This window comes from Dendrobates tinctorius, unplaced genomic scaffold (assembly GCF_039654945.1).
Source record: "Dendrobates tinctorius isolate UK_male_01 unplaced genomic scaffold, ASM3965494v1 ptg000032l, whole genome shotgun sequence".
NCBI classification, from domain to species: Eukaryota; Metazoa; Chordata; class Amphibia; order Anura; family Dendrobatidae; genus Dendrobates; species Dendrobates tinctorius.
In genome coordinates, this window is record NW_027361700.1 from 31,252,066 (window position 1) to 31,324,154 (window position 72,089).

Genomic DNA, 72,089 nt, shown 5'->3' on the forward strand with positions numbered 1-72,089 from the left:
GGAAAGGAGTGAGGGGCCAATATGGACGGAGTGTAGAGAGTTAATACCAGGGCGGTGAATGTGTATAAATGCAGCGGCCAGGATATAAATTATACAAATGCATATGGTAAATAATTGGGGTTGCCCAAATGTACAGGGAAGAGATATATTTATGTGTCTTACCTGTCTCCTGCCCTGTCTAACTGCCATGTTATAACTGCCAGCGAACTTAGATACATGTACTTTGATTACATGTACATAAATGCCCCCTGCATAAAAGGTGATCATAAACCACCACTGCATCCGCTTGTAAGTTGACGTCCATTTCAAATGGTAGCCATTGATCATCTGAAGGTAGAGGCCAGCAGGACAGGCCATAGCTACATCTTAACCATCATTGATCAATACACCAAATTTCTAGTGGCCGTCCCTGTGAAGGATTTAACTGCCCAGACTGCACAGCGGTGGAGTAGGGAGAGGTAAGTATTGCAACTTGCAAGTGCTGTGGTCATGACCAAGCAGGGGGGGCACAATCGTGGTCGACGGTACTGGCACAGGGCCCCTCATAATACGCTGGTGTGTCTGACGGCGAGTGGGCCCTCCCACCGTCTGAGACACTGTATTGTACTATGAGGGGCCTTGTACCATTGCCGTCGGCCATCAGTGGGCCCATCCACCTGTTCAGAGCAACGGCACTTGCCCGGGTGCGCCAGGTCTAGACCCCAGCCGTTGGGGGAGGGGTGGGCTGCCCAGTTAGGGAGGTTTAAAAATTGGCATATGTAGATGTGTTGGCTGGACTTTCAGCTGCTGCAAATGGCGTAATTGGGCATGTCTGAGGAAGAAGAGGAAAAAAAACGAGGCACTTTTCTGGTAACCTATGTGTCATCAGGGGAAGGTGGGACAAAATTCTTTGAAACCCATGCATGGTTCATTTTAATGAAGGTTAGATCAACATTTTGGGTGGACAGACAGGTCCTTTTTTCTGTCAGGATTGATCCAGCAGCACTGAAGACTCTTTCAGATAACACACTAGCAGCAGGGCAAGCGAGCTCCTGTAAGGCATATTGTGCCAATTCAGGCCAGGCGTCCAGTTTAGAGGCCCAATAGTCAAAGGGGAATGACCTGTGAGGGAGAACATCGATATGGGAGGAAAAGTAGTTTGTAACCATAGTTGACAACTGCTGCCTCCTGTCACTTTTAATCGATGCAATATTAGCAGTTGTGTGAGCGGTACTTAAGAAATCATTATGTGGCCCCCCTGAGGCTCAGTCGCCAAAGAGGTACTGCACCTCCTCCTGAGGTGTGGTGCCCCACCATCTAGGTAAGTTGGAGGCTCCTGACCATGCTCCAACACTCTCAACCCACACAACAGGGTAGTTCAGCAAGCCACATTGCGGCTCCTTGCTTAGAGAGTAGCAGAGCACCTTTGGTGGTTCCCTGCTTGGAACACGAAACGTGCTGGGAGGTGGGTGGAGTTGAGAATTCATAAAAGAGCGGGAAGGTTTAGAATTACAGTCAGTCAGTCAGTAGGTCAGTCTGGGAGAGGAAGCCACTCAGAGAGGAGTGAGGAGAGAAGATCACTGAGAGAGGGATGGAGGAAGGAGGTGCTGCAGCAGACCTAAGTGACTGGGTCTGCTGGCACGGGAAAGGAAAGAAGGAGAAAGACATTGAACTGAAACCTGATCTTCCATAAGAGAGAGAGATTAGAACGGAACGAAGGAGTAAAAGGGAGCAGAGAGGACGTGGGTTAGAGGAAGAACCCTGCCTAGAAGTTTTAAGCGCAAGGCCGGGGCCCGGTCCCCGAGGTTGTATGGACACTAATGGTTTTGCAGCAGACACCAGTGGAGTAGTGGGCTGTAAATGCACTACTCCTATCTAAGACTTGGGGGCACAACAGCAATTTGGATAGTGAGCCGGGACTCAGGAGTAGAGAGTCCCCGAAACAGGCTACAGCTGTCCGCCATACAAGTAGAGTTCTTGGGAGCATCTGTCAGGAGGCACTCCAGTGTAACTCAGCACTTGGAGTACTTCACACTTAAAGGCGCTATAGAGGAGACGTTCAGAAAAGCACATGTTGGCGGAGCGTTGGAGAGGAGCATTTCATCTTGCCTGGAGGTTGACTGAGTCCCTGACCCGGAGGACACGGCCCGGAGGCAGGCACCTATGTGTACTACAGACTGTGAGTAAAGCTTTGGAACTGCAAGCCCTGGTGTCCTCCATTCATTCTTGCGCCAACGCATCCAGCCCCGCTACATCTGGGTACCAGCTTCTACACCACTTTTGCCTCTCCTCTTCCCCCACATCTACACTGCCCTAGGGCTACAGCTCCACCTGTGGGGAGCTCCACGATCTTGGCTGCAACACACCACCAGCCCAGAGGATCTGCATGCAGCGTCGGCCTAACATCTCGCTGCTGTGACACATCCTGCTGATACCGGCCCGGTACCGACGACCCCCCACAGCCCTGGGAGGGCGACCCAACTTGGAGTCACGAACAGGATGACGAGACACGATGCCATCGGGTTCTGTGTGCCTAAGATTTGTTGGACTTAAAACTTTTGAGAATGTGCAGAAGACCCAATTTAATAGACTGTAAAATGAACATTAAAAATGGCCGCTGGCGTGGAGAAGAAGGGCGTGACGATATGGGAGGTCCTAGAAAAAGACCGCGAACAGTCTTGGGCCTCCCCTGCCTGAATTACTATGTGACAGCAACATGGCCCACCCCCTGAGGGGTTCGTATACTGGCTTGGTATGGAGGCGCTGGAAGAAGACGCCGCCCCAAGAGGTAGGGGCAGAAGCCAGTGGCGGGAAAGGGGCCGAGACAGGAAGAAGAACGCCAGAATGCCATGATGGAAGAAGAGGGAAGGAGGCCTGCGGAGCGCGGGGAGGTGGATCTCCCCGGCGCCATGGCTGAAGGCTCGGACCCTACTTCTAAGATGAATCGACGGCAGCTGGAGGAGGAGATTGCCCGGCTGACCCAATGTTTGCGGCTGAGGCAGGAGGCCTTGTGGAGGCTGAACTGGCAGCGCGCCCAGGAGGGGCCTACACCTGCGGTAACTGCCGCTGCTGCACCAGAGCTTCCCCAGGCAGATTCCGTGGAGCCTGCCGCCGCCATCACACCACCGGCAGCATCCGGAGCCCCCTCGCTGCTGCCACAGGAAGAATTGTATGAGGCCCCGTGAGCCGGAGCGGAGGAAGAGGAGCTCCCGCCCGGACCTGACGTGGCTGCGCAGGTCCCTACAGAGACCCCCGCGGATCCGGAGCTGCCATTAGCTCCACCGCTGTCCCTGGTATCGCACCAACCGGCGTCCACGGCCACTACGCCGGCACCGGAGCAGAGACCACACTGCCAGGAGGCTCCAGGTACGTCTGATGTCCGTGCACCTGAGAAGGCCTTGGGGTGTACTGCGGTCGCAGCGGCTGGCCAGGTCATGCTAGATCTGGTCTGGGACTGGGATGCCTGTCCCCGAGGGGAAACACCAGAACCCCTGACGGTGCTGCCGCGGTACAAAACCAGCCTGGATCGGTCCCGGGAGGAACGGGAGGATGAGGAGATCTGGGCTAGTTGTCAAGCTACCATCCGGCAACTGGCAGCTGAACACCGGGAGAGGGAGCAGCGCCGGCTAGCGGTACTAGGCCCAGATTTGGACCGGAAGGAGCGGGTCCGTGCCGGTCATTATGGTCCCAGAGATGCAGCAGGTTGGGGTCACGTCCTGAATGTGAATCATGAGAGGGGGTTCGGCTTTATCCATGACCCTAGCCGAATCTCCGATCTGTTTTTCAACCGGAGAGACGTAGAACCTCATTTGAGAAAAGGGCACCCTGCAAGGAACCTAAGCCCGGGAGATCATGTGACCTTCACCAGACATGAAGGATTGAGAGGCTGGTACGCGATGAATATCAGGCAGGTCCCGGAGGATCTCATCAAGACCTGCAGGCAGAAACCACCTACTGCCCCCATGTGCCAAGGTGTGTCAACACAAGTCCCACAGCCAAAACTACAGAGAACCACAAGTTTGACCCCACTGGAGGAAGAATACCTGAGGACTGCCAATGCGTTTCTCTCATCTGGTAGCGGTTCCAGCCCAGAAACCCCAGGAGGGGATAACCATTAGTCAAGATGCTTCTTGAAATAACTCTCGTTACCCAGGAGGGTATTTGCACAGTTGTGCTTTGATTTCTATTATGTTTTAGTTTTGATTTTTTCAGTGTTGCCCTGTTTTGTTGGCAGCCCTTTCCATTTGAACTACAGAGATCATGAACGCTGAATGGTCCAGAATTGCTATTATAAATAGTTGCACCTCTTTAGGTGCCCTCTCTTGGTTTTACATGGACACTTTGCGAAGATAAGGTCTACCTCATCTGGAGTATGACTCCAATCAAAGGACACTGCAAGAGATCCCGGCTGGGAGCGGTATCCAGCATTTACAAGAATTGTTGAAAGTTTTAATGTGAAGTATTTGATAATGATGTGTCTTATAAGAGTATTGGTAACTAGGAAATGGCTTTTATATAGAATTAAGAATGTTTTGATAGAGAGATGAGAGATTTGAATAAAGAATTGAAAATGTAGGTGATGAACCAGGCACCACGGTTGTCACTCAGAGTTAAAAGGAAGTAGAAAATGTGCACTAAAGATGGAAAGAAATGTGTTGATGAAGTATACTGAAGTGATAGTGAGTAACAGATAATAGCACTTTGAATTACGTATTGTATTGAAAATTGCAATTTTGACTTAAGATTTTAGATAGTTAATTAAAAATTGTTTGCAACGTTCAAGAATGAGTTCCTCCCACATTGGGAAGTTTAGTATAAGACATGTTTATTCGGCATTACAAAAATTTGTATGTTAGCTCTGTTTAACTTGCAGCCCGCGGACGTGCTGTGTTTAACGGGGGGGTATGTGGCGCCCCTGAGGCTCAGTCGCCACAGAGGTACTGCACCTCCTCCTGAGGTGTGGTGCCCCACCATCCAGGTAAGTTGGAGGCTCCGGACCACACTCCAACACTCGCACCCCACACAACAGGGTAGTTCAGCAAAGCCACATTGCGGCTCCTTGCTTAGAGAGTAGCAGAGCACCTTTGGTGGTTCACTGCTTGGAACACGAAACGTGCTGGGAGGTGGGTGGAGTTGAGAATACATAAAAGAGTGGGAAGGTTTAGAATTACAGTCAGTCAGTCAGTAGGTCAGTCTGGGAGAGGAAGCCACTCAGAGAGGAGTGAGGAGAGAAGATCACTGAGATAGGGATGGAGGAAGGAGGTGCTGCAGCAGACCTAAGTGACCTGGGTCTGCTGGCACGGGAAAGGAAAGGAGAAAGACATTGAACTGAAACCTGATCTTCCATAAGAGAGAGAGATTAGAACGGAACGAAGGAGTAAAAGGGAGCAGAGAGGACGTGGGTTAGAGGAAGAACCCTGCCTAGAAGTTCTAAGCGCAAGGCCGGGGCCCGGTCCCCGAGGTTGTATGGACACTAATGGTTCTGCAGCAGACACCAGTGGAGTAGTGGGCTGTAAATGCACTACTCCCATCTAAGACTTGGGGGCACAACAGCAACTTGAATAGTGAGCCGGGACTCAGGAGTAGAGAGTCCCAGAAGCAGGCTACAGCTATCTGCCGTAGAAGTAGAGTTCTTGGGAACATCTGTCAGGAGGCACTCCAGTGTAACTCAGTACTGGGAGTACTTCACACTTAAAGGCGCTATAGAGGAGACGTTCAGAAAGGCACATGTTGGTGGGGCGTTGGAGGGGAGCATTCCATCTTGCCTGGAGGTTGACTGAGTCCCTGACCCGGAGGACACGGCACGGAGGCAGGCACCTGTGTGTACTACAGACTGTGAGTAATGCTTTGGAACTGCAAGCCCTGGTGTCCTCCATTCATTCTTGCGCCAACGCATCCAGCCCCGCTACATCTGGGTACCAGCTTCTACACCGCTTGTGCCTCTCCTCTTCCCCCACATCTACACTGCCCTGGGGCTACAGCTCCACCTGTGGGGAGCTCCACCATCTTGGCTGCAACACACCACCAGCCCCAGAGGATCTGCATGCAGCGTCGGCCTAACATCTCACTTGCCGAACACCACAGGTGGCGTCACAAACTATTCATTCAAATCATTACATCCCCCCATTACTTGGGCACCCAAGGCCATGGACCGGGTTCCCGCTGCTGGGACACATCCCGCTGATACCGGCCCGGTACCGAGTACCCCCCACAGCCCTGGGAGGGCGACCCAATTCCACAAAATGGTCATTAAACCCCTGTCTCCAACGCCACTTCTGCTGTGTGCACCACGAACACCTCTTCCATTGTGCCCACTACGGCTCGTGGGAGAACCAGCACCACTGCTGTGTGCTGGGAAAGCCTCAAACAAACGGTTTACCTGAGTTGCTTGTTTGTTTGCCAATATTATCTCTAGGTTCTCCTGTGGCATGATGTTGTGTAATTTGCCTTTGTAGCGTGGATCGAGGATGCTGGCCAGCCAGTAGTCATCATCCCTCATCATTTTGGCAATGCGGGGATCCCTTTTTAGGATCCGCAAGGCATAATCGCACATGTGGGCCAATGTTCCAGGTGTCAATGATGCACTGCCCGTGGTGGGTGGAGGAGCAGTTTCTGGCAAATCCACATCCCTACAGTCACGCACAAACACTGTACCTGACCTTGGAATGCCAACATTTTCTCTTGCCCCCTGAGAAACATCCTCCAGCCCAAAATAACCATCCCCCTCATCCTCCTCCTCTTCCTCTACCTTGTCCAGGACAGTTCCCTGACCAGACAATGGCTGACTGTCATCAAGGCTTCCCTCCTCCTCCTCCGCCACAGACGCCTGATCCTTAATGTGCGTCAAACTTTGCATGAGCAGATGCATAAGTGGGATGCTCATGCTTATGATTGCATCGTCTGCGATTACCAGCCATGTGCATTCCTCAAAACACTGAAGGACTTTACAGAGGTCTTTCAGCTTTGACCACTGCACACCCAACAATTCCATGTCTTCCCTCAAACTGCCTGCCCGTGTATCCTCCCACAAATGCATTACAGCCTGCCTCTGTTCGTACAGCCTCTCAACCATGTGCAGGGTGGAGTTCCACCTTGTTGCAACGTCTATGATTAGGCGGTGCTTGGGGAGGTGGAGCAATCGCTGCAGCTTCTGCATACAACTGGAGTGTACGGCCGAGCGACGGATGTGCGAGCACAGTCTTCGCACCTTATGGAGCAGGGATGTTAACTCCGGATAATTATTAAGGAAGCACTGCACCACTAGGTTCAAAGTGTGAGCCAGGCAAGGTATGTGTGTGAGTTTTGCATGGGCTATGGCTGCCACAAAATTACGGCCGTTATCACTGACTACCTTGCCTGTCTCAAGATGTAGACTGCCCAGCCATGACTCTGTTTATCGCTGCAAGTAGTCGGCAAGTACCTCCGCGGTGTGTCGTCCAAAGACATCATTTTTAACACAGCCTGCTGACGCTTACCAATAGCTGTTCGATAGTGGGACACCTCGTGTGCAACACTGCCAGCTGCGGATGTAGTGCTCGTGCGACTGCGCTCTGTGGACGAGCTTTCGCTGATAGACGATGAGAAGGAGGAGCGAAAGCCTACAGCCAACTGTTTTCTATACCGTGGGCTAGGCAGCACTGTTCCACCGCCGCTGTCCCCAGTGGAGCCTGCATCCACCACATTAACCCAGTGCACAGTGATGGACACATAACGGCCCTGGCCATGCCTACTGGTCCATGCATCCGTTGTGAGGTGCACCTTTCCACTCACTGACTGTTTTAGTGCATGGACAATGCGGTCTTTCACATGCCGATGGAGGGCAGAGATGGCTTTTCGAGAAAAGAAGTCCGACTGGGTAGGTCATAGCGTAGGACAGCGTAGGCCAGGAGGTCGCGGAAAGCTTCGCTTTCAACCAAACGGTAGGGCATCATCTCTAATGAGATTCGTTTGGCAATGTAGGCGTCCAAGCACAGTGTACGCAGATGAGAGGATGAGTACTTTCTTGTCCTACTCAGTGTCTGGTAGGGTGAGCTGGACCGGAGAGCTGCATAAGGGGGAAGTAGCGGTGGACCGGATGGAGTGAGAGGGGGTTGGTGATGGTATTGGTGGTGATGGGCTAGATTCAGTGTTGTGTTGCAAAACCGTTGTGATTCCCTGAGTGCTTTTGCCTTGCGACGACACCTCCACATTTAGTGCTGGTGGTGTGCTTAATGGTGGCGGTGGTCTTACAGTGGGGGTAGCGATGGAGCGTTGTTGGCTACTTTCAGTCGGAGCAGGTGCACATGTTCTACCTGAGGCTTTGTAGTCCGTCCACGCTTGCAAGTGCATGTTGATTAAATGTCTAAGCATGCAACTGGTATTCAAATTTCTGAGTTGTTTACCTTGGCTAAAGGTCCTTCCGCACTTCTTACAGGTAATCTTTGCCTCATCAGTAGGATTTCGGACAAAGAAGTGCCACACTGCACTCTTCCTACTATGGTAAACATTTTCTCTTTTAGTTTTTGTTCCACGTTTTAGGACAGCTACGGGCCTGCTAGATAACTGCTGCTGCGATGTCAATGCCTGCTGCGGATCCTTCTCCTTATCTGAACTATTGCCAGCGTCACCCCAATGGATGCCAATCCGGGTCCATAACTGAGTCATCCATCACCTCCTCTTCAAAGTCATCTGCACCTTCCTCTTTAGTTTCCTCTGTGTCACCGTGTAAGGTGGTATAGTATGCGGGAAGGGGCACCTGGGTTTCATCAGGGTCAGATTCTGGCTCAATAGACTGCGAGGGCAATGTAGTGCTGTGGGTCAATGTACCAGCAGAATCATCTAGCAGTGGCTGTGCATCAGTGCACTCCATGCAAGATTCATCTTGGACTGGGGAATTCAGGATTTGACTGGATAACCCAGGCATGGTATGTGAAAAGAGCTCCATAGAGTAATCTGAAGTGTGGGCTGCCGCATCCTTAACTTTTGGTGGGGGTGAAGGACACAAGGAAAGGGTTTTTTTATGACCAGAACCCTGCACTGACGACTCCGTGCTTGCAGGTTTCGACCGTTCAGAAGAGGAGGCAATAGAGCTGGTAGCTGTTTCGGCAATGTACGCCAAAACCTGTTCCTGATGCTCCGGCTTTAAAAGCGGTTTTCCTACTCCAAGAAAAGGCAACCTTACAGGCCTTCTTGGGCCAGAGGATGACGCAGGCTCAACACCTCCTGCCTTAGCTGCTATTTGCTTTTGCCAGAAGCAGCCGATGCACCACCACCATCAGTACCAGCTGCACCCCCCTGCCCACGTCCGCGGCCTCTTCCACCATACTTCCTCATGTTTGGGAAAATGTACCAAAAATACCAGCAGAGAGATGGTACTGTATGAGGAGCGTCCAGCTGTGTAAGGTGTATTAAACAAATTAAATCAACGTATATATTATGTTAGTCACAGACGCCCTCACAGTATGTATTGGACCGTAATCCAACAAGCAGATATACGGAACTGTATCAGAAGTGTACAGCTGTATACGATTTTTGTGCAACTAACAATCTTTGTATATGAATTTACAGAGTGTCACACACACGCTGACTAGGTATAAAAGTGACTGTAATGCGAACGGCAGATATACGATACTGTTGGAGAATTGGACAGCTCTATACAATGTGTGTAAGGAAAATTGTCAAGCTCCGTGTATTTGTATATGGACTGACACACGCTGTCTCTGTCTAGTTTTGACCGTGATCAAACAGCAGATATACGAAACTGTTTGAAAAATGGACACGACTCTAAGGTGTAGGTCTGGAAAAACTCCTCGCTTTTTTCCAGAGTCACACACAGGTAGCTTCTATTTGTCTGTGCTAGAAGATGGTACACGGTAGTGTGTGAGGAGCGTACACCGCTGTATGGTGTGTGTATGTAAAATTGTCAAGCTCTCGCAGTTTGTATTGGACCGTAATCCAACAAGCAGATATACGGAACTGTTTTAGAAGTGTACAGCTGTATACGATTTTTGTGCACCTAACAATCTTTGTATATGAATTTACGGAGTGTCACACACACGCTGACTAGGTATAAAAGTGACTGTAATGCGAACGGCAGATATACAATACTGTTGGAGAATCGGACTGGTCTATATGATGTGTGTAAGGAAAATTGTCAAGCTCCGTGTATTTGTATACGGACTGACACACGCTGTCTCTGTCTAGTTTTGACCGTGATCAAACAGCAGATATACGAAACTGTTTGAAAAATGGACAGGACTCTATGGTGTAGGTCTGGAAAAACGGAAAAACTCCTAGTTTTTTTTTTTCCAGAGTCACACACAGGTAGCTTCTATTTGTCCGTGCTAGAAGGCACACGGTAGTGTGTGAGGAGCGTACACCGCTGTACGGTGTGTGTATGTAAAAAATTGTCAAGCTCCGTGTATTTGTATACGGACTGACACACACTGTCTCTGTCTAGTTTTGACCGTGATCAAACAGCAGATATACGAAACTGTGGCGCCCCCAGGAGTATGGCCACCACAATGGCATTGCCTTCCTCCAGGGAGGGTGATGTCATGCCTGGAAGCAAGGAAGGGTCTCTCTCGCAGTTAACCTACACATGCAACACAGTACCACTCCAGGCCAGCAGGGGGGACTCTGAACCGGAATTAAGGGGAGGAGTGCTCTCTGAGGGCCAAGAGGAAGGAGTGGTCGGTTAGTCTGAGGAGGGTGAAGTGTGCAGACGTGGGGAAGAAACACAGAGATCGAGCAGAGATGAAAGGCTCATCTCCAGTGAGAGCGCATGAACTGGAGCCTGGTCTCCACGGTTGTATGGATACTAATGGTCCTACAGCAGATACCAGAGGAGTAGGAGGCTGTAAATGCACTACTTTCATCTAAGACTTGAGGGCACAACAGCAACATTGATAGTGAGCCGGGACTTAGGAGCAAGGAGTCCCCAAACAGGCTACAGCTGTCTGCCATACAAGGAGAGATCTTGGGAACATCTGCCAGGGGGAACTTCAATGTAACTCAGTACTGGAGATCCCTCAAATAAGCACTAGGAAGGATACTGCACAGCCCATCTGCTGAGAGAGAATCCCTGAGTTGCTTCCAGGCTAGCCTGCTCCGGTACCATCTGTAATCAGGACCCTGGACTGCATTTGTCAAGTAAAGGTACAGAAACTGCACCCCGCTGTGTCTTGTCTGCTTCATACCCTTCCGGCACCGCTACATCCCCGTGCCAATTACATCTACACTGCCCTGGGACTACAGCTTCACCTGTGGGGAGCTTTTACATCTTTGCTGCACCATCAGTCCCAGCGGATCTGCATGCAGCGTCGGCTTAACATCTCCCTTGCCGAACACCACAGGTGGCGTCACGAACTATCATTCAATTAACTACATTCCACCATTCAATCTCCCCTTTTTACATTGGGCGCTCAGGGCCACCGCTGCTGTGACACATCCCGCTGACACCGGCCCGGTACCGAGTACCCCACAGCCCTGGGAGGGCGACTCAAAACTGTTTGAAAAACGGACACGACTCTAAAGGTGTAGGTCTGGAAAAACTCCTCTTTTTTTCCAGAGTCACACATAGGTAGCTTCTATTTGTCCGTGCTAGAAGGTGGTACACGGTAGTGTGTGAGGAGCGTACACCGCTAGACGGTGTCTGTATGTAAAATTGTCAAGCTCCGTGTATTTGTATACGGACTGACACATGCTGTCTCTGTCTAGTTTTGACTGTAATCAAACAGCAGATATACGAAACTGTTTGAAAAACGGACACAACTCTAAGGTGTAGGCCTGGATAAACGGACAAACTCCTCAGCTTTTTCTTCCAGAGTCACACCCAGATAGCTTCTATTTGTCCGTGATACCAGTCGGTACACGGTAGTGTGTGAGGAGCGTACACCGCTAGACGTGTCTGTATGTAAAATTGTCAAGCTCCATGTATTTGTATACGGTGTAGGGATTCGCTCTGGTAGGCAATAGCCAGGCGGCAGTAACGAGGCAATACACAGGCATAAAGTCCAATTCCAGTGGTTTTAATATCACTCAGTAACCAGCAGCTTAACAGAACATAAGGAAAACCAAACACATACTCCAGCTTGGAGAACCACTGGTCCCAGACTCACCCCTTGCACGGGACGGGCGTAACTAAACGGCTGCCAGGTCCTGCGGCATCCGCCAGGTGCCATTCCCGGGGTTCTTCCGAGTCTTGCTGCTATAGTCCTGCAGCACGGGAATCCTGTATACAAGTTTCAGGCTGAGTCCACACAAGTTCCTGTAGCTTCCAGAAACACACTCACACTGTGGCAATTACCAACCTCCATTACATAGGGCCTAACCCCCTCCCATCAGTGAGGTAGACATCACATGGGCTGATCACGTGACCCTGACATCATCGCAGGTCCCGTCTTTAGGGAAAAACCCAGCCAAACATTAATCTGCTGGGAGAAACATATCTTCCATCCAGTAAAATACCCTTTACTGTACCACAACGGACTGACACACGCTGTCTCTGTCTAGTTTTGACTGTAATCAAACAGCAGATATACGTCACTGCTGACGTCACTGAGGCTGCGGGGAGTCCCCGGCTGATCTGTGAATGAACTAATGACCATGAGAAAAAAGTCAGAAACTTTCCCACGGTAATTGGATCATCTCCAGACAGCCATTGAGGCTGTGCAGAGCTGAATCAATTCATTTTGTAGTAGATTACAGTGAGGCTGGTCGCATTAGCACCAGTCCTCATTGTAAACTATTTAACCCCTTCTGATGGATTGCAGCGTGGGACATGACTGAACGGCGGAGAGGTAAGGATATTGGTGATTTTTTATGTTTTTTTTTTTTTTTGCAGATCATGGTTTTTTGGGATTACCAGAGTAATAAAAATTTGTCAAAAACTTTGTGTATTTATTTCATTAAAAGACTTTGTAATTAATGTCTGTGTGTGGCTTTTAACCCTTTCTTAGTATAGGGTTAATAATGGTTCGGTGTCTTATTAACACCTCTCCATTATTAATCGGCTTAATGTCACATTGCAATGGAATGGTAACATTAACCCTTTGTTATATTAACCCATTCGCCACCGCCACAGGGCAATGGGAATAGAGAGGATAAGTGCCAGAATTGGCACATCTTATAGCTGCGCCATTTCTGGGGTGTCTGGGGGCAGATTTTTATAGCCGGGGGGGGGGCAAAAACAATGGTCCCTCTCATGGCTATTAAAATCTGCCCTCACTCACCTGCTTTACCTCTCTGGTTTATAAATAAACGCGGGAGCCCACGCATTTTTTACAACGAATTAACCCCTTAAATTAACACCTACACCTCCCAAATTTTGCACACAACCCCTCACCAAATTACTAGTCAGGGACATATAAAAAAAAAACATGGAATGAAATGGTTTACTGTATGTAAACCATGTGTCATTTCATGTCAGGTTGGGGAATGATTTGACAGAAGCCGGCAATTGAATTAGCGGCTATTCTGCTATGAAGAACTCTATGAAATATAAATATATATATATGTGTCTCAATGACATGTATATATATATATATATATATATATATATATATATACTGTATATAGATGTATTCTATATGTATATATCTATTCTTTCATTTCTTTATTAAACCTGTCAGTGTGAGTTTACTGTATAGCGCACTGAATTGCCGGCTTTCCTAAAAGACACCGGGTGCGTATTTCTCGCAAGTCACACGTGTGGTCCGTGTGTAATGTGTATTTTTAGCGCACCCATAGACTTGCATTGGCGTACTACGGGCGTAGTACGCTGACAATTGCAGCATGCTGCGATTGGCACGGACCATAGAATATACGCAAGAAAAATACGGCTGATGGGAGCTGCCCCATAGAGAATCATTGGTCCGTGTGCAATGTGTTTTTTAAACGCCTCTCACTCGTCCGTATTCCTCTCTAGTGTGAAGCCGGCCTAATTTTACTAAAACTGTAGCGAGCAGCCCAGTAAGTGATACATTTCTGGAATCAGGGTCTCTGCCCCTACATCATGCTTCTCTCAAATGACATAGCAACAACCTGGTGGCAGATTCCCTTTAATGCCACCTTGTATCCAAGTTGTGATAAAGCATGCACAAGGGTTTGAAGCTTTTCCCTGGAATATTACGGCTTGTATCATGCTGGATGTTTAATATGTGTATGGAAATTGATTACATAAAGCCTGAAGATGGTACAGAGGTGCTGGATTATTTTTAAATTTTTCGACATGTGTAAATAGAGATCCAGGGGAAAATCTGTGCACCCCCAGATGAGTGAGTTACAGCTGTCATGTTCTGGGGAACGTGCACAGCACATCAATACTGTATCGACCCTAAAATGTGTTATCTTGGCTTCTGGTCTTGTGCAATATCACTACCTCCTCTGCAGAGTCTCTCCACCAGCATGTGGCACACATGTCCTGGGCCTTTGTGAGGAGCCTCTCCACCAGCATGTGGCACACATGTCCTGGGCCTTTGTGAGGAGCCTCTCCCCCAGCGTGTGGCACACATGTCTTGGGCCTTTGTGAGGTTTCCTCCACTTTTTGGTCTGTACTTTTCTGCTAAACGATATAGTCCTTCAAAAAGTGCTGATCACCGCTTTATTCTCCCTCTTTTATGTCTGTTGTCTAGTTTACATTTTTTCGGACAGGTGTCTTTTTTGGTGGGGCACTGATGTGTGTCCCGAAAAAGTCTTGCACCTGGGTGAGATTTGCCATGTATTTTCTTGCATATGAGCCCGTCAGCCAGGTCTTCTGTTTCGAATCAAATTTTTGATGTGCAAAGAGTTCGGAACTTTCCAGATGACTTTTCACCGACACGTTGGCCGCTCTCTCCTCCCACTGGAACAGGAAGAGTTTCTGTTCGCTTTTCACTCTCCCCCATGTTCGTGCCATGTCCAGTGCTGTCTGTCCCCTTCTGTTGGTGACCTGTGTTTGGGCTCCATTACTTAATAGCTCTTGCAGGCAGTCATTTTGGCCCATGGCTGCTGCCACGTGAAGAGGAGTATTACCAAGCTGGGTGTGGTACTGTACACTGTGTCCTAAACAAGAGAAATATACTATGTCATCACAGCGGTCAGCAATGACATCAGATCTAAGTTGTAAATCTGGGAACACCACAGGCTAAAAGACCCCCAAAACACAGATATTTTGGCCAACAGCTATTTCCCCGACTCCCCAAGACACAGTAACAGTCAGCTTGGCTGAGCGCTCCGCTACCAGCAGATCCCTCTGGCAGCAGCTTATCTCGCTGCCGAACAAAAAGATCGGCTGCTGAAATTTCAATAGACGGATCCTTAATGATAGTGTTGGTCCCCTTAAAAATAGTCTGGGTGAAATGGTGGATGAGGATGAGGAAAAAGCCAATATGCTAAATGACTTTTTTTCAACAGTATTTACACAAGAAAATCCCATGACGGATAACGTGATCAGGGATAAAAATTCTCCGTTAAATGTCACCTGCTTAACCCAGCAGGAAGTACGGCGGCGTCTAAAAATCACTAAAATTGACAAATCCCCGGGCCCGGATGGGATACACCCCCGAGTACTGCAGGAATTAAGCACAGTCATAGATAGACCATTATTTTTAATCTTTAAAGATTCCATAATAACAGGGTCTGTACCACAGGACTGGCGTATAGCAAATGTGGTGCCAATATTTAAAAAGGGGACAAAAACTGAACTTGGAAATTATAGGCCAGTAAGTTTAACCTCAACTGTGGGTAAAATCCTGGAGGGTTTTCTAAGAGATACTATACTGGAGTATCTGGAGAAGAATAACCTTATGACCCAATATCAACATGGGTTTACAATGGACCGTTCCTGTCAGACTAATCTGATAAGCTTTTATGAAGGGGTAAGTTCCGGACTGGACCAAGGGAATGCAGTGGACGTGGTGTACATGGACTTTTCAAAAGCTTTTGATACGGTGCCACACAAAAGGTTGATACATAAAATGAGAACAATGGGGATAGTGGAAAATATGTGTAGGTGGGTTAAGAGCTGGCTCAGGGATAGGAAACAAAGGGTGGTTATTAATGGAGCACACTCGGACTGGGTCACAGTTAGCAGTGGGGTACCACAGGGGTCAGTTTTGGGCCCGCTTCTTTTTAACATATTTATTAATGACCTTGTAGGCGGCATAGAGAGTAGAATTTCAATATTTGCAGATGACACTAAACTCTGCAGGGTAATCAATACAGAGGAGGACAATTTTATATTACAGGTGGATTTATGTAAACTAGAAGCTTGGGCTGATAAATGGCAAATGAGCTTTAATGGGGATAAATGTAAGGTCATGCACTTGGGTAGAACGAACAAGATGTATAATTATGTGCTTAATTGTAAAACACTGGGCAAAACTGTCACTGAAAAAGACCTGGGTGTATGGGTGGACGACAAACTCACATTTAGCGGCCAGTGTCAGGCAGCTGCTGCAAAGGCAAATAAAATAATGGGATGCATTAAAAGAGGCATAGATGCTCATGAGGAGAACATAATTTTACCTCTATATAAGTCACTAGTGCGACCACACTTAGAATATTGTGTACAGTTCTGGTCTCCGGTGTATAAGAAAGACATAGCTGAACTGGAGCGGGTGCAGAGAAGAGCGACCAAGGTTATTAGGGAACTAGGGGGTCTGCAATACCAAGACAGGTTATTACACTTGGGGTTATTTAGTTTGGAAAATCGAAGGCTTAGGGGTGATCTTATTACAATGTATAAATATATGCGGGGACAATACCAAGACCTTTCTAATGATCTTTTTACTCTTAGACCTGTGACGGGGACAAGGGGGCATCCTCTACGTCTGGAGTAAAGAAGGTTTAAGCATACTCACAGACGCGGATTCTTTACTGTAAGAGCAGTGAGACTATGGAACTCTCTGCCATATGATGTTGTAATGAGTGATTCCCTACTAAAATTTAAGAAGGGACTGGATGCCTTTCTTGGAAAGTATAATATTACAGGGTATCTACACTAGCTACCTTAATATTGCGTTGATCCAGGGAGCTAGTCTGATTGCCGTATGTGGAGTCGGGAAGGAATTTTTTTCCCCAATGTGAAGCTTACTTGTTGCCACATGGGTTTTTTTTGCCTTCCTCTGGATCAACATGTTAGGGCAAGTTAGGATAGGATATGGGTTGAACTAGATGGACTTAAAGTCTCCCTTCAACCTTAATAACTATCTATCTATCTTACTATCTTCTCTCTCCCCATGTCAGCAGAATACATAAGAGACTATCCACCAATCCCACCAGCCATCTTACCAATCCGTGAAAGGAATCGCACTATGTGCAGGTGGCCGCGGTGGGCCGCGATGTACAGGGCTATGCCTGCTCTGGTAGACAGCCACTCTTTCTTCTCCATTGTATCCAAGCGTAATGAATTCTCGGTGTTGTGTGTAGAATCTGGGGTGACACCCACACTTATCAGCTGATGAGAAAATGGAAAAATGTTACTATGTAGTTCCAGAAGCCGCCATCACAGAACAGAAAGTGGTACATCGAGGTCCAACAATTAGGATTTGTCATCACTGTCTGATCAGTAAGAGTCTGACTAGCTGCGTAACTAGAGTGTGATGGGCCCTCGGTGCATGATTTGGGCTGGGGTCCCCCATCATTTATATAAATAAGATATATAGTAGTAGTCCGGTGGCTCTGACAGGATGATATGGAATATTAGGGGGAGTAGTCCGGTGGCTCTGGCTGACGGGATGATGTGGGATATTAGGGATAGTAGTCCGGTAGCTGTGACGGGATGATGTGGGATATTAGTGGTAGTTGTCCGGTGGCTCTGGCTGTCGGGATGATGTGGGATGTTAGGGGTAGTAGTCCGGTGGTTCTGGCTGACGGGATGATGTGGGATATTAGGGGTAGTTGTTCGGTGGCTCTGGCTGTCGGGATGATGTGGGATATTAGTGGTAGTTGTATATATATATATATATATATATATACATATATATATATATACAGTAATATATCCTCCAGCCTGGTATATGTCCCCCCGCTCTGACGGGATGATGTGGGATATTAGTGGTAGTAGTCCGGTGGCTGTGACGGGATGATGGGGGATATTAGCGGTAGTAGTCCGGTGGCCCTGGCTGAAGGGATGATGTTAGATATTAGGGGTAGTAGTCCGATGGCTTTGGCTGACGGGATGATGTGGGATATTAGGGGTAGTAGTCCGGCGGCTGTGACGAGATGATGTGGGATATTAGTGGTAGTAGTCTGGTGGCTCTGGCTGAAAGGATGATGTTGGATATTAGGGGTAGTAGTCCGATGGCTTTGGCTGACGGGATGATGTGGAATATTAGGGGTAGTAGTCCGGTGGCTCTGATGGGATGATGTGGGATATTAGGGGTAGTAGTCCGGTGGCTCTGACGGGATGATATGGAATATTAGGGGTAGTAGTCCGGTGGCTCTGGCTGACGGGATGATGTGGGATATTAGGGGGAGTAGTCCGGCGGCTGTGACGGGATGATGTGGGATATTAGTGGTAGTTGTCCGGTGGCTCTGGCTTTCGGGATGATGTGGGATGTTAGGGGTAGTAGTCCGGTGGTTCTGGCTGACGGGATGATGTGGGATGTTAGGGGTAGTTGTCCGGTGGCTCTGGCTGTCGGGATGATGTGGGATGTTAGGGGTAGTAGTCCGGTGGTTCTGGCTGACGGGATGATGTGGGATATAAGCGGTAGTAGTCCGGTGGCTCTGGCTGATGGGATAATGTGGGATATTAGGGGTAGTAGTCCAGTGGCTCTGACAGGATCATGTGGGATATTAGGGGTAGTAGTCCAGTGGCTCTGACGGGATGATGTGGGATATTAGGGGTAGCAGTCCGGTGGCTCTGACGGGATGATGTGGGATATTAGGGGTAGTAGTCTGGTGGCTCTAGCTGACGGGATGATGTGGGATATTATAGTGAATGTGGCTATGCGGAGTGGGCGGGGCTCTGTACTCAGCTTTATATATATAGATATAATCATTATAATTTGTTATAACTAACCATAGTTAGTTACTATGCCCGGGCAGCTCCGGGCTCTTCAGCTAGTATAATATAATGCACAGCTCATAGTTCTCCATATAGTATAGTGCACGGTCCATTGTCATCCATGTAGTAGTATGGCCACCAGGTAGTCAATGATTTTAAAATGAACAAAACCTCTCATCCGTTCCCCTGCCATGCGGTGTCCTCTTCTGAAGCTGCCAGTGACTTCAGCGCGTAAGCGATGGGAGCCAAAGAGGCACATCCAGCTGAAGTATTTTCTGGCATCAGCAGGACTCGGTGGCGACCGCCATAGTTATGCCCGTGAAGACCCATATTACTATCACTACATGGGCTATACACTACCTTGGCTAAGTCTCCTTTAGCTGCAAATGTTATCAGATCAGTTAAGCCATCATAATGCCAGACGCTCATAGACAGCGTTCCTCCTGGAATTACTGCATTAAACTTCAATGTGGAACTATCAGGCATGTCCCCTACGAGAGAAGAAACATGGAATTATACGAATAATGTGACTAGTAGATAGATAGTGAGGTTAAACCTAGGTTTTCAACTGCAGACACTACAACTCCCAGCATGCCCTGACAACTACTCCAGTAAGAGAATTGCACATAACACCACAGAACCTGCATGTATGCATAAACTTGTTCACACTACAGGAATCCTTACATAACTCCTGGTTGAGTTGAGGGGCTTTCCAACCCCATTAACCCTTTCCCAACATCTCTATAATGCTGCATTTCAGTTTGTATGGTGTGTGCTCAGTATGTTTAATTCTTTTTATCTTTATACGCCAAAATGTCCAATCTGTTAAAATATAAAATTATGTCACCCTACTCATCCTGCAAAAAACAAAGCCTCAGCTATAAAAAAAAAAAAAAAGATATGGCTTTTGGAAGAAGGGAAGGAAAAAACTAAGTTGGAAAAATTGGCCACGGATAGAAGAGGTTTAATTAGTCCTAATAGGACAGGTATATTTCTGCTCCACATAAAGGGATGATACGGAGCAATCATTCTTATTTGCAGTGTGGAAACAGCGCCACTTTTACCTGCAGGCTGTGCTTGGTACTGCAGCTTAGCCCCATTTATTTGCACAGAGCCCCCTATAATAATAATAATAATAATCTTTATTTTTATATAGCGCTAACATATTCCGCAGTGCTTTACAGTTTGCACACATTTTCATCACTGTCCCCGATGAGGCTCACAATCTAAATTCCCTATCAGTATGTCTTTAGAGTGTGGGAGGAAACTGGAGTACCCGGAGGAAACCCACGCAAACACGGGGAGAACATACAAACTCCTTGCGGATGTTGTCCTTGGTGGGATTCGAACCCAGGACCCCAGCGCTGCAAGGCTGCAGCGCTAACCACTGAGCCACCGTGCTGCCCCTATAAAGAGTCTGCTCCCAATCAGCTATCAGATACAACCACCCACCGTCATCCAGGTAGGACAGAGCCTGCAGGTGTTTGGGGATCCCAGCCAGCAGCTCCAGCTTCTCCTTCACCTCCCCCACCGTCACCAGCTGGCTGCAGCGAGCTACACGGAACTTCTCCCCGGTCTCCCGCAGCCGGACCTTCACAGTGAAGAGTCTATTACAAGGGGTGGTGGTCCCGGGATGCGGGGGCTTCATCTTCCCCCGAAAAGCCATGCAGAAAACGCGTACAAAACCAGTATCCAAGTCTCCTAGGTAACGCGTAAACATTCCGCACCTCCTCAAATCAGCGCAGTCTGCAAAGTCTGAACGTTCCAATGTTGCTAGGCAACCATAACTATGCTAGAGGGACTGATCTGTCGGATCACTGGGCAGTGTAAGGTCATACTGTGTTATTACCTCCTTTTAACAGGATATTGGGGGAGGGAAGCTCCTTATACTTTATGTAGGAAATACCTCAGTATATTTTATTTTTTAACCCCTTCCCTACACGGCCAATTTCCATTTTATGTGTTTCATGCGTTTTCATTTTTTAGGCCGGGGTCACACTAACCAACGCAAAATATGGTCCGTATTTTACATGCGTAATACGGATGAATGACCCCTAAATAGTGCTCCGTATGTCATCCGTAAGCAAGGTGAGGTCGTGTATTTTGCTCATGTCAGCATCCGTATGTAATCCATATGGCATCCGTATGGCGAGATTTTCTCGCAGACTTGCAAAATGGACATTTAACGGTTTTGAGGCCTGCAAACTATTTAAATCATTAGCCTGCACCCTATTTATTTGCTCAGGATCAGGTGGCAGCCTCCATTCTGTCCATTTGTGACCTTGTCTTGACTAGGTGTGTTGGTGTTGTATGTGCAACATGGCAAACAGTCTGACTTTCAGCACAACTGAGCAGGTTCTCTTCAACTGGCTTTTGTCATGCCGCTTTGGTCAACCATACCCAGTGATAGTGGATCCGCGGAGGAGGAGACGCATGTGGGTACATCCACTTTTGAGGCAACGACTCACAAGAGGTCATTTTCACCGCCTCTATTCTTCTCTGCGGGATCAGCCTGAAAAATTCTACCAATACTGTCGCATGAGCCTTACAACATTTGATCGACTCTTGGAGACAGTGCGCCCTGGGATATCATTTCAGGACACAAGGATGCGCAAAGCTATATTTGCAGAGGAGCGACTTCTACTCACATTACGGATGTACTACACAACCACATTCTCTATGTTCATGATGTGTTGCCCAAAGTATGTATTTTTTTTCTTTTTGGACTAAGTTTAATGCCCTCATCTTATTCCATATATGTTTAAACTTACAGACCAGAATGTTATGTCTAATATGTACTGAATATCACTTTGCAACTAAATATCTGTGTGTTAGTATATCTGAATCACTAACAAGTTTTGTATGTATGTACCTGGTCTTTTGTTAATTTGTGCATTCTAAAATGTCCCATTTCTGCTGTTCTTCAGCTTCCTGTCCACTGGCCTGTCTTATGCCGCCCTCCACCATGAGTTTCTCATTGGAAGATCTACCATTTCTGGCATAGTCAGGTCGACATGTAGTCAAATATGGTCAAGACTACATCAACTCGTCATGCCCCAGCCCAGGATGTAAGACTGGTTGAGGATATCAAGGGACTTTGCCCCGGGCGCAGCCAGCAGGAAGGTGCAGTCGGGCCGCCTAATGCAGCAGTCCACAGTGTCCTCCCTGGCGGCTGCGTTCTGCCGTCCCCCCCGGCCTGGGAGTCGGCGATTCTCTGTGTCAGCTGTCAAGCTGACAGCCGGCGCAGAGAAGGAGCGCGTGCCGGCTCCCAGGGAGCAATTATACTGGCGTCTATACAGACGCCAGTGAAATTGCAGCTCTGACTGCCGGGTCAGAGCGACGTTAGCAGCGTGATCAGGTCATGTGGTCACGCTGCTGACGTCACTCCACGGCGCCCTGAGAGAACCCTGGTGGTAAGTGTGCTCCACTGTGGAGCTGAAGAACCACCGAAGATGGGAGTTGGGGGGATTTGTAGAGGAGATGGGGGTTAATGTGTGTGGGGATTTGTAGAGGGCATGGGGGTTAATGTGTGGGATGCGGGTTAATGTGTGGGGGCATTAATGAGTGGGGATGGGGGTTAATGAATGGGGATGGGGCTCAATGTGTGGGGATAAGGGTTAATATGTGGGGGCATTAATGAGTGGGGTCGGGATGGGGGTTAATATGTGGGGGGTTAATGAATGGGGATGGGGGTTAATGTGTGGGGGCATTAATGAGTGGGGATAAGGGTTAATATGTGGGGGGTTAATGAATTGGGATGGGGTTTATGTGTGGAGGCGTTAATGTGTGTGGGGGTTAATGAATGGGGATGGGGGTTAATGTGTGGGGGCGTTAATGAGTGGGGATAAGGGATAATGTGGGGATGGGGGTTAATGTGTGTGGGGGTTAATGAGTGGTGATGGGGGTTAATGAGTGGGAATGAGGTTAATGTGTGGGGGTATTTGGAGTGGGGATGGAGGTTATTTAATGTGTGTGGGGGTTAATGAGTGGGGATTGGGTTAATGTGTGTGGGGATGGGGGGTTATTTAATGTGCGTGTGGGGAAATTTGGAGTGGGGATGGGGGCTTATTTAATGTATGTGGGGGGGATTTAATGTGTGTGTGAGGGATTTGGAGTGTGGATGGGGGGTTATTTAATGAGTGGGGGGATTTGGAGTGGGGATGGGGGATTTAATGTGTGTGGGGAGATTTGGAGTGGGGATGGGGGGTACTTAATGTGTGTGGGGGATTGGGGATGGGGGGATTTGGAGTGGGGATGGGGGGATTCAATGTGTGTGGGGAGATTTGAGGACACAAAATGAAGAGTATGTATGAGGAAACAGTATGGGGGATTGGTGCAGACACAGTATGATGGGTGCAGACAGTATGGGGAGCGAACGGGTTAATGTAAGTGGACACCATATGGGGAGTGAGGGTGATGGGATGTGTGCAGACACAGTATGGGGAGTCGGGGGTATGTGTGAGCAGACAGTATAGAGAGTGAGGGGGTAAATATATGAGGAAACAGTATGGTGAACAGGATGGATGTTAGAGGAGACAGTATGAGGAGGGAGGGGAATAGTGTGAGGCGACAGTATATTGCAGATATTTGTATTTAGGGGCATTATAATGACACTTCTATCTTTAAGGGGATCGTGTGGAGATTTGCTGCAGAAGACCGGAGAAGATGGAAGTCTGCAGAAACGGCTGGTGATGAGAAAACTCATCATGGGGTCTGGACAAGAAGAAGAAAAGGAGAACGACTCCAGAGATGACATCTATAAGGTACCTGGATGTAAATGTTATTTGTGACACTGACTAATTCTCAAGTTTTTATTTATGATAGGAACATTAAAGGGGTTGTCCAGGTTTGTCATGAGTCTGGAGTCATTCCTTGTGACTGCAGACTTCTGAATTCTCACAGTGCTCACTGAACGCTGTTAGGATTCTCTTGTGCCGGTTATTTACATACATGCGGTCACATGCAGACTAGACATGTGTGGACTCACTCAATGAAAATGAACGGAGCGAGGCCGGGCACGTCTAGTCGGAGTGTGGCCAGAAGTATACAAATCACATACTTGTGCTGACATGATTGTGCATCGGCAAGGAGAATCCTAAAAGTGTGCAGTGCATTCGTTGTGAGAATTCAGAAGCTGCAATGTCAGGATTCAGCTCTGCAGGTCCCAGTACTCATCACATGGACACTTCACTCATATGCGATTTTCCTAGCTATGGTCCTGTAACAACGAGCTTCTCTTCCTGCTTCTCTCAGTTTTTTACTGAACATTGAGCGCATTAGGGAGAGCAGCTCGTGGGTACATGGCTAAGTGTGCAAGTCGCATGTGTACTTGGGGGGGGGCGGCGGGCGGACCGAATTCTTGCCCCGGGTGCCAGAAAGCCTAGATACGCCTCTGCATATCCGGGTGCGTAAGCCGCCAAACTCTGGCTCACAATTCTTCAATTATAAACAATACTTTTCTGTAGTTTTGTTGGCTCTGGCCGACCCTCAATACAAGTTTATAATTGTCGACATTGGGGCCTATGAAAGGACGGGAGACTCTACAGTCTTCAATACTTCCATTATGGGTCGGCGGCTATGCACCAACCAGTTGGATCTACCACCACCACGCCAGCTACCAGGCTCCACTCAAGAATCTGTCCCTTATGTCCTTGTGGCAGATGAGGCATTTCAGTTAACGCACAATGTCATGAGGCCATATCCCCGGCGCAACCTGGACCACCGGCGCAGAATTTTTAACTTGCGCCTATCACATGCTCGGTGACTGGTGGAGTGTTCCTTTGGCATTCTTTGTGCCAAATGGCGGGTACTCTGCCATTCAGCTGAGTGAACAAAATGTAAATGAAGTACCATATTGTTCGGACTATAAGACGCACCGGACCATAAGACGCACCCCAATTTTCAGAAGGAAAATAGGGAAAAAAATAATGAGTCAAATGGGGGTCCGTCTTACAGTCCGAATTCAGCTTACCTGGGAAGGGATCCGGCACAGGTGGAGGAGTAGTCACAGGGGTCATTCAGTGGTCCAGGCCCGTGCGGGGGCGGCTCTGTGCTGGGGCAGGTTGGTTGTGCTGGGGCAGCTGTGCTGGGGCTGGGGCAGCTGTGCTGGGGTAGCTGTGCTGGGGCTGGGGCAGATGGGCTGGGGCAGCTGTGCTGGGGCAGCTTTGCTGGGGCAAGTGGCCTGTGCTGAGCTGGGGCAGGTGGGCTCTGCGGGGTGAGGGTGGAGGCGGGCTGTGCTCTGGGGCAGGGGCGGCGGTTCCGCCGGCATTTCCTCGCAGCCCGGAGGCCCCCGCACATCCCTAGCTGGCCGCCGCCATGTTGCGGTGGCCTCCAGGAACATGGACGCCGGAAAGATGGCCGCCGGTCCGGGGACGGCGCATGCGCGGGTTCAGATCTCGTCCCCGCCCGCTGCCACCACCGCACCGCAGGTTAGTATATTGTGACCATAAGACGCACCCCCCACTTTACCCCAAAATTTAGGGGGAAAAAGTGCGTCTTATGGTCGGAAAAATACGGTAATTAAAGCATGTGGCGTTCTTCATAACTTCACCAGGATACATGATTGTTCCTCCTCTTCTGGTGTTGTGCGTGGGTCGGACAATGTGTGTAGGGCGAGACCACCTATCAAAACTCAGCGTAGACCGCTTTCTGGGCTCAAAGTGCGTAATATTTTCATAAATTACTTTGTCACCTGAGGGTGAAACTTCTTGGCAAGAACATGCTGTGTCTATGTTATAATTTTTTGGTTTATGTGTGTCTAAATATATATATTTAAACTCCTTATGATTCTATGACTGTTTAATTGCATTAGTAAGCGTATGTTTGTATGCTGACACCTTTTTTTTAGAATTGACACAGAGACGTAAAATGTAGTAGACAAATGTTTACTTTTTCCTTATTTGTTTTTTTTAGAAAAACATATTATTGCCATATGATGGGCCAAATTGGCCTTTGTGCAGATGTGAAAACTGGGAACAAATAACATTTTCTGACAAACAAAACAACCACAAAACCATTAGCCAATACCAAAATAAATTTTGGTAGGTCGGGGGAGGAGAAGGTGGAAGACCAGCCTGTGTTTGCTGCTGGCTACTTTGCCCAACTTGGCCATTGCCCTGTGTGGGGGCATACTGTTGCCCATGATGTGGGTAGTGTACTGCCTCCTGGGATTGTGGTTGGTACTGGCCAGAGTGATACGGAGAGGGGCCTCTTGTTGGGGCTGGTAGGCCCGTGTCTCATACCCACCAAAATAGCCATGTCATCCCCAACCAGGTTGGGACCAGCCTTCAACACTGGGTGGCAACAAGTGGCCATATTGGTGAGGTTGGCTAGAGCCAGACATATGTGGCTGCTGTAGGAAAGGTTGGGTAGGGGGAGGAAGGGGGTGAGGTGTAGGCCCACGTATTTGAAGATCCTCAGAGCTTGCTTGAGCAAGCATGTGTGTGGGGTGTCTAAGGCGCATCAGATTCCTGGGGGAAAGCTGCCACCTCTCCAGATATTCAAATAACTCATATGGGGTATTGGGGTGTGTGCTTGCATCAAGCAGGATCTGAAAACCTCCTTGAATACGTAGCCTCACCTCACGGGAAAGGGCACGAAGATAAAGGGCCAGGCTGCGTGAGTATGCCTCCTCGCCATCATCATTATTAACTCTAGCCAGATAGTTCAGTACCCCTGTGTCAACAATGGTGCAGGGATCTGGCGCCTTCTTCTTCCTCGCCGAGATGGTCCAGCAGGCTGTGGGGAGCCCCGGATCTGGGCAGTTGGGCTGCTGCTGATGTTGCCCTGCTCCTCCTGTATGGCTGATGGTGCAGCAGCAGACGATCCTGCTTGTGGATGTGGTCCTGGTGGTGGGGTATGTGGTGCAGTCACTGGGTTTTCCTGAGACGAATCTTCACCCATGCTTCTTGGAGGGGGAGAAGATGGGCCAGCCACCTCTTCCCCTACAGTCCCAGGATCTATGATGGGCTCGGTATCTGAGCCAGTTTCTCTCTCCGTAAGGTAGGACTGAGTTCTGTTATAAAATAGAACAGAGCCAAAAATAAATCCTTTTTTTTTTGGCCCTGTAAAGTATCTGTGTAATGTGGTGTGAGGTATTTACTTACGGTCTCAGATCCAGAATAGGAGCGAGGAAGGAGAGGCGGTCATAATAGATATATTTCCTCTTTATGTGGCCCGCATCACCACTCCTGGACCGCTGCTGACGTTCCCTCCTGTATTGGACGCGGATGCTGCGCCAGCGTCTCATCACATCTTCCACTGCAATGTGACAAGAAATATTCTCAATTTCACATATTTGCTAGGTCAAATTTGCTACCAGTAGCCTAGGCATGTGGCCTTCTAGGGTGCGCTTTCTCCCCAGGGTGGCATATATAATTGGGGCATCCAGGCCAGATACACAGGGTCACAATAGTTCAGGTATCACGTAACTACACTTAATAACTTGGTTAGCTAGGAGGATGAGGAGCTTGTGGCCTGGGCCAAATTATGGCAATGTAAAACCATGGGTCACATAAAAATCTACCCGCCTCATGAGGCAAAAAGCCCATGCACAGGAAGGGGGGGGTGGCCTTATTCTAAATGCCTTTTTTGATGTGAGGTAACTTCAACCCCTTCACTACCAAGGGTGGTTTGCACGTTAGCACCCAGGCCAATTTTTACAATTCTGACCACTGTCCCTTTATGAGGTAATAACTCTGAAACGCTTCCATGGATCTTGGTGATTCTGACACTGTTTTCTCATGACATATTGTACTTCATGTAAGTGATAAAATTTCATTCAAATAACTTGTGTTTATTTGTGAAAAAAAAAGAAATTTGGCAAAAATTTTGAAATTTCGCGATTTTCCAGCTTTGAATTTTTATGTCCTTAAATCACAGAGATATGGCACACAAAAAACTTAATAAGTAACATTTCCCACATATTTACTTTACATCAGCACAATTTTGGAACCAAAATTTTTTTTTGTTAGGAAGTTATAACGGTTAAAATTTGACCAGCGATTTCTCATTTTTGCAACACCATTTTATTTTTACGGACCACATCACATTTGAAGCCACTTTGAGGGGTCTATATGATAGAAAATACCCAAAGTGTCACCATTCTAAAAACTGCACCCCTTAAGGTGCTCAAAACCACATTCAAGAAGTTTATTAACCCTTCAGGTGCTTCACAGGAATTTTTTGAATATTTAAAAAAAATGAACATTTAACTTTTTTTCACAAAAAAAATACTTCAGGTTCAATTTTTTTTATTTTACCAAGGGTAACAGGAGAAATTAGACTGCAAAAGTTATTGTGCAATTTGTCCTGAGTACACTGATACTTGATATGTGGGGGGAACCACTGTTTCGGTGCATGGCAGAGCTCAGAAGGGAAGGAGCACCGTTTGACGTTTTCAATGCAAAATTGGCTGGAATTCAGATCGGACTCCATGTCACGTTTGGAGAGCCCCTGATGTACCTAAACAGTGGAAACCCCCCACAAGTGACTCCATTTTGGAAACTAGACCCCCCCAAGGAACTTATCTCAATATGTGGTGAGAACTTGGAACCCACAAGGGCTTCACAGAAGTTTATAACGTACAGCAGTACAATTACAAAATCATATTTTTTCCACAAAAATGAACTTTTCACCCCCAATTTTCATTTTCCCAAAGGTAACTGGACACTAAAAGTTATTGTGCAATTTGTCCTGAGTACGTTGATACCCCATATGTGGGTGTAAACGACTATTTGGGTGCATGGCAGAGCTCTGAAGGGAAGCAGTGCCATTTGACTTTTTTGGCTGGAATTGAGATCAGACACCATGTCGCGTTTGGAAAGCCCCTGATGTACCAAAACAGCGAAAACCCCCCCCAAAAATGACACCATTTTGGAAACTAGACCCCCCCAAGGAACTTATCTAGATGTGTGGTGAGCACTTTGAACCCCCCCCAGTGCTTCACAGAAGTTTAAAATGCCCAGGCATGAAAATAAAAAAATCGTATTTTTTCCACAAACATGATCATTTAGTCCCCAATTTTTTTATTTTCCCAAGGGTACCAGGAGAAATTGGACCCCAAAAGTTGTTGTGCAATTTGTCCTGAGTATGCTGATACCTCATATGTGGGAGAAAACTACTGTATGGGCACACGTCGGGGCTCGGAAGGGATGTAGTGACGTTTTGGAATGCAGACTTTGATGGAATAGTCTGCGGGTGTCATGTTGCCTTTGGAGAGCCCCTGATGTACCTAAACAGTGGAAACCCCCACAAATGACCCCATTTTGGATACTAGACCCCCCACAGAACTTATCTAGATGTGTGGTGAGCACTTTGAACCCCCAAGTGCTTCACAGAAGTTTATAACGCCCGGGCGTGAAAATAAAAAAATCATTTTTTTTCCACAAAAATGATATTTTTGCCCCCAATTTTTTATTTTCCTAACGGTAACAGGAGAAATAGGACCCCAAAAGTTGTTTTGCAATTTGTCCTGAGTAGGCTAATACCCCATATGTGGGGGTAAAACACTGTTTAGGTGCATGGCAGAGCTTGGAAGGGAAGGAGCACTGTTATAAATGAGTCACCGTAGGAGGCAAAAACAGAAATACTAGCTAAGTCCAGAAAACTAGAGAAGTTGGCAGCTATCAGATTGCAGACCCCTGAACCTATCAACAACAACTAGCAGTAGCTGTGGGGGGTTCCTACGGTGCCCTAGACCCCTCGATCACAGCCGGAGAACTAAATAGCCTAAAGACAGAAAGGGAAATCTAAACTGCCCCAGAGCAGACCCCAAAGCAATAGGCAGCCCCCAACATATAATGATGGTGAAGCAAGATGAAAAAACACTCACACAAATAGAAAGATAGCTTGGGCCCCATCATTTGCTCAGCCTAACTAAATAGGACAGGATAGAAAAGCTGCTGTCTGCAATCTGCCAAAAACCCTATCAAAACAAGAGCCAACAGACTGATAGGGAAAAAAGCCCTGAAGATGCTAGGCTTCAAAAAGACTATATCAGTACTCAGGTATTTTCTGAAGACAGAGCAAAAAGGAATTCAGCTCACCCCAGCAGGGAATGGCAGAAATCCAGAAAAACAAGGCAAAACAAAACCAAAACACAAATGCAAAAAGCAGAGCAGAAAACTTAGCTTTTGAGGAGCAGGAATCAGACTGGTCTCCTAGAATCCCTCAGAGAAATCACCCGCAAGGCAGAAGGGCGTCGGCTGCCTTATATCCAGTCAGCAATTCCAGTCACCCAGTCATCATCATTCTGCTCAGGTGCTTTGTAATCAGCCTCACTACCTTCCTTCACCAGAAGAGGGAGTTCATCAGACCTCAATGGTGAAGGGGAAAATGAACTCACAACAGAGCACCATTTGACATTTTCAACGCAGAATTGGCTGGAATTGAGATCAGATGCCATGTTGCGTTTGGAGAGCACCTGATGTGCCCAAACAGTGGAAACCCCCCCAATTCTAACTCCAACCCTAACCCTAATCTCAGCCCTAATCCTAGCCCTAGCCCTAACCCTAACCCTCTCCCTAGCCCTAACCCTAATGGGAAAATGGAAATAAATACATTTTTTTCATTTTATTATTTTTCCCTAACTAAGGGGGTGATAAAGGGGGGTTTGATTTACTATTTATGGCGGTTTTTATATTTGGCAGCTGTCACACGCTAAAAGACGCTTTTCATTGTAAAAATAGTTTTTGCATCACCAAATATTGAGTGCTATAATTTTTCCATATTTTGACCCACTGAGTCATGTGAGGTCTTATTTTTTGCGGAATGAGTTGTCGTTTTTATTGGTATCATTTTCGGGCACGTGACCTCTTTTTGATCTCTTTTTATTCCGATTTTTGGAACGCAGAATGAACAAAAACCAGCGTTTCATGAATTTCTTTTGGGGGGTGCGTTTACACCGTTCCGCATGTGGTAAAATTGATTAAGCGGTTTTATTCTTCGGGTCAGTACGGTTACAGCGATACCTCATTTATGTCTTTTTTTTTATGTTTTAGCGCTTTTATGCAATGAAAACCATTTTATATAAAAAATAATTATTTTTGCATAGCTTTATTCTGCGAGCTATAACTTTTTTATTTTTTCGCTGATGATGCTGTGTCATGGCTCGTTTTTTGCAGGACAAGATGATGTTTTCAGCGGTACCATGGATATTTATATGCGTCTTTTTGATCTTGCGTTGTTGCACTTTTTTTTTAGCGATATGATAATAAATCATTATTTTTTGTTTTGTTTTTTATTCTTTAAGGGGTTAACTAATGGGACAGTTTTATAGGGCGGTTCATTACGGATGCGGCGATACCAAATATGTGTACTTTTATTTTTATTTCCAAAAAATGAATTTATTAGGGATTATTTTTTTTTTTTATTTTTTTTTTTTCAAAAAATTATCTTTACACTTTTTTTTAACTTTGTTAGGTTGTCCCAGGGGGGACATCACTGTCCTATGACAGATCGCTGATCTGTCACAGGCATTGAAGAGACTTCCTCTTGCCTGCGCTTTGCAGTCATTGAGGAAGACAGCTCCCTGCAGGCCCCCGAAGGTCCCCGTCGCCATCTTGGATCCAGGAACCTGCAGGAAAGCAGACCCCCGCGGCAGCGCTGCACATTGCGCTGTTGTGGGGGGCTCAGGGAAGCACGGAGGGAGCCCTCTCCCTGCCGATGCTTCCCTTTAACCCCCGGTACACCGCGATCGTGTTTGATCGCGGTGTGCAAGGGGTTAACGTGTCGGGGCGGTCCGTGATAATCAGCTGACACCCGGCCGCGATCAGCGGCGCTCACCATGTGGGTGCTGCTGATCGCTATGACGTAATATTCCGTCCATGGGAATTAGGTCCTAGGTCACATGGACGGAATATTACGTCCATTGTAGGAAAGGGGTTAAACAGTTTTTGGGTTGTACTTTCTCACTTGCTGCTGCTCCTCATGTGGCCAATCAGCAAAATCGTGGAACATCTGGTGACATATGCGCCTCCATGACGCCTCCTTTCTTGCCCGGTTGGCATAATGGGCATCACGATGGTCCCAGATTTCCAGGCGCTCCTGCACTAGTACAATCAGCATCTCCACATTGAGTAAATATGGCTCCATGATGCTGCAGGACTCCGTGGAGGCTGACTTCCTGGATGTCTGTAGTGCTTTTTGAGCTGATTAGCATGTCTAAGCTTCCTGATGATGGATTGGCCCATTTCCTGTCACCTGCCAAAAGACCTGCGTATTTCTCGCAAGTCACACGTGTGGTCCGTTTGTAATCCGTTTTTTTTCCCCACCCATAGACTTGCATTGGCGTACTACGCGCGTAGTACGCTGACATTCGTAGCATGCTGCGATTGGCACGGACCGTAGAATACAGATGAGAATTATACGGCTGTTGGGAGCTGCCCCATAGAGAATCATTTGTCCGTGTGTAATGCAGGCTTTTAACGCCTCTCACTCGTCCGTATTCCTCTCTAGTGTGACCCTGGCCTTACTCCCCTTCTGAGCCATAACTTTTTTTTTCTGTGTACGTAGACATATTAGAGCTTTATTTTTTTTGCAGGACGAGTTGTACTTTTGAATGACACCAATCATTTTTCCACAACAAAAATTCCAAGGGGGGAAAATTGTGGAAAAAAACCTGCAATTCTGACATTATTTTTTGGGAATTGTTTTTACGGTAAAACTGACCTGGCAATATGTTTCTGCTCATCAGTACGGTTTCGGCGATACCAAACATGTCCAGTATTTTTAAATTATTTTAGTGGTGAAAAAAAAATCAAAAGTTTACAAAAAAAAAACCAAAAAAATTTCTGGTTGTGTCGCCATTTTCTGAGACCTGCGGCGTTTTTATTATTCCGTCAATGGAGCTGAGTGAAGGCTTATTTTTTTCGGGGCTAGACAACGCTTTAACTAATACCACTTTGGGATAGATGTGATGTTTTGATTGCTTGTTACAGCATTTTTTGTGCAATTGCAGCCACCAAAAAGCGTCATTTTTGGCATTCTCGAATTTTTTTTCGTTTATGGTGTTTTCCGATTGGCTTAATTATTTTTATATTGTGATAGATCTGATTTTTCAGATCACGGAGATACCACATATTTGTATTTTATAAATATCTTTATTTTTAATGTAGGAAAAAGGGGGTGACTTTAACATTTTTTTTTTTAAATTTTTTTTTTCATATTCTTGTAAAACTTTTTTTTACTTTTCGCTGTTTTTCACTGTTCCCTTAGGGGACTTGAAGCTGCAATCGTCTGATGCCACAGCATCGCTGTACATAGCAGAAATCACGGTCTCCTTTTGAAGTTCGGCCACAGGCAGGAATTCAGAGGAGCTCCATAATTTCAAGTATGGAGGTCTTCTACAGACCTCCGTCAGTCATAGCACGCTATCGACGACCTACGATCACGTGATGGGCACGCCGATGGGTGTGTGAAATGATGCACTCCCATATCGGAGAGTGTTAAATGCCGCTGTCAGAGATTGACCTGCAGTGTATGGGCCAGGCTCACCCCGTTAGCCAGCTCCATAATCCTGCTTACGACTTGCGCCGTACATATACGGCGCATGTCGTGAAAGGGTTTAGCTTACCATTATGTTTCTCTATGCATTGACTCAAATGTAGAATCTCTTGTGAAACCAGAAAGAGTATGGGCTTGTACACATGTTGCATTTTTTTTACGCTTTTTCTATGCGACTTTTCCCTCGAAAACCACAACGTTACACAGTACTGGTAAAGTTAATGAGATTCCTAAAGTCTCAGGTGCCTGCTGCTTATTTTAACATTGCAGATTTGAAGCAGTTTCTGATCTGCAGCATGTCAATTCTTTTGTTTCTGTGTTGCCCCATTCTATGATCTGTACCATTTTTATTTTTCCATCAACATAAGCTGTGTGAGAGCTGGTATTTTTTTAGGACAAGCTGTGGTGTGGGCCCCTGAGGGTTCAGTCACCACAGAGGTAATGCACCTCCTCCTGAGGTGTAGTATCCCACTCCCCAGGTAAGATGGTAACACCTGACCAGACTCCAGCATCTACATCCAGCACAGACACCTTAGAACAGCAGAGCACCATTTATGGCAGCTGCTTTTCTTCATGAAGGGTGGTGGGTGGAGTTTAGAAACACTAGAGGGGAAATCTGACAGGAAGTTAGGTCAGTTCCCCTACGGGGGAAGGAAGGAAAGGACGTAGATGCAGCAGCCTCCTGTGAGCTGGAGCTGCTTGAAAGGAAAGAGAAAGAAGGAAGGATCAGTTGTTCAGAAAGAAGATAGATAAGACTGGAACGTAAGGAGGAGAGAGACTAGGGATTGGGGCTAGTGCAGAGCCCTTTCCTAAGTTTAATGCGCCAAGGCCGGGCGCCGGTATCCAAGGCTGTGTGTGATACTAATGATCCTACAGCAGAAACCGGAGGAATAGAAGTTGTGAACACTTTATTCCCACCTAAGGCTCGGAGACGCAGCAGTAACGTGTGTGAGCCAGGACATGATTGTATGGAGTCCCCAAAGCAGGCTGCAGCTGCCCGTAATACGAGTAGAGGTATAAGTAACATCAAGGAGAAACTTGAGTGTAATTCAGAACTACAAGTACTTCAGATTAGCGCTAGCAAAGAGACGTTCAGAACAGGCACATGAAAGGGAGTGCTGGAATGGTTAATTCCATCTGCCTGGGAGTTGGTTGAACCCCTGATCTGGAGACCGCGGCACTGAAGCTGGCACCTGTCTGTGCCAGAAATGTGAGAAAAAGAATTGGAACTGCACTCAGCTGTGTCATTGCCTTCTTCCCACGCCAACCCACTCAGCACTGCTACATCTCTGTGCCTAACACTACACCATCTACCTCAACACCTACTACTACTGCACTGGGACTACAGTTCAACCTATGGAGAGCTATTCCATCTTTGCTGCCTTACACCATCTGTCCCAGAGGATCTGCACCGCAGGCTCGGCTTAACACCTTCATTGCCAAGTACCACAGCTGACGTCACGAATTATCTACCAATAAACTCTATTCAGCTTCAATCCATCTATTTTACATGGACACCCAGGGCCACGGTCCAGGTGACTGCCACCGTGACACATCCCTTTAAGACACTGGCCCGTTGCCGAGTAACCCCACACCTGCCCTGGGGGTGATCCAGTGGCTTTTATTGGTACCATTTATTCAATTGTTGCTAGAGACTGTTGCTGTTCACTGCTATTTACCAATATCAGAATTGGCATAGGGACATCAAAGTTCCATTTTCAATTCGACCTGGAAACTACACCCCCGAAAGCCGATCATTTGTATAGCACAGCAAAATTTCTGTTGTGCATTCAGGGGTGTACATAGAAATCATGGGGCCCCATAGCAAAAGTCTGAATGGGGCCCCTCTCCACACAGCCTCAGCTCCTCACGCTTTGCATCCAACAGCCGGTAGCCGCCCTCACATGTGCAACTACTTCCGGCCGAGCCCAGCATACACTGCTCTCTCTGGCTGGAAAGCTGTCAGCCAGGAGGCGTGGTGTCCTTATGCAAATCCGGCCAGAGTGTTCAGCCATTAGCAGTGCAGGACTAGAAAGGAGTTAGGAGAAGCCAGGTACAGAGTGTCGGTGGCATGTGCACATTTAATTAAAGGCACATGGCACAGCACACAGCCGTTGCGGTCCGACTCTGGCAGGCCCCCTCACGCCTCGGGGCCCCATAGTAAAGAACATTCTTCCAAAACATTTTAGGCTTTTTCAGGTAAGTTTTGGCAAACTCCAGCCTGGCTTTATTTCTCGGGGTAAGAAGTGGGGTCTTCCTGGGTCTCCTACCATACAGTCCCTTTTCATTCAGATGCCGACGGATAGTATGGGTTGACACTGTTGTACCCTTGGACTGCAGGGCAGCTTGAACTTGTTTGGATGTTAGTCGAGGTTCTTTAGCCAACATCCGAACAATCTTGCGTTGAAATCTCTTGTCAATTTTTCTTTTCCGTCCACATCTAGGGAGGTTAGCCACAGTGCCATGGTGTTGTGCGTTCCTTTTCCCCTTCACCATTGAGGTCTGATGAACTCCCTCTTCTGGTGAAGGAGGGTAGTGAGGCTGACTACAAAGCACCTGAGCAGAATGATGATGACTGGGTGACTGGGATTGCTGACTGGATGTAGGGCAGCCGACACCCTTCTGCCTTGCGGGTTATTACTCTGAGGGATTCTTGGAGACCAGTCTGATTCCTGCTCCTCAAAAGCTAAGTTTTCTGCTCTGGTTTTTGCATTTGTGTTTTGGTTTTGTTTTGCCTTGTTTTTCTGGATTTCTGCCTTTCCCTGCTGGGTGAGCTGAATTCCTTTTTGCTCTGTCTTCAGATAATGCCTGAGTACTGATATAGTCTTTTTGAAGCCTAGCATCTTCAGGGCTTTTTTCCCTATCAGTCTGTTGGCTCTTGTTTTTGAGAGGGTTTTGGTGGATTGCAGACAGCAGCTTTTCTATTCTGTCCTATTTAGGTAGCTTGGGCCCCATCATTTGCTCAGCCTATCTTTCTATCTGTGTGAGTGTTTTTTCATCTTGCTTCACCGTCATTATATGTTGGGGGCTGCATATTGCTTTGGGGTCTGCTCTGGGGCAGTTTAGATTTCCCTTTCTGTCTTTAGGCTATGTAGTTCTCCGGCTGTGATCGAGGGGTCTAGGGCACCGTAGGAACCCCCCACGGCTACTGCTAGTTGTTGTTGTTAGGTTCAGGGGTCTGCAATCCGATAGCTGCCAACTTCTCTGGTTTTCTGGACTTAGCTAGTATTTCTGTTTTTGCCTCCTACGGTGACTCAATCATAACACATGGGCTTTAAACTTCTTGATGACACTGCGCACAGTAGACACAGGAACATTCAGGTCTTTGGAGATGGACTTGTAGCCTTGAGATTGCTCATGCTTCCTCATAATTTGGTTTCTCAAGTCCTCAGACAGTTCTTTGGTCTTCTTTCTTTTCTCCATGCTCAATGTGGTACACACAAGGACACAGAACAGAGGTTGAGTCAACTTTAATCCATGTCAACTGGCTGCAAGTGTGATTTAGTTATTACCAACACCTGTTAGGTGCCACAGGTAAGTTACAGGTGCTGTTAATTACACAAATTAGAGAAGCATCACATGATTTTTCGAATAGTGCCAATACTTTTGGCCACCCTCTTTTTTATGTTTGGTGTGGAATTGTATCCATTTTGGCTTTAGGACAATTCTTTTTGTGTTCTTTCATTTAAAACAAATTAAATGAAAATAATAATACCAAAGAATTTGTGTTTGCAATCATTTTCAGGAAGAAACTGAGTTATCTGACAAAATTGCAGGGGTGTCAATACTTTTGGCCACAACTGTAGACCTGGACCAACCTTTGGACTGGACTGAAGGGGGAGTGACAAACATAAAAGGGGCTGTGCACAGGAACAGGGGAGCCTCGGCAGGAAGACAGAGTACGCAGCAGGAGACAGTTAACTCTTGCTCCGTGAGACCACTCCTCAACACCGTTCCTCACTGCCGTATGCTGCCACGCACCTCTGATGACCATGAGAGAATTGACTGCGTGCCTTCACCTACCTCTGAGACTGAATTGACCGCGCGTGCCGGTCCACAGACTAACACGGACGCGCAGCCCACTCCTGAACACTACTATCAGCCGGAGGCGGCTGGCTTGCATCTCGCCTCCGCCACTGAACTCTACGGCACTTCGGCAGAACCAGACACTGCTTCACGACCCGCACATTGCTCTGTCCTCGCAGGAAGTCGCTCAAGGGAACCTGGACACACCGCTTTTGTCAGGAGACAGTGCCTGGATTATCTTCAGGACCAAGCTAGAGACTTCATGCGTTTCCTTCGGTGCCACTGTGGAAGAACAAGCCTGCACTGCCCTAAGAACTTCTGACTGATAAGTCTGCCAGTTACTTAGATAACTGTTTTGTTTCCCCGCTTTATGCATTTTGCTTTCATTCCCTTCATCACCAGTACTCTCCCTGCATGGAGTATCCTATGTAATAAACCCACTTTAACTCTTGATCTGCCTCCTTCTCATCATGCATCCCGCGTCCCTCTGCTTTACTACATGGACCCACCCCACTCTTGATGGTGTGAACCCACCCTTCTCTTGATGGTGTGGACACAGTTCCTGAGAATGTGAATGTCATCCATGTTCTTGCTGCTCATGTTAAGGACTTCCCACCAACACGTATATACAGTATATGGCATGGGAAGGAACGGGTTAAGAGATTTGACAAAAGAGCTAGCCACTTCCCCCTTTATACTTCAGATGAAAAGACGAAGACCATACATCTTAGGAATATCCTTTAAATTGGCATAAGTTCAGACATCACATGTAAACAATACACACATTATATATATATTTTTTTTACAATCACATGAGCCATAATTTGTCATGACTTGTTGGTTTTATACCTTTTAAAACAACCGAAATAAGAGTTACATTTGCATAATGAGTTTACGAAACATTTAATTTACAAAGATGTATGACCTTCATGAAATACACATCCTTGGACAGAGGACTCAACACATTGTCTCTATATATTGTGATAAAATACTCCGGGATCGCCTTTGCTGTTGTCAAAGGTCACGTGCATTCAGCATGAAACTCAGGCGCAGAGCGGGGATCCGTGTATAACTGACCGTGGGTCAGGTTTATTAACGGTGAAAGCAATGCAAAAGGAAATAAAACATAAAACAAATCCTTGCCTGTCCGGCACTAACTAAACAATGGACAACCTAACTACCAACTGGCGGGCTTCTCCCGTCCAGCCAAACCACAGCTGCAGTGGGCACTGCTTCCACTCACGTGTGTGTCTCTCACACAGACAGGCTCTCTGTGTTCCCAGGCTGAGACACACAACCACCTGGCATCCTTATATATCCACCTCCCATTATCCATTAGTAAGCAGGTGCGATACTGACCAGACTAGGCCACATAGGAGAGGAATCTGGGCGAGATATACCTGCCCTCATCCACTATTCCCACATGATTCTCACATATCCCCCCCTTCTGCTCAGACCACTCTGGTGGAGGAATGACACCTGCCAAACAGTGCACTCGGGACAGGGCATCTGCATTCCCCATCTGTACCCCTGGGCGGTGCTCCACCGTAAAAGTGTAGGCCTGCAGGGCAAGGAACCACCAGGTCACCCGGCTATTCCGTTCCTTGTTCAAGTGCATCCACTTGAGAGGGGCATGGTCAGTGATCAGCCTGAACTTTCGGCCCACCAGGTAATATTTGAGGGCCTCTAGAGCCCACTTAATGGCTAGGCACTCTTTTTCCACGACTGCATACCTTTGCTCGTGTTTATTCAGCTTCCTGCTGAGATAGAGGACTGGGTGTTCCACTCCGTCCCTCACTTGTGAGAGTACGGCCCCGATACCGGTATCAGAGGCATCCGTTTGTACCACAAACTCGCTGCGGAAGTCTGGAGTCACCAGTACGGGCTGAGAGCAAAGTGCCCGTTTTAGGCTATGGAAGGCTTCTTCAGCCGCTAAACTCCATTTAATCATGACGGAGTCTTTCCCTTTTGTAAGATCCGTCAGGGGGGTAGCGATGGCTGCAAAATTGGGTATGAACCGGCGATAATAACCGGCGATCCCCAGGAAGGCTTGCACCTGCTTCTTGTTGACAGGTTGTGGCCAGTCCTGAACCGCCTGAATCTTATCAACCTGGGGTTTAACAACACCCCTCCCAATTACATACCCCAAATACCGGGCTTCTTCTAGCCCGATGTGACATTTCTTGGGGTTCGCGGTTAGACTTGCCTCCCACAGGTCGTCAATCACAGCTTGTACTTTCTGGAGATGAGTCTCCCAGTCCAAGCTGTAAATGACAATGTCGTCCAAATAGGCCGAAGCGTACCACCTATGTGGCCTCAGGACTCGATCCATCAGTCTCTGGAAGGTCGCTGGTGCTCCGTGCAGTCCAAACGGCATATACACATACTGAAATAGACCTTCTGGGGTAGCAAATGCCGTCTTTTCTCTGGCAGCCTCCGCCAGAGGGATCTGCCAATACCCCTTTGTTAGGTCTAGGGTCGTAATATACCAGGCTTTTCCTAACCGATCTATTAACTCATCGACCCGGGGCATAGGGTAGGCATCAAATTTTGAGACCGCATTCAGTTTCCTGAAGTCATTGCAGAACCGGATGGTGCCGTCCGGTTTAGGAATTAGCACAATCGGGCTGGACCACGCACTGTGCGATTCGTCAATGACTCCTAACTCTAACATTGCCTTCACTTCTCGGGAAACGGCTTCACGGCGCGCTTCCGGGATTCGGTAGGGCTTTACGTGAACTGTGACACCAGGTTCCGTTACGATGTCATGTTTCATTAGCATAGTCTGCCCGGGTTTTTCTGAGAAAAACTTTTGGTTGTGAAGTAGAAACTGCCTGACTTCCGTCTTTTGCCGCTCCGAGAGAGTCTCTGCAACCCGTACCTCTGGTACGGTATGCGAGCAGATAGGACGGGCCAGCTCCGCTGACAAGGCAGACCGATCCTTCCAGGGCTTTATCAGATTTACATGATAAATCTGCTCAGGTTTCCGTTTACCTGCCTGGTATACTTTGTAGTTTACTTCACCAACTCTTTCCTTGATCTCAAAGGGGCCCTGCCACTTTGCCAGGAACTTACTGTCCACCGTGGGGACCAGGATCAACACCCTATCTCCGGGTGCAAACGTGCGGATCTTGGCGCCCCTATCATAGATTCTTTTTTGGGCTCCTTGAGCCTGTATCATGTGTTCTTTGACGATCGGCATAACAGCCGCAATACGGTCCTGCATTTGTGTGACGTGATCTATCACTGTTTTAAATGGAGTGACCTGACCCTCCCAGGTTTCTTTTGCAACGTCTAACAGTCCGCGAGGATGTCGGGCGTACAATAACTCGAAAGGCGAGAATCCCGTGGAAGACTGGGGTACTTCCCTGATGGCAAAAAGCAAATACGGAAGTAAATAGTCCCAGTTCTTCCCATCCTTGTCTATTACCTTTCTCAGCATCTGCTTCAGAGTTTTATTGAACCGTTCAACCAACCCGTCTGTTTGAGGGTGATACACGGATGTGCGTAACGGTTCGATTTGTAACAATCGGCAGAGCTCCTTCATTATCCTGGACATAAAGGGGGTCCCCTGGTCGGTGAGTATCTGTTTTGGTATACCGACCCGACTAAACACATGCACCAGCTCCTTGGCAATCGTCTTGGTGGCCGTGTTACGCAAAGGGATGGCCTCCGGGTAACGAGTGGCATAATCCAAGATGACCAGGATATGTTGGTGTCCATGTGCAGACCGTGGAAGGGGCCCAACTAAATCCATCCCAATCCTCTCAAACGGGACTTCAATAATAGGTAGGGGTACCAAAGGGCTACAGAACCGGGGCTTAGGTGCAGAGGCTTGGCAGTCAGGACAAGACTCGCAATATACACGAATATCGTGATGCATGCCTGGCCAAACAAAACAGTGTAATATCCTTTCGGTGGTTTTCTGGACTCCCAGGTGACCTCCCATCACATGTCCGTGGGCCAGGTCCAGGACCTGCCGCCGGTAGGGTTTTGGCACGACTAATAGTTGCACCGTATCTTCCCCCTTTTTCTCTATCTGATAGAGTAATTCATTCTCCAGAACCATGTAAGGATATGCCAGCCTAGAGCCAGGTTCTACGGGCACCCCATTTATCACTTTCACATTTGTCCTAGCCTGAGAAAGGGTAGGATCCTTTATTTGCTTGCTTTGGAAGTCATCTTTCTGAACTTCTAAATCCGGCAAACTTGGAGGTGGACGGCTGTCAGCCTCCTCCTCTTCCCCGGTCTCCTCATTATCACCCGCCATGACTGAAAACGGGAACTGCAGGTCATTTCCCGCAGACTCTTCCCCCGAGTCTTCCAGGGAGACCTCTTCCAGGGGTTCGGGACCCACACGCTCCCTGGGAGAAGAATCCTGTACACTATTACCCGAGGGCATCAACTGATTCTCCCACAATTGCCAGAAGTGGGGAAAATCCCGGCCCAGGATAACATCATGCAATAACGCCGGGACGAGTCCCACTTTATGTTGCACAGACCCATAGGAAGTTGTAATGCATATGACTGTGGTGAGGTACGAACAGGTGTCTCCATGCACACACGTTACAGAGAATTTGTCTGATGGCCCAGTCGGGGCTGGCACCAGACTGGCCTTCACCAGAGTCACCACACTTCCCGAGTCTAACAATGCCACCACATTTTTGCCATCAACAGTTAAATCACACAAGTGTTTTTCCACATCCTTTTGACCGGCATTCACACTCACTACCCGTGCAACCATAGACATGCGGTTTTTAGAGTCTGTGACGTCGCACTGCATGGGTTCAGTAGTGACCGGACAGTTCGCAGCAATATGTCCCATCTCTTGGCAGCGGAAACACCTAACGGGCCCCTTGCTTAGACCATAGTTCGTTACTCTCGGCCTCGCAGTGCGGGCAGTCCCGTTTTCCTCCCCCACTGTCTTAGGGATTTTTCCATCTCCCCTACTCCCTGGAACAGTCTTACCGGTTCCACGTGGAGACGATGAAGAACGAGGTGGGGTAGCGTCGTCTCGGAGTCCTTCCGCCACGGAGTAACGTTCAACCAGATCCACCAGTTGATCTGCCGTCGTAGGATTTCCATGGCTTACCCACTTCCTCAGGGCTGGCGGTAGAGCTCTCAGGTACTTGTCCAGGACGACTCTCTGGATTATCTCTGGCGCTGTCAACACCTCGGGTTGTAGCCACTTCTTCGTCACGTGGATCAGGTCGAACATCTGGGACCGCGGTGGTTTATCCGGCTGATAAGTCCATTGATGCACTCTCTGTGCCCGGACAGCGGTCGTCACTCCCAGCCGGGCCAAGATCTCGGCTTTCAATTTGTCAAAGTCCTGCGCAGCTTCAGGTTCCAGGTCATAATACGCCTTTTGGGCCTCACCAGAAAGAAACGGGGCAATCAGGCCGGCCCATCGTGCCTTCGGCCATTTTTCTCGCACCGCCGTCCGTTCAAACGTGGTCAGGTATGCCTCGACGTCATCATCAGGCGTCATTTTCTGCCAGTACCGACTCACGTGAATCACTCTCGACTCGGCTTCCAGGTTAAGCTCAGGTAAGCTTGCCAAGCGCTGCGCCACCTGCTGGAGAAGCGAACGATCGGTAGCTGTCATGTCCACCAACTCCTTCAGCTGGGCCATCATCACCCGATTTGCTTCTTGCTGGACGGCGGTGGACTGTACCAGCGCTTTCACCACGTCCTCCATGCTCATGCTTGCAACGTGATGCCCGAGTTCTCCACCACAATGTGATAAAACACTCCGGGATCGCCTTTGCTGGGGTCAAAGGACACGTGCATTCAGCATGAAACTCAGGCGCAGAGCGGGGATTCGTGTATAACTGACCCTGGGTCAGGTTTATTAACGGTGAAAGCAATGCAAAAGGAAATAAAACATAAAACAAATCCTTGCCTGTCCGGCACTAACTAAACAATGGACAACCTAACTACCAACTGGCGGGCTTCTCCCGTCCAGCCAAACCACAGCTGCAGTGGGCACTGCTTCCACTCACGTGTGTGTCTCTCACACAGACAGGCTCTCTGTGTTCCCAGGCTGAGACACTCACACAACCACCTGGCATCCTTATATATCCACCTCCCATTATCCATTAGTAAGCAGGTGCGATACTGACCAGACTAGGCCACATAGGAGAGGAATCTGGGCGAGATATACCTGCCCTCATCCACTATTCCCACATGATTCTCACAATATATATATATATATATATATTTAGAAGAGTATAGAGATAATGATATGGCTAAAATGAAGCAGTTGCTCGGCTGAATTACATTCCCCAAAGGTTTCCTCATCTCCGAGAAACAGATGGAAATGTTGACATATTGTGTCACATTATGCAAATCAGTAGGTAACAATAATGTTTCTAAATAGAGTTGAGCAAAACGGGTCGAAAAAAAATTCAAAAGTCGCCCACTTTCGCCAAAGTCGGGTTTCATGAAACGAAACCCGACCTTAGCGTGAGGTCGGCCACGAGGTCGGCGACTTTAGCGCCAAAGTCGCGTTTCAAAAGATGCTTTGGTGCCCTTTTTCAGCCAATCAGGAAGAACGGACACTGTGGGGAACGTGATGACATAGGCAGCGGTCACCACCATCTTGGAGAAGGGCATGCAAGTGATTGGCTTGCTTTGTGTGGCGTCACAGGGGGTATAAAAGGGCGGGGATGCCGACCGCCATGTTACTCATGCTGATCTCAGAATAGGGAGAGCTGCTGCAGCTGCTGATTCTGTAGGGAGAGCGTTAGGAAGGCAAAAAGAAAAAAAAACTGCTTCTGCTGCTAACGCTTTTCACTGTAGTTACTGTGCAGTGAAAGGTGAAGATTTTTGCTTTTGTGCAGCAGCGCTGGTGGTGATTAGCCTGCCTTTTAAGGCTAGCTGCATTGCTGTGTGCCCACTGGTGTTCAAACAGCTTTTTTAAAAGCAATCCAAATTGTATTGTTTTGTCCTGGTGAGGTAGTGAGCGTTCATTTTTTCACACACCGTACAGCGGTGTATGCTCCTCACACAGTACCGTGTAATGGCTGTTATCACGGGCAAATTGAAGCTATCTACGTGTGTGAGACTGTAAGGAAAGGTCGAGGAGTTTGTCCGTTCTTACAGACCTACACCTTATAGTTTTGTCCGTTTTTCAAACGGTTTAGTATATTTGCTGTTTGATTACATTCAAAACTAGAGAGAGACAGCGTGTGTGTTGTGAGCTCATCTGTTCATTCATCTTTTGTGTCCGAGGATCTCCCTCTTCTGGTGAAGGAAGGTAGTGAGGCTGATTACCAAACACCTGATCAGGTGGATGGTGACTGGGTAATGGGAACTTCTGACTGGATATAAGGCAGCCGATGCCCTTCTGAGTCGCTGGTGATTTCTCTGCTGGATTCTTGGAGTCCAGTCTGATTCCTGCTTCCCAAAGATAAGTTTTTGCTCTGCTATTGAACTTATTAGTTTTGGTTTTGTTTACCTTGTTTTTTGGAGTTCAGCCATCCCCGGCCGGGGGTGTGCTGGATTCTTTCCTTGATCAGTGTTCTCTTTTGCTCTGCTTCCAGAATATTGAGTGCTGATATAGGGTTTGAAGTCTAGTGACTTCAGGGTCCTTTTTGCTTATCAGTTGTGTTGGTAATATTTTTTAGCAGGGTTTTCTCGGATTGCAGACAGCAGCTTTTCTATCCTGTCCTTTTTAGTTAGCTTGGGCCCCATCGTTTGCTCAACCTATCTTTCTATCTTTGTTAGTGTTTTCATCTTGCTTCACCGTCATTATATGTTGGGGGCTGCCTATTGCTTTGGGGTCTGCTCTGGGGCAGTTTAGATTTCCCTTTCTGTCTTTAGGCTATTTAGTTCTCCGGCTGTGATCGAGGGGTCTAGGGCACCGTAGGAACCCCCCACGGCTACTGCTAGTTGTGTGATAGGATTAGGGGTCTGCAATCCGCTAGTTTCCAACCTCTCTGTTTTTCTGGGCTGAGCTTGTGTTTTGTTTTTTCCTCCTCGGTGACTCAATCATAACAGTGTGTCAGTCCGTATACAAAAACACGGAGCTTGACAATTTTACATACACAGTACAGCGGTGCACGTGCACGCTTCTCTCTCAGTACTGTGCAACGGCTGTTATCATGGCCAAATTGAAGCTATCTAAGTGTGTGACTCTGTAAGGAAAAGCCAAGGAGTTTGTCCGTTCTTACAGACCTACACTCTAGGGAGATTACAATTCTGCCCAATTCTATATACACCTTGTAGTTTGTCATACACTAGGCAATTTCTGCCGGTCACATTGCGGTGTTATAGACACAGGGCCTGACAGAATCCAACTGTGTCCTAAAGTCTACAGAGATTCCAATTCTCCCCACTACTATATGCACATTGTACCTTGCTTTACAGTACCATATAGCTGGTGGTTTTTTGGGTACATTTTCCCCAAAAATGAGTTACTGTGGTGGAAGAGTTCATGGAAGTGGGCGGGGGTTGGCAGCTGGTAATGATGGTGTTGGTGTTGGTGGTGGATCTGCTGGTAGTGGCAAAAGCAAAATAGCACCTAATACAGGAGGTGTTGACCCTGCGTCATTGTATGGCTCCACAAGGCCTCGAAGGCTCCCTTTTCTGGGAGTAGGTAAACCGCTTTTAAAGCCGGAGCTTCAAGAACAAGTTTTGGCTTACATTGCTGACTCAGCCTCCAGCTCTATCGTCTCCTCTTCTGAAGTTTTAAAAAATAAAAGCACTGAGTCATCATTGGAGGCTCATGTTCATGAACCACACCTTTCCTTGTGTCCTTCACCCCAACCAAAATTGAAGGATGCTGCAGGCCACACTACAGATAACTCCATGGAGCTGTTTTCACATACCATGCCTGGGTTATCCAGTCAAATCGTGAATTACCCAGGCAAAGATGAATCTGACATGGAGTGTACTGATGCACAGCCACTGATAGATGATTCTGCTGGTACATTCACTCAGAGCACTACATTGTCCTTGCAGTGTACTGAGCCAGAATCTGACCCAGATGAAACTCAGGTGCCCTTTCCCGCATATTATACCACCATACACGGTGACACAGAGGAAGGTGCACATGACATTGAAGAGGATGTGATGGATGACCCAGTTGTTGACCCAGATTGGCATCCATTGGGGTAGAGGGTGCCGCTGCCAATAGCTCAGAAGATGAGGAGGAGCATCCGCAGCGGCCTTCGACATCGCAACAGCTGTTATTTGGCAGGCCCAGAGCAGTCCAAAAACGGGTTACAAAAACCAAAAGAGTTGCAGGACAGCTCAGCCAGACGGTCAAAATAGCACAGCGTGCAAGGCCTCAAAATGTCTTCCATAGTAGGAAGAGTGCAGTGTGGCACTTTTTTGAACAAAATCCTAATGATCAGGCAAAGGTTATCTGTAAGAAGTGCGCAAAGACCTTTAGCCGAGGGAAAAATCTGAGAAATTTGAATACCAGTTGCATGCTAAGACATTTAACCACAATGCACTTGCAAGCGTGGACGGACTACCAAAACTCACATACTACATGTGCTACTGCTCCCAAAGAATGTAGTCAGCAACGCTACATTGTTTCCCCCACTGTAAGTCCACCAGTTAGCACACCACCAGCAGCAAATGTTGAGTTGTCGTCGCAAGGGCAAATCAGTCAGGGAATCACAATGTTATATCAACGAAAGACTGAATCTAGGCCATCAGAAAGAACACCAACTCCATCACCATCATCAACCCTCTCTCAGTCCGCCATGTCCACCGCTAGTTCCACCATATGCAGCTCTCAAGTCCAGCTCACCCTACCAGAGACAATGAGTAGGACAAGAAAGTACTCATCCTCTCATCCGCGTACACTGGGTTTGAACGCCCACATTGCCAAACTAATCTCGCAAGAGATGATGCCCTATCGGTTGGTTGAAAGCGCAGCTTTCCGTGAACTCATGCCCTACGCAGTACCACGCTATGACCTACCCAGTCGCCACTTCTTTTCTCACAAAGCCATCCCAGCCCTCCACCTTCATGTGAAAGACCGCATTGTCCATGCACTCAAGCAATCAGTGAGTGGAAAGGTGCACCTCACAACTGATGCATGGTCCAGTAGGCATGGCCAGGGCCGTTACGTGTCCATCACTGCGCACTGGGTTAATGTGGTGGATGCAGGGTCCACAGGGGACAGCTGTGATGGCACAGTGCTGCCTAGCCCACGGTATAGGAAACAGTTGGCTGTAGGAGTTCGACCCTCCTCCTCCTCCTCCAGAAGCGAAAGCTCGTCCAAAGAGCGCAGTCGCACGAGCACTCCATCCGCAGCTGACAGTGGTGCACACGATGTGTCCCACTATCGATCAGCTAGTGCAAAGCGTCAGCAGACTGTGTTGCAGATGATGTGTTTGGGCGACAGACACAAGGCGGAGGCACTGGCCGACTACTTTCAGCGACAAACTGAGTCATGGCTGGGCAGTGTACATCTTGAGGCAGGCAAGGTAGTTAGTGATAACGGCCGGAATTTTGTGGCAGCCATAGCCCTTTCAAAACTCAGCCACATACCTTGCTTGGCTCACACTTTGAACCTGGTGGTGCAGTGCTTCCTCACTAATTATCCGGAGTTAACAGGCTTGCTCCATAAGGTTCGAAGACTGTGCTCGCACATCCGCCGGTCGCCTGTACACTCCAGTTGTATGCAGAAGCTGCAGCGATTGCTCCACCTTCCCAAGCACCTCCTAATTATTGACGTTGCAACAAGGTGGAACTCCACCCTGAGAAAAGGAAGAAAGGTCCAGCTCCAGAAATTTAAAATCCAGGATTTTTATTGTATCATGTTTAAAATACATTCATGGCTGCTTGTGATCAAGTAACGGCAACAAAGTTCACCGCATGGGGATATTCTCCAGGTCTCTGTACACGTTTCGAGCACAAATGCTCTTAGGCTCAGAGTAGCTGTGGAATATCAGCTGAACCACATATAAAACTCTGTCACAGGTGATCTAATCAGAAGTGAACAATTTATACAAAAATAATAAAATCAGAAAAATAAGAGGAAAAAAAAGAAAAAACACAAAAACACATTAATACATAACATAATAGAAATATATATAAAAATTCAATAGTACCATGTAAAACTTGCTGTTTTTCTTCTAAAACCTTATCTTTTTCTAATGCCACAAATAGTAAGGTATATAAGATTAAAGAGTTTTTAAATTGTATCTCAAATTACGTGGTTTATATAGCTGAATGCACTAAATGCGGTTTAAAATATGTAGGATCCACTATCCGCAAACTAAAAGAGAGAATACGTGAACATCTATATGATGTCGGGCAAACTACTACTAGGAATGTTTCTAATCTGTCAAAGCACTTTACCTCTGTTCATAACAGGGATTTATCTGGCTTGAAGATTTATGCAGTAGAGAGGATTAGAAGAGAAGTACGAGGTGGTGACAGAGAAAAACTTTTAAGGAACCGAGAGGCATATTGGATATATATGCTTGACACACGTGTTCCTTTGGGATTAAATTTAAAAAAGGAATTTATGCTGTACTATTGAGGAAAAAAAAGAAAGGAAATTTTTTTTTTTTTTTCCCCTACATTATTATTTTTGTATAGATTGTCCATTTCTGATTAGATCACCTGTTACTAAGTTGTATATGTGGTTTAGCTGATATTCCATAGCTACTCTGAGTCTAAGAGCATATCTTTATTTTGACTGTGCTCTAACAGTTAACGAAGTGTCATCTGGGCATGCTTGAGGGTTATACCCCAATGCATTATCCATAATAGACTTATAGAAGGTTTGCATGGGTATCTTTATCTTGATTGTGCTCTAACAACTAACTAAGTGTCATCTGAGCATGCTTGAGGGTCATACCCCAACGTATTATTCACAATAGACCTGCAGAAGGTTTGCATGTTTCTGTATTTCGATTGTGCTTTAATAGTCAATTAAGTGTCATCTGAGCATGCTTGAGGGCTACACCCCAATGCATTATCTACAATAGACCTGCAGAAGGTTTGCATGTGTACCTTTATTTTGGTTGTGTTTTAACAGCTAATTAGGTGTTATCTGGGCATGCTTGAGGGCCACACCCCAATGTATTATTTACAAGAGAGCTGCAGAGGTTTTGCATGTGTATCTTCATCTGATTGTGCTCTAACAGCTAACTGAGTGTCATCTGAGCATGCTTGAGGGTTATACCCCAATGCATTTTCCACAATAGACTTGTAGTAGGTTTGCATGTGTATCTTATATATTTTTCTCTAATGCCACTAATAGTAAGATATATAAGATCAGAGTTTTTAAATTGTAACTCAAACTATGTGGTTTATATAGCTGAATGTACTAAATGCGGTTTAAAGTATGCAGGATCCACTATCTGTAAAGTAAAGGAGAGAACATGTGAACACCTATATGATGTCGGGTAAACTACTACTAGGAATGTTTTTATCTGTCAAAGCATTTTACTTCTGTTTATAACAGGGATTTATTTGGTTTGAAGATTCATGCAGCGGAGAGGATTAGAAGAGATTTATGAGGTGGAGACATAGAAAAATCTTTAAGGAACCGAGAGGCACATTGGATATATATGCTTGATACACGTGTTCCTCTGAGATTAAATTAAAAAAAAAGGAATTTATGCTGTACTATTGAATTTTTATATATATTTCTATTATGTTATGTATTAATGTGTTTTTGTGTTTTTTCTTTTTTTTTTTCTTATTTTTCTGATTTTGTTATTTTTGTACAAATTGTTCACTTTTGATTAGATCACCTGTGACAGAGTTTTATATGTGGTTCAGCTAATATTCCACAGCTACTCTGAGTTTAAGAGCACTTGTGCTCGAAATGCGTACAGAGACCTGGAGAATATCCCCATGCGGTGAACTTTGCTGCCGTTACTTGATCACAAGCAGCCATGAATGTATTTTAAATATGATACAATAAAAATCCTGGATTTTAAATTTCTGGAGCTGGACCTTTCTTCCTTTACTTTGAGAGCAGACATGGAGTTGACAGGTGTGCAGTGGTCAAAGCTGAAAGACCTCTGTAAAGTCCTTCAGTGTTTTGAGGAATGCACACGGCTGGTAAGCGCAGACGACGCCATCCTAAGCATGAGCATCCCACTTATGCGTCTGCTCATGCAAACTTTGACGCACCTTATGGAGCAGGCGTCTGCAGCCAATGTTGACGAGGAGGAAGAGGAGGAGGGAATCCTTGATGACATTCAGCCATTGTCTGCTCAGGGACCTCTCCTGGAAGAGGTGGAGGAAGAAGAGGAGGAGGAGGATGATGATGGGGATGATTACTTAGGGGAGGAGGATGCATCTCGTGGGGCAAGTGAAAATGTTGGCGTGGCAAGGTCTGGTACAGGGTTTGTGCGTGACTGGAGGGATGTGGATTTGCCAGAAAGTGCTCCTCCACCCAGCACTCGCAGTGCATCATTGACACCGGGAACATTGGCCCACATGTCAGATTATGCCTTGCAGATCCTAAAAAGGGACCCCCGCATTGCCAAAATGATGAACGATGACGACTACTGGTTGGCCAGCATCCTGGATCCACGCTATAAAGGCAAATTACAAAACATCATGCCACAGGAGAACCTTGACCTAATATTGGCTAATAAACAAGCAACTCTGGTAAATCGGTTGCTTGAGGCATTCCCAGCACACAGCAGCGGTGATGGTTCTCACACGAGCCGTACGGGCCGGGGTCAGCTTGGCAGAGGTGTTCGTGGTGCACACAGCAGAAGTGGCGTTGGAGACAGGGGTTTCATGACAATGTTGTGGACTGATTTTTCAAGTACCGCTCACACAACTGGTAATACTGCATCGATGGAAAGTGACTATGGTTACAAACTACTTTTCCTCCCATATCGATGTTCTCCCACACAGGTCATTCCTATTTGACTATTGGGCCGCTAAACTGGACACCTGGCCTGAATTGGCACAATATGCCTTACAGGAGCTCGCTTGCTCAGCTGCAAGTGTGCTATCGGAAAGAGTCTTCAGTGCAGCTGGATCAATCCTGACAGAAAAAAGGACTTGTCTGTCAACCCAAAATGTGGATGATCTAACCTTCATTAAAATGAACCACGCATGGGTTTCCAAGGATTTTGTCCCACCTTCACCTGATGACACATAGGTTGCCAGAAAAATGGCTTGCTTTGGTCCTCCTCTTCCTGGGACTTGAATAATTTCACCTTTTGCATCAGCTGAATGTCCAACATCAACATATGCTACTTTCTTAAACTCCCTAACTGTGCTGCCTCTCTCCCCATGGCCGGGGTTACCACCTAGCGCACGAAACCGTGCGAGTGCCGTTGCCCTGGACAGGTGGGTAGGCTGACTCTTGGGCGCGGGCACTGGCACAGAGTCCCTCATAGTGCAATCAAGTGTCTCTGACGGTGGTGGTGCACACCTGCCGTCAGACACACCGCCGTACTATGAGGGGCCCAGTGCCAGTACAGACACCCACGAGTGGGCCCCCCTTGCTTGGGCAGGGCCCCAGCATTTGCAATCTTTACCTCTCCCTGCTCCTCCGCTGTGTAGTCTGGGCCGTCAAATCCATACTGGGCCTGACACCGTCTGAGCCTGCCTCCTGATCTATAGACATATATTTTGAATGTGTACACTATGCTATCCATACATGTTATCCGGGGATAAAATACCCTTTCTCACCTTTGTGCAATCACGTGTAATCCATACTGGGCCTGACACCGTTTGAGCCTGCCTCCTGATCTATAGACATATATTTTGAATGTGTACACTATGCTATCCATACATGTTATCCGGGGATACGGTACCCTTTCTCACCTTTGTGCAATCACGTGTAATCCATACTGGGCCTGACACCGTTTGAGCCTGCCTCCTGATCTATAGACATATATTTTGAATGTGTACACTATGCTATCCATACATGTATCCATACATGTTATCCGGTGATACGGTACCCTTTCTCACCTTTGTGCAATCACGTGTAATCCATACTGGGCCTGACACCGTCTGAGCCTGCCTCCTGATCTATAGACATATATTTTGAATGTGTACACTATGCTATCCATACATGTTATCCGGGGATACGGTACCCTTTCTCACCTTTGTGCAATCACGTGTAATCCATACTGGGCCTGACACCGTTTGAGCCTGCCTCCTGATCTATAGACATATATTTTGAATGTGTACACTATGCTATCCATACATGCTATCCGGGGATACGGTACCCTTTCTCACCTTTGTGCAATCACGTGTAAGACATACTGGGCCTGAGAACGGCTGGCGAGCTGTTAAGCAAGCTACAGCACCTGTGGCTTGCACACGTAAGTTTTTCATTTTTTCAGGAATGATGGTTAGGCCTAATTCCGGAACTGCGGTTGACCTGCACCTACTGGGAAATCATCGTTCGCGGGTAATAATTGTAATCCCAGATCCCCATCACTAACGTTGTTCAGCGGGTTATCTGCACCTGTAAGCAACAAACGCTGGCCTTTTCAGTGTAGCGCACATGCAGCCACGGACATGTAAGGGCATGACACACCAGTTATTGGCCAATCTCACGTGCCAGAGCCTCGCGTGTCCCTCTAGTAAGCCGGACTCGGACCGCGGGGCATGACGGAGTCTCGTTTGTTAACGGAATTAAGCTTGCAATGTGTGCATCTTTTTTGTTGCTGGATGGTTGAGGTTGCCCGTGTTGAGTCAAATTACGCCGTAGGCTCCACTCCTGGTGGTGCCCTTCTGGACATTCCTTTAAGGTTCAGCTTTGCAACCATACTGCCCATGTAAAACAAACACTTTGCCTTCATGAACGCTGTTTGGAGGGTCGTGACTCGTGGGAATAACGCCACCCAATCAGTTAACCTGCTAGAGAGATCCTTCGTTGCTCCCAAGCATGACATCACACTCCCTAGGAGGAAGGTAATGGCACTGTGGCGACCGTACTCCTGGGGGCGACACAAGTGCACTGATGCCCAGCCACTGCTCGATGAATCTGCTGGTACATTGACCCAGACCACTACATTCCCCTCGCACGCTACACGGCCTGAATCTGACCCTGATGAAACTCAGGTTACCCTTCCCATATGCAGTTTCATCTTACACGGTGACAAAGAGGAAGCTGCAGATGAAAGTGCAGGTTCGGCCCACCCGCCGTCAGACACACCACTGTACTATCGGGGCCTTGTGCCAGTGCCATCACCAACGAGTGGGCCCCCCTGCTTGCTCAGGATCACAGCACTTGCAAGGTTGAAATACTGTGCAGTGAGATGGAAGATGGGGACGACGAGGAGTCCAGACTAGTACAGGGATTCCCTAGCGAGGAGACTTATTTCATTGTTTTCAATGTTGGGACAGCAATTTTTGGGGAGCACTATACTCTGGAGAATGATAGATGGGGCCCACCATACACTGGAACATTCCAAAGGTGGACATCAGACACTGGAGCAGCATTTACAGGGCCCATTATACACTAGAGCATTAGAAATGGGGCCCATTATGTTTGGAGCATTATTTGGGCCCATAAGACAGTGGAGCTTCATCCATGGGGACCAACATATACTGTAGCATTATGTGGAGCTCATCATATACTGTTTCAAACATTATATGGGACCAATGATTCTGTATGGAGAAATAGATGGGCCTCGTCATGAGATGTAAAAAGTGAAGTATTTTTCATTGTACTATACCGCTATTTATCTGCCGTATCGGAGCATCATGAGTTGTGGTATGTGTTAAAGGGGCGCTCTTTCGCCCAGGGCACATGAAAACCTGGAGCCAGCCCTACCCCCCCACAACTTTAGCCAAATAACCCCCATTTTTCAGTGCGTAACTAGTATTATGAATTTAATTAAGGTTGACAAGCTTAAGTAAGAAGAATTGATGCTTTTGGCATTCAAATGGGCACTGTAGGTGTGTTTCCTGTCCTCCTCTCACTGCCGACTTTAATTCCCCATTGACTTACATTGGGTTTCGTGTTTCGGTCGGACCCCCGAATTTTCCCTATAGTCGGCCGATTTTGCTCGACCCAACTTTTGGAAAAGTCGGGTTTCATAAAACGAACTCGACCCTAAAAAAGCAAAAGTCGCTCAACTCTAATTATGACATCATCGTCACCATGGCAACCTATTATGACATCATCACCATGGCAACCTATTAAGACATCTTCGTCACCATGGCAACCTATTATTACATCATCTTCGCCATGGCAACCTATTATTACATCATCATCGCCATGGCAACCTTTTATGACATCATCACCATGTCAACCTATTATGACATAATCTTTGCCATGGCAACCTATTATGACACCTTCTTCACCATGGCAACCTATAATGACATAATCGTCACCATGGCAACCTATTATGACATAATCTTCGCCATGGCTACCTATTATGACATCATCATCGCCATGGCATCCTTTTATGACATCATCACCATGTCAACCTATTATGACATAATCTTTGCCATGGCAACCTATTATGACACCTTCTTCACCATGGCAACCTATATTGACATCATTGTCATCATGGCAACCTATTATGACATCATGGTCACCATGGCAACCTATTATGACATCAGCACCATGGCAACATATTAAAACATCTTCGTCGCCATGGCAACCATTATGACATCATCGTAATCATGCCAACCTATTATGACATCATCTTCGCCATGGAAACCTATTATGTCATCATCATCGCCATGGCAACCTATTATGACACCATCGCCATGGCAATCTATTATGAAATAATCATCGCCATGGCAACCTGTTATGTCATCATCATCTCCATGACAACCTATTATGACATAGTAGTTGCCATGGCTACCTATTATGACGAAATCTTCGCCATGGCAACCTATCATGACATCATCATCGCCATGGCAACCTATTATGACATCATAGAATCATAGAATCGTAGAGTTGGAAGGGACCTCCTGGGCCATCTGGTCCAACCCCCTTCTCAAAGCAGGATTCGCTAAATCATCCCAGTCAGATGTCTGTCCAGCCTCTGTTTGAAGACTTCCATTGAAGGAGAACTCACCACTTCTCGTGGCAGCTTGTTCCACTCATTGATCACTCTAACTGTCAAAAAGTTTTTTCTAATATCTAATCTGTATCTCCTCCCATTCAGTTTCATCCCATTGTTTCTAGTCTTTCCTTGTGCAAATGAGAATAAAGTTGATCCTTCTACAATGTGACAGCCCTTTAGATATTTGTAGACAGCTATTAAGTCTCCTCTCAGTCTTCTCTTTTGCAAACTAAACATTCCCAAATCCTGCAACCTTTCCTCATAAGACAGGGTTTGCAGACCGGTCACCATTCTGGTCGCTCTTTTCTGAAATTGCTCCAGTTTGTTGATGTCTTTTTTAAAATGTGGTGCCCAAAACTGGACACAATATTCCATATGAGGTCTGACCAAAGAGGAGTAGAGGGAAATAATGACTTCATGTGATCTAGACTGTATGCTTCTGTTAATACATCCTAGAATTGCATTTGCCTTTTTTGCTGCTGCATTACACTGTTGACTCATATTCAGTCTGTGATCTATTAGTATACCCAAGTCTTTTTCACATGTGCTGTTGCTTAGCCCTATTCCTCCCATTCTGTATATGCTTTTTTCATTTTTATTGCCCAGATGTAGTACTTTGCATTTTTCCCTGTTAAAAACCATTCTGTTAGTTGCTGCCCACTTCTCCAGTTTATTTATATCTTTTTGAATCCTCTCTCTCTCTTCTCTAGTATTAGCTATCCCTCCTAGCTTTGTGTCATCAGCAAATTTAATCAGTTTACCCTCAATTCCTTCATCTAAATCGTTGATAAAGATGTTGAACAATACAGGGCCCAGGACAGAGCTCTGTGGTACCCCACTTGAGACATTCTTCCAACTGGATGTGCAGCCATTTACGACCACTCTTTGGGTCCGATCACTAAGCCAGTTATGAATCCACCTAACAGTTGCCTTGTCCATTCCATACTTAGTCATTTTTTCAGTAATGATTGTATGAGATACTTTGTCAAATGTTTTGCTGAAGTCAAGATATACTATATCTACAGCATTTCCTTGATCCACCCAATCAGTGATTCCGTCATAGAAGGAAATTAAGTTAGTCTGACATGACTTATTAGTTACAAACCCATGCTGACTCTGTTTAATCACTTCATTCTTATCCAGGTACTGACATACATGTTGTTTAATAATTTGCTCAAAGATCTTTCCTGGTATAGAAGTCAGACTCACCGGCCTATAGTTGCCTGGGTCCACCTTCTTCCCCTTTTTGAAGATAGGAACAACATTTGCTCTTCTCCAGTCTTCTGGGACTTCTCCTGTTCTCCAAGAATTTTCAAAGATTATTTAGAGGGGTTCAAAAATTTCTTCTGCTATCTCCTTCAGTACTCTGGGGTGTAATTCATCTGGCCCTGGAGACTTGAATTCATTTAGGTTAGCTAAGTGTTTCCTCACTATCTTTCTGTTTATAGATATCCTGGATTCTTCTATTCCCTTAATAGGGCAGTGAAGAACAGTTGATGTTACATTTCCTTTCTGAGAGAAAACAGATGCAAAATAGGAATTTAAAAGTTCGGCCTTCTCAACATCCTGTCTTACCATTTCATCATTTTCATCCTGTAAAAATCCTATAGCATCTTTGACTTTTCTTTTACCTTTGACATATCCCCAAAATCCTTTATTATTGCTTTTGACATCTCTTGCAAGCCTCAATTCATTGTCAGCTTTAGTAAATCTGATTTGTGCTCTGCAGGTTCTGCAGACAGCATTATATTCTTCTTTAGATATGCCTCCCTCTTTCCATTTTATAAACATTTTTTTCTTCCTTTTTAGCATGTGCTTAAGTTCTGTGTTCATCCATCCTGGTTTCCTTAAATGCTTCCTATTCTTCCCTCTTTTCGGAATTGTTAACAATTGTGCTTTGAGAATTTGATTTTTCAAGATTTCCCATCCTTCCTGGACATTTTTGTCTTTAAGGATATCCAGCCATTGGATCCCTCCAATTCTCTTTCTGAATCCCTTAAAATCTGCCTTTCTGAAATCTAACCTTGACGTCTGAGTCTTCACAGGTCTTCCTCCTCTAGTTATCCAAAATTCTAAAATAGCATGATTGCTACCTCCTAGGGTCCCAGCCACTTTTACCTCCTCAACCATTTCCTCCCTGTTTATAAGGATTAGATACAAGGTAGCAGTTCCCCTTGTTTTCTCCCCTACCTTTTGGAAGATAAAGTTGTCAGCAAGAGAGAATAAGAATTTCCTTGACCTGTTAGTTTTGCCTGAGAGAGATTCCCAACAAATGTCTGGATAGTTGAAATCTCCCATGACAACTATGTCATATTTTTTGGAGAACTTGGCCATTCGATGCATATCTTCAGCTTGCACAGGCGGCCTGTAGTAAATGCCTACAATGGTGTCCTTTCCATTGTTCTGTCCTTGTATTCTTACCCAAACAGTTTCCACAGAACTCCCAGTCTCTGAAGCTTCAATCTCTGTGCAGATATGCGCATTTCTAACATACAATGCGACCCCTCCTCCTCGTTTATCAAGTCTGTTTCTTGCAAATAAGTTGTATCCTTCTAGTCTTGTATTCCAATCATGTGTATTGTCCCACCAAGTTTCAGTGATTCCAATGACATCATATCTCTTTTCCTGTGTTAGTAGTTCCAATTCTCCTTGTTTGTTGCCCATGCTTTGTGCATTAGTATAGAAACATTTTAGTTTGTGATTGGTTTCTCTTTCTCCAATATTTTTATTAATTAGATTATTTTGTCTTTGTTCTTCCTTTCCACTTCTAATAGCAGAGTTCTCAACAGCATTTGTCAGGTGTATGGCTTTTTCTGGTCTTTTGTTTCCCTTCCCATGTTGTTCTAGTTAAAAGCTCTCCTTACAAGTGTAGCAAGGCGACTTCCAAATACATGTTTTCCAGTCTTCGTAAGGTGCACCCCATCTCTAGCATGTCATCACCAAGGCAAGCTGTTATGACATGATCTTTGCCATGGCAACCTATTATGACATCATAGTCACCATGGCAACCATTGTGACATCATCATCGCCATGGCCAACCTATTATGACATCATCACTGATATGGCAACCTATTGACATTATAGTCACCATGGCAACCTATTATGACATCATCATCACCATGGCAACCTATTAAGACATCTTCTTTGCCATGGCAACCTATTATGACATAATTTTCACCATGTCAACCTATTATGACATAATCTTTGCCATGGCAACCTATTATGACATGATCTTTGCCATGGCAACCTATTATGACATCCTAGTCACCATAGCAACCATTGTGACATCATCATCGCCATGGCCAACCTATTATGACATCATCACTGATATGGCAACCTATTGACATTATAGTCACCATGGCAACTATTATGACATAATCATCGCCATGGCAACCTATTATGACATCATCATCACCATGGCAACCTATTAAGACATCTTCTTTGACATGGCAACCTATTATGACATAATTTTCGCCATGGCAACCTATTATGACATCATCATCACCATGGCAACCTATTATGACATCACCATGGCAACCTATTATGACATAATCTTTGCCATGGCAACCTATTATGACATCATCTTCGCCATGGCCACCTATTATGACATCATCATCACCATGGCAACCTATTATGACATCATCTTCACCATGGCAACCTATTACAACATCATTGTTGCTATGGCAACCTATTATGACATCACCTTCGCCATGGCAACCTATTATGACATCAACGCCAAGGGATCCTATTATGTCATCATCGTCACCATGGCAACCTATTATGACATCACCATCGCCATGGCAGCCTATTATGACATCACCGCCATGGCAACCTATTATGGCATCATCGTCACAATGGCAAACCTATTATGACATCACCATGGTAACTTATTAAGACATATTCATCGCTATGGCAACCATTATGACATCTTCATCACCATGGCAAACATTATGACATCATCTTCACCATGACAACAACCTATTATGACATCATCTTCACCATGGCAACCTATTACGACATCATTGTCGCCATAGCAACCAATTATGACATTATCTTCGCCATGGCAACTTTTTATGACATCGCCTTTGCAACCCATAAAGGCATCATCATCACTATGGCAACCTATTATGACATCATCGTCATGGCAACCTATTAAGACATCATCATTGCCATGGCAACCTATTATGACATCATCTTCACCATGGCAACCTATTATGACATAATCATCGCCATGGCAACCTATTATGACATCATCGCCATGGCAACCTAATATGACATCATTGCCATGGAAACCTATTATGACATAATCTTTGCCAAGGCAACCTATTATGACATTATAGTCACCATGTCAACCATTACGACATAATCATCGCCATGGCAACCTATTATGATATCATCGTCGCCATGGCAACCTATTATGACATAATCTTCGCCATGGCAACCTATTATTACATCATTGCCATGGCAACCTATTATGACATAATCTTTGCCATGGCAACCTATTATGACATTATCTTTGCCATGGCAACCTATTATGATATCATCTTCGCCATGGCAACATATTATGACATCATTGTCACCATGGCTACCTATTATGACATTATCACCATGGCAACCTATTAAGACATCTTGGTCACCATGGCAACCTATTACGACATCATAGTCACAATGGAAACCATTATGACATCATCAATGCCATGGCAACCTATTATGACATCATCATCGCCATGGCAACCTATTATGACATCGCCATTGCCATGGCAACCTATTATGACATAATCTTCGCCAATGCAACCTATTATGACATAATCTTCCCCATGGCAACTTATTATGACATCATCGTCACCATGGCATCCTATTATGACATCATTGTCACCATGGCAACATATAATGACATCATCACCAAGGCAACCTATTAAGACATCATCGTCGCCATGGCAACCGATTATGACATCATCATCACCATGGCAACCTATTATGATATCATCGCCATGGCAACCTATTATGACATTATCGTCACCATGGCAACCTATTATGACATCATCTTCGCCATGGCAACCTATTATGACATCTTCGCTATGGCAACCTATTATGACATCATCGTCGCCATGGCAAACTATTCTGTCATCATAGTCACCATGGCAACCTATTATGACATGATCTTCGCCATGGCAACCTATTATGAAATCAACATCGCCAATGCAACCTATTATGACATAATTGTTGCCATGACAACTTATTATGACATCATCTTCGCCATGGCAACTTATTATGACATCATTGTCACCATTGCACCCTATTATGACATCATCATCACCATGGTAACCTATAATGTCATCATCACCATGGCAACCTATTAAGACATCATCGTCGCCTTGGCAACCATTATGACATCATCGTCACCCATGCAACCATTATGATATCATCTTCACCATGACAACCTATTATGACAATATCTTCACCATGGCAGCCTATTACAACATCATCGTTGCCATGGCAATCCATTATGACATCATCTTCACCATGGCAACCTATTATGACATCATAGTCACCATGGCAACCATTATGACATCATCTTCGCTATGGCAACCTGTTATGACATAATCTTCGCCATGGCAAGCTATTGTGACATCACCTTTGCCATGGCAGCTTATTAAGACAATTTTGATGACATGGCAATGATTATGACATCATCGTCACCATGGCAACAATTATGACATCATCTTCACCATGACAACCTATTATGACATCATCTTCACCATGGTAACCTATTATGACATCATCACCATGGCAACCTATTATGGCATCATCATCACCATGGCAACCTATTATGACATCATCATCGCCAAGGCAACCAATTATGACACCATCACCATGACAACGTATTATGGCATCATCGTGACCATGGCAACCTATTATGACATCATCTTCACCATAGCAACCTATTATGACATCATACTCGCCATGGCAACCTATTATGACATGTCATCATCATCGCCATGGCAAACTATTATAACATCTTCATCACTATGGCAACCTATTATGCCATCATCTTCGCCATGGCAACCTATTATGTCATTATCATTGTCATGGAAACCTATTATGACATCATCGCCATGGCAACCTATTATGACATAATATTTTCTCTGGCAACCTATTATGACATCATAGTCACCATGGAAACCATTATGACATCATCATCGCCACGGCAACATATTATGACATCACCATCGCCATGGCAGCCTATTAAGACATCATAGTCACAATGGCAACCATTATGACATTATCATCGCCTTTGCAAGCTATTATGACATCATCATCGCCATGGCAACCTATTATGACATTATGGCTGCCATGGCAAGCTTTTATGACATAATCTTCACCATGGCAACCTATTATGACATAATCGTCACCATGGCAACCTATTATGACATCATCACCATGGCAACCTATTGTGACATCATCACCATGGCAACCTATTAAGACATCTTCGTTGCCATGGCAACCTATTAAGACATAATCTTCGTGATGGCAACCTATTATGACATCATCATCGCCATGGCAATCTATTATGACATCATCACCAAGGCAACCAATTATGACATAATCTTTGTCATGGCAACCTATTATGACATCATCTTTGCTATGGCAACCTGTTATGATTGAGTCACCGTAGGAGGCAGACACAAAAATAGAAGCTAAGTCCAGAAAACCAGAGAAGTTGGCAACTATCAGATTGCAGACCCCTGAACCTATCAACACAACTAGCAGTAGCCGTGGGGGGTTCCTACGGTGCCCTAGACCCCTCGATCACAGCCGGAGAGCTAAATAGCTTAAAGACAGAAACGGAAATCTAAACTGCCCCAGAGCAGACCCCAAAGTAAAAAGGCAGCCCCCAGCATATAATGACGGTGAAGCAAGATGAAAAAACACTCACACAGATAGAAAGATAGGCTGAGCAAACGATGGGGCCCAAGCTAACTAAACAGAACAGAAATGGAAGGTTGCTGTCTGCAATCTGCCAAAACCCTATCAAAGACATAAGCCAACAAGCTGATATGGAAAAAGACCCTGAAGCAGCTAGGCTTCAAAAACTAAATCAGCACTCAGGTATTTTCAGAAGACAGAGCTAAAGGAATTCAGCTCACCCCAGCAGGGAATGGCAGAAATCCAGAAAAACAAAGAAAACAAAGTCAAAGTCAAAGCACAAATGCAAAAAGCCGAGCAGAAAACTTAGCTTTAGAAGAGCAGGAATTCAGACTGGTCTCCAAGGATCCCACAGAGAAATCACCCGCAGGGCAGAAGGGCGTCGGCAGCCTTATATCCAGTCAGTAACTCCACTCAGCCAGTCATCATCATCAGGCTCAGGTGTTTGATAATCAGGCTCACTACCTTTCTTCACCAGAAGAGGGAGTTCCTCGGGCCTCAATAGTGAAGGGGAAAATGAACTCACAACAGCAACCTATTATGACATCATCGTCACCATGACAACCTATTATGACATCATCGTCACCATGGCAACCTATTATGACATCATCACCATGGCAACCTATAATGACATCATCGTCACCATGGCAACCTATTATGACATCATGACCATGGCAACATATTAAGACATCTTCGTCGCCATTATGACATCATCGTAATCACGGCAACCTATTATGACATCATCTTTGCCATGGCAACCTATTATGTCATCATCATCGCCATGGCAACCTATTAGTACACCATCGCCATGGCAATCTATTATGAAATAATTTTCACCATGGCAACCTGTTATGTCATCATCATCTCCATGGCAGCCTATTATGACATCGTCGCTGCCATAGCAACCTATTATGACGAAATCTTCGCCATGGCAACCTATCATGACATCATCATTGCCATGGACACCTATTATGACATCATCACCAAGGCAAGCTATTATGACATAATCTTTGCCATGGAAACTTATTATGACATTATAGTCAAAATGGCAACCACTGTGACATCATTATCGCCATGGCCAACCTATTATGATATCATCTTCACCATGGCAACCTATTACGACATCATCGTCACTATGGCAACCTATTATGACATCATCTTCGCCATGGCAACCTATTATGACATTAACGTCATGTGAACCTATTATGTCATCATCGTCACCATGGCAACCTATTATGACATCATCACCATAGCAACATATTATGACACCATCGCCATGGCAACCTATTATGACATCATTGTCGCCATGGCAACCTATTCTGAGATCATCTTCGCCATAGCAACCTATTATGACATCATCCTCGCCATGGCATCATATTATGACATCATCGCCATGGCAACCTGTTATGGCATCGTCGTCACAATGGCAACCTTTTATGACCTCATCATTGCCATGGCAACCTATTATGACATCATCATCACCATGGCAACCTATTATAACATCATCGCAATGGTAATCTATTATGACATAATCTTTGCCATGGTAACCTATTATGACATCATAGTCACCATGGCAACCATTATGACATCATCATAGCCATGGCAACATATTATGACATCATCATCGCCATGGCAACCAATTATCGCCATGGCAACATATGTCACCATGGCAACCTATTATGACATCAACATCGCCATGGCAACTTATTATGACATCATCATTGCTATGGCAACCTATTATGACATCATCTTCACCATGGCAGCCTATTATGACATCATCGCAATGGCAACCTATTATGACATCATCGTCGCCATGGCAAACTATTATGTCATCATCACTACTATGGCAACCTATTATGACATCATCGTCACCATGGCAACCTATTATGCCATCATCTTCGCCATGACCACCTATTATGTCATCATCATCGCCATGGCAACCTATTATGACATAATATTTTCCCTGGCAACCTATTATGACATCATAGTCACCATGGCAACCACTATGACATCATCATTGCCATGGCAACATAATATGACATCATCATCGCCATGGCAGCCTATTAAGATATCATAGTCACAATGGCAACCATTATGACATCATCATCGCCATTGCAAGCTATTATGACATCATCATCACCATGGCAACCTATTATGACATTATCGTTGCCATGGCAAGCTATTATGATATAATCTTCGCCATGGCAACCTATTATGACATCATCACCAAGGCAACCTAATATGACATAATCTTTGTCATGGCAACCTATTATGACATCATCATCACCATGGCAATCTATTATGACATCATCATCGCCATTGCAAGCTATTATGACATCATCATCACCATGGCAACCTATTATGACATTATCGTTGCCATGGCAAGCTATTATGATATAATCTTCGCCATGGCAACCTATTATGACATCATCACCAAGGCAACCTAATATGACATAATCTTTGTCATAGCAACCTATTATGACATCATCATCACCATGGCAATCTATTATGACATCATCGTCACCATGGCAACCTATTATGACATCATCATCACCATGGCAACCTATTGTGACATCATCACCATGGCAACCTATTAAGACATCTTCGTCGCCATGGCAACCTATTATGACATAATGTTTTCCATGGCAACCTATTTTGACATCTTCTTCACCATGGCAACCTATAATGACATCATCGTCACCATGGCAACCTATTATGACATCATCTTCGCCATGGCAACCTATTATGACATCAACGCCATGGCAATCTATTATGACATCATCGTCGCCATGGCAACCAATTATGACATCATCTTCGCCATAGCAACCTATTATGACATCATGCTCGCCATGGCAACCTATTATCACATAATCGCCATGGCAACATATTATGTCACCATGGCAACCTATTATGACATCATAATCGCAATGGCAACTTATTATGACATCATCATTGCCATGGCAACCTATTATGACATCATCGCCATGGCAACCTATTACGACATAATATTATCCCAGGCAACCAATTATGACACCATAGTCACCATGGCAACCATTATGACTTCATCATTGCCATGGCAACATATTATGACATCATCATCGCCATGGCAGCCTATTAAGACATCATAGTTGCAATGGCAACCTATTATGACATCATCGCCATTGCAAGCTATTATGACATCATCATCAACATGGCAACCTATTATGACATTATCGTTGCCATGGCAAGCTATTATGACATAATCTTCGCCATGGCAACCTATTATGACATCATCACCAAGGCAACCTATTATGACATAATCTTTGTCATGGCAACCTATTATGACATCATATTTGCCATGGCAACTTATTATGACATCATCGTCACCATGGCAACCTATTATGACATCATCGTCACCATGGCAATCTATTATGACATCATCACCATGGCAACCTATTATGACATCATCATCATGGCAACCTGTTATGACATAATCTTTGCCATGGCAACCTATTATGACATCATCTTCGCCATGGCAAACTATTATGACATCATCGTCACCATGGCAACCTATTACGACATCATCATCACCATGGCAACCTATTGTGACATAATCACCATGGCAACCTATTAAGACATCTTCGTCGCCATGGCAACCTATTATGACATAATCTTCGCCATGGCAACCTATTATGACATCATCATTGCCATGGCAACCTATTTTGACACCATCGCCATGGCAATCTATTTTGACATCATCGTCGCCATGGCAACCAATTATGACATCATCTTCGCCATAGCAAGCTATTATGACATCATGCTCGCCATGGCAACCTATTATCACATAATCGCCATGGCAACATATTATGTCACCATGGCAACCTATTATGACATCATAATCGCAATGGCAACTTATTATGACATCATCATTGCCATGGCAACCTATTATGACATCATTTTCACAATGGCAACCTATTATGACATCATCGCCATGGCAACCTATTATGACATCATCATCGCCATGGCAAACTATTATGTCATCATCTTCACCATGGCAACCTATTATGACATCATCGTTACCATGACAACCTATTATGCCATCATCTTCGCCATGGCAACCTATTATGTAATCATCATTGCCATGGCAACCTATTATGACATCATCGCCATGGCAACCTATTACGACATAATATTATCCCAGGCAACCAATTATGACACCATAGTCACCATGGCAACCATTATGACTTCATCATTGCCATGGCAACATATTATGACATCATCATCGCCATGGCAGCCTATTAAGACATCATAGTTGCAATGGCAACCTATTATGACATCATCGCCATTGCAAGCTATTATGACATCATCATCAACATGGCAACCTATTATGACATTATCGTTGCCATGGCAAGCTATTATGACATAATCTTCGCCATGGCAACCTATTATGACATCATCACCAAGGCAACCTATTATGACATAATCTTTGTCATGGCAACCTATTATGACATCATCTTTGCCATGGCAACTTATTATGACATCATCGTCACCATGGCAACCTATTATGACATCATCGTCACCATGGCAATCTATTATGACATCATCACCATGGCAACCTATTATTACATCATCATCATGGCAACCTGTTATGACATAATCTTTGCCATGGCAACCTATTATGACATCATCTTCGCCATGGCAAACTATTATGACATCATCGTCACCATGGCAACCTATTACGACATCATCATCACCATGGCAACCTATTGTGACATAATCACCATGGCAACCTATTAAGACATCTTCGTCGCCATGGCAACCTATTATGACATAATCTTCGCCATGGCAACCTAATATTACATCATCATCGCCATGGCAACCTTTTATGACATAATCTTTGCCATTGCAACCTATTTTGACATCTTCTTCACCATGGCAGCCTATTATGACATCATCTTCGCCATGGCAACCTATTATGACATCAACGCCATGGGAAACTTTTATGTCATCATCGTTACCATGACAACATGTTATGACATCATCATTGCCATAGCAACCTATTATGACACCATCGCCATGGCAACCTATTATAACATCATTGTCGCCATGGCAACCTATTATGACATCATCTTCGCCATAGCAACCTATTATAACATCATGCTCGCCATGGTAACCTATTATCACATAATCGTCATGGCAACATATTATGTCACCATGGCAACCTATTATGACATCATAATCGCAATAGCAACTTATTTTGACATCATCATCGCCATGGCAACCTATTATGACATCATCTTCACCATGGCAACCTATTATGACATCATCGCCATGGCAACCTATTATGACATCATCATCGCCGTGGGAAACTATTATGTCATCATCACCATGGCAACCTATTATGACATCATCGATACCATGGCAACCTATTACGACATATTTTCCCAGGCAACCAATTATGACACCATAGTCACCATGGCAACCATTATGACATCATCATCACCATGGAAACATATTATGACATCATCATCGCCATGGCAGCCTATTAAGACATCATAGTCACAATGGCAACCATTATGACATCATCATCGCCATTGCAAGCTATTATGACATCACCATTGCCATGGCAACCTATTATGACATCATCTTTGCCATGGCAACCTATTATGACATCATCGCCATGGCAACCTATTATGACATCATCGTCGCCATGGCAAACTATTCTGACATCATCGTCACCATGGCAACCTATTATGACATCATCATCGCCATAGCAACCTATTATGACACCATCGCCATGGCAACTATTATGACATCATCGTCGCCATGGCAACCTATTATGACATCATCTTTGCCATGGCAACCTATTATGACATCATCGCCATGGCAACCTATTATGACATCATCGTCGCCATGGCAACCTATTATGACATCATCTTTGCCATGGCAACCTATTATGACATCATCTTTGCCATGGCAACCTATTATGACATCATCGCCATGGCAACCTATTATGACATCATCGTCGCCATGGCAAACTATTCTGACATCATCGTCACCATGGCAACCTATTATGACATCATCATCGCCATAGCAACCTATTATGACACCATCGCCATGGCAACTATTATGACAACATCCTCGCCATGGCAACCTGTTATGGCATCATCATCACAATGGCAACCTTTTCTGACCTCATCATTGAAATGGCAAACTATTATGACATCATCATCACCATGGCAACCTATTATAACATCATCGCCATGGCAATCTATTATGACATAATCTTTGCCATGGCAACCTATTATGACATCATAGTCGCCATGGCAACCTATTATGACATCATCATCACCATGGCAACCAATTATGACATCATCGCCATGGCAACATATTATGGCATCATCGTCACCTTGGCAACCTGTTATGACATCATCATCGCCATGGCATCCTATTATGACATCATCATCGCCATGGCAACCTATTATGACATCATAGTCACCATGGCAACCATTGTGACATCATCATCGCTATGGCCAACCTATTATGACATAATCACTGATATGGCAACCTATTGACATCCTAGTCACCATGGCAACTATTATGACATAATCATCACCATGGCAACCTATTATGACATCATCGTCACCATGGCAACCTATTATGACATTTTCTTTGCCATGGCAACCTATTTTGACATAATTTTCGCCATGGCAACCTATTATGACATCATCATCGCCTTGGCAACATATTATGACATAATCACCATGGCAACCTATTATGACATAATATTTGCCATGGCAACCTATTTTGACATCATCTTCGCCATGGCAACCTATTATGACATCATCGTCACCATGGCAACCCATTACATAATCGTCGCTATAGCAACCTATTATGACATCATCTTTGCCATGGCAACCTATTATGACATCAACGCCATGGGACCCTATTATGTCATCATCGTGACCATGGCAACCTATTATGACATCATCATAGCCATAGCAACCTACTATGACACCATCGCCATGGCAACCTATTATGACATCATCATCAAAATGGCAACCTTTCATGACCTCATCATCGCCATGGCAACCTATTATGACATCATCATCGCCATGGCAACCTATTATGACATCATCTTCACCATGGCAACATCATCACCATGACAACCTATTATGACATCATTGTCGCCATGGCAAACTAATATGTCATCATCATCGCCATGGCAACCTATTATGACATCATCGTCACCATGGCAACCTATTATGCCATCGTCTTCACCATGGCAACCTATTATGTCATCATCATCGCCATGGCAACCTATTATGACATCATCACCATGGCAACCTATTATGACATAATATTTTCCCTGGCAACCTATTATGACATCATAGTCACCATGGCAACCATTATGACATCATCATCGCCGTGGCAACATATTATGACATCATCATCGCCATGGCAGCCTATTGAGACATTATAGTCACAATGGAAACCATTATGACATCATCATCGCCATTGCAAGCTATTATGACATCATCATCGCCATGGCAACCTATTATGACATCATCACCAAGACAACCTAATATGACATAATCTTTGTCATGGCAACCTGTTATGACATCATCTTTGCCATGGCAACCTATTATGACATCATCGTCACCATGGCAACCTATTATGACATCATCGTCACCATGGCAACCAATTATGACATCTTTGCCATGGCAACCTCTTATGACATAATTTTCGCCATGGCAACCTATTATGACATCATCATCGCCATGGCAACCTATTATGACATCATCGTCACCATGGCAACCAATTATGACATCATCGTCACCATGGCAACCTATTATGACATTACCATCGCCATGGCAACCTTTTATGACATCATAGTCACCATAGCAACCTATTATGACATAATCGTCACCATGGCAAACATTATGACATCATCTTCACCATGACAACCTATTATGACATCATCTTCGCCATGGCAACCAATTATGATATCATCACCATGGCAACCTATTATAACATAATCTTTGCCATGACAACCTATTATGACATCATCTTCGCCATGGCAACCTATTATGACATCATGGTCACAAGGGCAGCCAAATCTGACATCATCGTCACCATGGCAACCTATTATGACATCATCTTCGCTATGGCAACCTATTATGACATCATTGTCACCATGGCAACCTATTATGTCATCATCATCACCATGGCAACCATTATGACAACATCATTGCCATGGCAACCTATTATGACATAATCTTCGCCATTGCAACCTATTATGACATCATCTTCGCCACTGCAACCTATCATGACATCACCACCAAGGCAACCTATTATGACATAATCTTTGCCATGACAACTTATTATGACATCATCTTCGCCATGGCAACTTATTATGACATCATCGTCACCATGGCAACCTATTATGACATCATAGTCACCATTGCAACCCATAGTGACATCACCATGGCAACCTATTAAGACATCTATGTTGCTATGGGAACCGATTATGACATCATCATCACCATGGCAACCTATTATGATATCATCGCCATGGCAACCTATTATGACATAATCGTCGCCATGGCAACCTATTATGACATCATCTTCGCCATGACAACCTATGATGACATCATCGCCATGGCAACCGATTATGACATCATCATCGCCATGGCAAACTATTCTGACATCATCGTCACCATGGCAACCTATTATGACATCATCATCGCCATAGCAACCTATTATGACACCATCGCCATGGCAACGATTATGACATCATCGTCGCCATGGCAACCTATTATGACATCATCTTTGCCATGGCAACCTATTATGACATCATCGCCATGGCAACCTATTATGACATAATCGTCGCCATGGCAAACTATTCTGACATCATCGTCACCATGGCAACCTATTATGACATCATCATCGCCATAGCAACCTATTATGACACCATCGCCATGGCAACTATTATGACAACATCCTCGCCATGGTAACCTATTATGACATCATCGCAATGGCAATCTGTTATGGGATCATCGTCACAATGGCAACCCTTTATGACCTCATTATTGCCATGGCAACTTATTATGACATCATCATCGCCATGGCAACCTATTATAACATCATCGCCATGGCAATCTATTATGACAATCTTTGCCATGGCAACCTATTATGACATCATCACCATGGCAACCTATTATGACATAATCTTTGCCATGACAACCTATTAAGACATCATCATCACCATGGCAACCAATTATGACATCGTCACCATGGCAACCTATTATGACATCATCTTCGCCATGGCAACCTATTATGACATCAACGCCATGGGAACCTATTATGTCATCATCGTCACCATGGCAACCTATTATGACATCATCATCGCCATAGCAACCTATTATGACACCATCGCCATGGCAACCTAATATGACATCATCGTCGCCATGGCAACCTATTATGACATAATCTTCACCATGGCAACCTATTATGACATCATCGCCATGGCAACCTGTTATGGCATCATCATCACAATGGCAACCTTTTCTGACCTCATCATTGAAATGGCAAACTATTATGACATCATCATCACCATGGCAACCTATTATAACATCATCGCCATGGCAATCTATTATGACATAATCTTTGCCATGGCAACCTATTATGACATCATAGTCGCCATGGCAACCTATTATGACATC

General features: G+C 45.7%; 1 protein-coding gene and 1 long non-coding RNA gene across 2 annotated transcripts; one reads left to right on the top strand and one right to left on the bottom strand.

Annotated features, from left to right (window-relative positions):
* Positions 1-11,966: 11,966 nt before the first annotated feature.
* On the bottom strand, positions 11,967-20,686 carry ANKRD60 (ankyrin repeat domain 60). Its single transcript, XM_073572712.1, has 4 exons — positions 20,399-20,686; positions 19,307-19,437; positions 17,230-17,395; positions 11,967-15,000 (listed from the first exon to the last, which is right to left on the bottom strand). Exons 1-4 carry the CDS (start codon positions 20,664-20,666, stop codon positions 14,588-14,590), a joined length of 978 nt encoding a protein of 325 aa, XP_073428813.1. The 5' UTR covers positions 20,667-20,686; the 3' UTR covers positions 11,967-14,587.
* LOC141086564 (uncharacterized) lies at positions 20,517-37,925 on the top strand. Its single transcript, XR_012231609.1, has 2 exons — positions 20,517-20,651; positions 37,194-37,925. It is a non-coding gene; the product is annotated as an uncharacterized lncRNA (long non-coding RNA).
* Positions 37,926-72,089: the final 34,164 nt, after the last annotated feature.

What these genes read in the sequence shown, in the direction of transcription:
- ANKRD60 (XM_073572712.1), bottom strand. Translation starts at nt 20,666, where the DNA reads ATGTTTACGCGTTACCTAGGAGACTTGGATACTGGTTTTGTACGCGTT. An exon ending in TCTGTCCTACCTGGATGACG is followed by an intron (nt 19,438 to 20,398) that starts GTGGGTGGTTGT and finishes CTTCTCTCGTAG; the next exon opens with GGGACATGCCTGATAGTTCC. An exon ending in CTAAAGGAGACTTAGCCAAG is followed by an intron (nt 17,396 to 19,306) that starts GTAGTGTATAGC and finishes TTTTCTCATCAG; the next exon opens with CTGATAAGTGTGGGTGTCAC.